Source organism: Ovis aries, chromosome 3 (assembly GCF_016772045.2).
Source record: "Ovis aries strain OAR_USU_Benz2616 breed Rambouillet chromosome 3, ARS-UI_Ramb_v3.0, whole genome shotgun sequence".
Classification (NCBI taxonomy): Eukaryota; Metazoa; Chordata; class Mammalia; order Artiodactyla; family Bovidae; genus Ovis; species Ovis aries.
In genome coordinates, this window is record NC_056056.1 from 219534341 (window position 1) to 219606138 (window position 71798).

The 71798-nt window shown below is 48.2% G+C and overlaps 1 protein-coding gene across 3 annotated transcripts; it reads right to left on the reverse strand.

Annotated features, from left to right (window-relative positions):
• Positions 1–7861: 7861 nt before the first annotated feature.
• On the reverse strand, positions 7862–59869 carry ARFGAP3 (ADP ribosylation factor GTPase activating protein 3). 3 transcript variants are annotated; one of them, XM_004007030.5, is made up of 16 exons: positions 59711–59869; positions 51969–52087; positions 44510–44582; positions 41819–41950; positions 40161–40244; positions 38778–38862; positions 37072–37134; positions 35714–35760; positions 35015–35157; positions 27601–27729; positions 26564–26686; positions 20071–20202; positions 15990–16113; positions 14853–14943; positions 10125–10246; positions 7862–8934 (listed from the first exon to the last, which is right to left on the reverse strand). In XM_004007030.5, the coding sequence occupies exons 1-16, from the start codon at positions 59777–59779 to the stop codon at positions 8917–8919; spliced, it is 1554 nt and encodes a 517-aa protein (XP_004007079.2). In that variant the 5' UTR covers positions 59780–59869; the 3' UTR covers positions 7862–8916. The 3 variants fall into 3 exon arrangements, with proteins under 3 accessions (XP_004007079.2, XP_060270266.1, XP_060270267.1); XM_060414283.1 differs by having other exon boundaries at positions 7862–10246; XM_060414284.1 differs by having other exon boundaries at positions 8917–14943.
• Between the last annotated feature and the right edge of the window lie 11929 nt (positions 59870–71798).

A 71798-nucleotide genomic window follows, 5' to 3' on the forward strand; every position in this document is an offset into this window, starting at 1 on the left:
GGCAGGAGGACTCTTTACCACTGAGCCTATTGGGGAAGCCCTGTTTGGAGGTAGTTTTCCTGATAAATATTTTATCTGATAGAGCTGCTGGGAACCTATGAGTTTCCAATGTTTGGAGGGAGCAGATCAAAAGACAAGATAGATATTTTAATTCTGCTTACAAAAGTATAATTTGCCAAATTATTGTAAGTCACAGTTAGTTTGAGGGGAAGATTTCTTTGTACCTGGAAAACACAGATGTAGACCAGTAGTTTTCCAGGCTAGAAACCATAAAAATTATAACCATGTTTACCAGTTCACTCGGTCTTATGTAACTAATCCTTTTTGTGAACAATTTTATGAAGCCATCAGGTTTCCCAGTAGAATTCTTTAATTTCTCACCCATTTAGCATTATGGCCTGAAAGTCAAAATACTATCCAAAAGTCCTTTCTATAAATCTTTTTGAAGAGGAAGCATTTTCACAAAGGAAGGCCTCAGAATAAAACCATAACTGTCTATGACGACAAAAGATTTAAGAAGGCATATTTAAAACCTGATTATAGGGCTTCCCTAGTGGCTCAGGGGTAAAGAATCTGCCTGCCAATGCAGGAGACATGGGTTCGAATTCCTGACCTAGGAAGAGCCCATACGATGCAGAGCAACTAAGCCCACGTGCCATAGTTATTGAGCCTGGGCTCTAGAGCCCGTGCTCTGCAGCGAGAGAAGCCGCTGCAACGAGAGGACCGCACACCGCGACCAGAGAGGAGCCCCTCGCTGAGCCTAGAGAAAAGGCCTCGCAGCGACGAAGACCCAGCGCGGCCAAAACAATAAACAAGTAAAAAATTAAAAAAAAAAAAACTGATTAAAATGCAATTGACAAAGAAGCTTGGTTACTGCCGTGACATACTATACTTGCAGATAACAACTAGAATTATGACTGATAACGTTTTACCTGGCCATGGCCAATTTTTAGGAATTTGCATAACAGAATTTCTGGAGTAGCTGTATCCATAACATTTACCATACCATATAACCTGAGGAGACAAGGTACTCGTTTGACATTGCTGTGCTGTCTCTCAGCCATGCCCGAGTCTTTGCGACCCCGGGGACTCTAGCCCCCCAGGCTCCTCGCCAGGGCCTCTTCCGACGGATTGAGGTAAAGTAAGGTCCTGTGTGTAAAGTGCTTCACTCCTGGGGCAGAGGTGGGGGAGTGTGCACCCAACACCTGCTCACACGTTCACATCCTTCATTTCACAGGGATTTTCTTGAGTTCTTTCTTTGACAGTTTCTTTCCTTCCCTCCTTCTTCCTGAATGAAACTCACTCACTCAGAGGGTGAGAGCCCCCGAGTTTCTCCTCTCCTGTCCTTGACCTTCTATCTCCTACTTTCCCCCGACTCTTGGCTTTCTGGGAGATTTGATCATCTTTTTCTACCCTTCTCTTGAACTTACTTTTTAGCACTGACTTTACAGGTGCTTGTTTCATTTCACTGCGCTGGGTCTTTGCTGAAGCACTCAGCATCATTTTGCTTGTGGCAGGTGAGCTCCTAGTGGCGCAGGTGGGATCTAGTTCCTTGACCAGGGATCGAACGCAGGTTCCCTGCACGGGGAGTGCGGAATCCTCATCACAGGACCACCAGGGAAGTTCCAAGATGGACTTTAATTTGTACTGTTATTTGCTTCTTATTCTCCGCTGGTTTCCTTTTCTAGAATTCAGCGTTTAACAGGTGCAATATCTTTTTCTCTCTGAAGATTCTAGTCATAGTTAAACATTTTATTTCTAAAAAATCTCCAGCACAATTGCTTCCCTCTTAATTATCCTGTTCATGATTGTGCTCTTGGTGTTCATTTTTCATATGACATGCTTTCCTCGAATGTCTGGTGAGCCTTAGCTGTCCGCTCATATGTAAAAGAGAGGCATGCGTGTGTGCTAAGTCATGTCTGACTGTGCGACCCCACGGACTGTAGCCCGCCAGGCTCCTCTGTCCATGGGATTTCCCAGGCAAGAATACTGGAGTGGGTTGCCATGCCCTCCTCCAGGGAATCTTCCCGACCCAGGGATCAAACATGCGTCTCTTCTGTCTTCTGCATTGGCAGGCAGGCTCTTTACCACTAGCACCACCTGGGAAGCCTGTAATTAAGGTTATGAACCTCAAAGTAGGAAGAGAGATTTTCCTACATTATCCCCACAGGCCCAGTCTATCCTATGAGCCCTTAAGAGCAGAGGACTCTCTTTGACTGGAGGCAGGAGATATGAGGAAGTCAGAGAGTTCCCGGGAACGAGAAGGGTTGGACTCGCTGCAGCTGGAGTCAGCTCTGATGGAGGCACCCTGTGCAACGACCCAAGGCCTTGGGTTGCAAAGAATAGCACCAGCTGACAGTCAGCAAGAAAGCAGGGATTCGGGCCTATAACCAAAAGGAAGCCATTCCACCAACAGCCTGAATGGGCCTGGAAACAGGTTCAGCCCCAGACCCTGCAGAGAGGGAGCGTGCAGCCCTGTCCAGCGGGCCTTAGGCCATCTCCATCCTCCCTCTGCCTTGCGCACGGGACCAGAGCACGCCACTTTGCCATAAGGATGACTCTGAGCTGGAGGCAAATGAGAACCAACAGATGCAGACAGATGCCTTCCCAGAACCTCCTTCATCTGGGTAAAAGCAGAAACGTCTGAAAAGGGAGGGCTGCCAGGAATCCCCTCTCCCGGAGAGAGTTTTATGGCTGAAAAGAAGATGGGAGCTCTCTGGGCCACGATGGAGCTGTACAACTAGCCTTACTTGCTTCATTAGTTTCTCTGTGTATTTACCTTCCCAGTTTGCTACCCTTGAAAGCCTGACTCCCCTTCCTTTTTTTTTTTTTTAATGTTATTTATGATTTTGGCACCCCACTCCAGTACTCTTGCCTGGAAAATCCCATGGACGGAGGAGCCTGGTGGGCTGCAGTCCATGGGGTCGCTGAGGGTCGGACACGACGGAGTGACTTCACTTTGACTTTTCACTTTCATGCATTGGAGAAGGAAATGGCACCCCACTCCAGTGTTCTTGCCTGGAGAATCCCAGGGATGGCGGAGCCTGGTGGGCTGCCGTCTATGGGGTCGCGAGAGTCGGACACGACTGAAGCGACTCAGCAGCAGCAGATCCGACTGCACTGGGTCTTTGCTGCTCTGCATGGGCTTTGGTTGGGTCGAGCGGCAGCTACTCTCAGTTGTGATGCTCGTTCAGGCTTTTCTTCCCGGTGACTTCTCATTTCAGAGCATGGGCATGAAAGGGCACGCAGGCTTCAGGCGCTGTGGCGTGCAGACTCAGGAGTCGTTCCCAGGCTCTAGCACATAAGCTCCATAGTTGCGGCAAACGGGCTTAGTTGCCCCAAGGCATGAGGCATCTTCCACTACCAGGGATCGAACCCGTGTCCCTCGCACTGGTGGGTGGATTTGAAACCGCTGGACCACCAGGGAAGCCCTCCCCTTCCTTTGTCTTGTCACTTCTCTGAGGATTTAGTGTTCTTTTGTTAAGCTGCTATAGAAGCCCTGGTTCTAACCACGCCGGCTCCCACGTGTGTGCGCAAGGTACATGTCAACACTCTTGTGTTTGTCTTTCTCATGTTAACCTGCCTTTAGTCAGTCTAATTTTACAGGGCCCAGGCCAGCGAACCTAGGAGGGTAAAAGGAAAAAGAATTGTTCTTCCCCTACACTGACTACACTGAAGCCAGGTTGGGCTTCTCACGGCCTCCCCTCTGGAGCCTGAGACGAGCGGGACAGAGGCTGGGACGGGGACAGGACAGCCGCAGGGGGCCTGCTGGAGGATGGTTGTACGGGGGCGTGTTGAGAGTACAGGCAGGTGCTTCAGCGAGACCCCTACAGCGAGGCCGCCCCGAACGTGGGGCCCCAGGCTGGCGCCCCTCCGTTTACCTGTGTGAGCTGACACTGCCTGCCTCTGTGTTCTCTCTGTGAAAGCCTTCCTGCAGGGGGCCTCGCCCTGCCTCACCCGAAGGCCCAAGCCCCAGGCCTCTGGTGTGCCGGGGGCCCCACTAGGCATCTCCTGCCCTTCCCACGGTTCCCTTCATCCCCTGTGAGATGATTTGCTCTTTTACTTAAAATTTAAAACAAAAAACAAAAAACAACATTATTTGTCTGCCCTGGATCTTTAGTTGCAGTGTGTGGGATTTAAGTTCCTGGGGCAGGGATTAAAGCCAGGCCTCCTGCACTGGGAGCGCGCAGTCTTAGCCACTGGGCCACCAGGGAAGCCCCCTCCTCTCCCCACTTGCACGACGACGCCGTGAGACTGTCATCGCCCCTCGTAGCCCTGAACTAGCTCTCAACCAACACCCGTGAGGGCTCCTTCCTGGCAGAAGCGACCGCTGGGGAAAGACCCGGAGAGACGAGCCTGGAAGCCCTGGGGCCCGCAAGGGGCTGACGGGGAGGAGACCTGTGGGGTCTGTGGGCCACTCTGCGTCCAGGACTCAGAGGAGCAGAAAGCAGCTGTGGAGGCTGGGGGCTGGGCGGACAGGAACCCCTCTGCGTGTGGTGGCTGCACAGGAGGGATCCCGGGCTGCAGCATCCCCCTGAAACTGGAGACAGCGGGGCCTCAGGGTGGGAGGCCATGTTGGGGGGAACACCCAGGAAGAAGCCTCTGCAGGCCCACAGGCTCTTCGCATGCAGAAGGTGGGGGCCACGGGGTGGCCTGAGTCACTGGGCAGGGGCCTGGCAGGTGCCGCTGTCCCCAAGGCCCCGGTGGTCCTTGGAGGACCAGGAGGGGGTGAGGTGGGGAGGCCAGGGAGGAGGCTGCCTGCATGTGTGGGGTCTTGGGGGGATCTGTTTGAGGGAAAGGGGTCCTGGATATTTCACAGGAACCTCCAGAGCTGGACTCGAATGCCCAGCAGTGATGACCGGGTGCCTGAGCCCCACACACGGCTGCTGTCTCCAGCCAGGGGGACTCTGAAGCCTGGGGACCCCTCCTCCAGCTGCCCCCTCATGCAGAGGGGCTCCTGTCCTCCAAGTCCATGCCTTCCACAGCTCCTTTCTGCTCCTCTGAGTCCTGGACTCAGGGCCCCTTGCAGGCCCTAGCTCTGTCTCTCTTCCAGGCCTTTCCAGGCCACCCGCACCTGCCCGGGGTACAGCTCCTAGGGAGGCCAGCGCCCGCACCCGAGGTGTGTGGTGAGACACGGGCACAGCTCACCAGCAGGTAGGACAATCAGAGGCTGTGAGAGAGGCGCTGGGGGCTCAGGGGTCCAAGGTCAAGTCTGGGGCATGCAGCAGGGTGGGATGGAGTAGGAGGGGGTGACCAGGTGCAGGGAGGGGGCACCAGAGCCTCAGGGTGAAGCTGGGACACTCAGCAGGCAGAAGGGCTCCAGGACCCCACACCTCGGTTCCTGGAGAGGGACCAGGACCTGACGCCCCAGTTCCTGGAGAGGGACCTGCGAAGAGGGACCCTGGTGTCTCCTTCTGTCTGTCCATCCATCTGTCTGTGCCAGGCCCACAGCTGGCGTTCTCGTCACTGCGCTCTTGTTTTCGTGAAACAAAGGACCTGGCAAGCAGATGATAAGAACTACAAATAGAGGAAAACGGGCCTGGGATGGAGGGGACGGGAGAAAGCACAGGTGCCTTTGTAAATGGATCACATGACTCAGTGCAAACAAGGGTGTCTGAGCTGCACCACCAGGAGAGCAGGGCGGTTTTCAGGTCTGGGAGGGAGGTCAGTGACCCTACATCCTGAGCACAGAAGCACCTGTGGGATGACAGGAGAACACACTGAAGCAGGAGCTGGGTGGGGCCTCGGGCAGGACCCTGGGGAAAAGCAAAAGGAGCGCAGGACTGGGGCACAGAAGCACCTGGCGGTGGGCTGCAAGTTCTATTTTTATTTAAAAAAAAACATTTATTTGGCTGCACCCAGTCTTGGCTGTGGCACACAAGATCTTCAGTCTGTGGTGGCACACGGGATCTAGTTCCCCGACCAGGGATCCAACCCGGGTCCCCTGCATTGGGACTGCAGTCTTAGCCATCGGACCACCAGGGAAGTCCCTGCAATTTTTAGAAGGGAGGTCAGGGTCATTGAGAAGGGAAGTGACCTGAGGGGGGTGGGCGGGAGGTGGGAGTGAGGGGCTCCCTGGCCAGCACCCAGGAGGCCCACCCAGGTCAGAGAAGTATCCTGCAGAGTGGAGGTCCAGGCAGAGGCACTGACAGATGGAAGGGGCCAGCAAGGAGACCCCAGGATCCCGAGGTGCTGCCCCAGGATGTCGGGGGAGGGTCATATTTGCACTAGGTATTCAGGCTGAGCATCCAGAGGTGAGAAGGACACAGGCGTCCTAGACCCTCAAACTGCCCGCATGCAAGTTGTGGGGGGCAGGTTTCAGCCCAAGTCCTGGCATCTATCTAAGGCCTTCAGGTCGGCTCTGCTCGGCCCCCAGCATCACCCAGCACCCCCCGCCCCCTAGCCCCGTGGCCTCATTGTCTACATCCATTTACCTATATTCCCAATAGCTCTCGAGGTGATCAAAAAGTACTGCATTTTCAAAGGGAACTTGTTCTGGTAAAACACTCCCCACTTCCCCTCCCCACACTCCTTCCTTTGCTTTCCCAGTTTCACAGAAATACCTGGTCCTCACCGGCTTTGCTCTCAGGAGCGAAAGAAAGCATAATAAACACTTTTTCCAAAGCCCCACTGCTTAACCCTCCAGACCGGTCTTGGCCAGTTTCCTCCAGGTCCCTGGGTCGTCATAGCACCATTTTTTTTTAATCAATAGATCCCACATGTGATTTGTTAGAACAATTATTAACTCACATCTTTACTATTTGAAGCACTCATGCAAACTGATTTCCAAAACAAAACACCAAGTCTCAAGGGTAAGTGGACCAGGAACACAAATTAAAGTCTGTCTCTCGCGCACACACACACAGACGCACACACCCACAGACACACACACATGCTGGGGTGGGGTGGGGTGAGCCCACCAGATGGGGCTCCTCCAGCCTGGCCCTGCAGTCCCAGGCCCTTCCACGTGCAGAGATTCAGTGACAGGGAGAAGCAGGGCCAGAGTCGAGGGAGGCCCTTCTGCTAAGTCTCATTCGCCTCCTCTGTAAAATGGGACCATAACCTGCTTGGAGGGTCTTCTGGAGGTGGTTTGAGCCCTGGCCCTGGCCTGGAGAGGGTTCACCCAGTGTGGGAGCATCTCATGAACTGTTAAGGACTGAACTGTGTCTCCCTAGAGTTTAACACGACTGCATTTGGAGGTGGGGCCTTTAAGGAGGCAATTAAGCTTAAAGGGGCCCAGATCCCATAGAGACAGCAGAGCGGGGGTGGGGGCAGCCGTCTACAAGCCCACCCACGATGCCACCTTGATCCTGCACGTCTTGCTTTCAGGAGCGTGAGAAAGCACACTCTGTTGTTTCAGCCGCCCTGGCTGTGGCACTGGGTTAGGGCGGCGCCTTGGGCTTGAAAGCGCCACTCTGCACACCCTCGCTTTCAACAACGGCTCCTGCCTTGCTCCTGCACTCTGGGCAACACCCCAGTGCAGGGAAGGCACACCTTGGGCCCCAGTCAAGTCAAGAAAGTCAAGGAAGTGAAAGCCGCTCAGTCGTGTCCGACTCTTTGCGACCCCATGGACTGTAGCCCACCAGGCTCCTCTGTCTATGGAAATCTTCAGGCCAGACTACTGGAGTGGGTAGTCATTCCCTTCTCCAGGGGATCTTCCCAACCCAGGGATCGAACCCAGGTCTCCCACATTGCAGGCAGATTCTATACCATCTGAGCCACCAGGGAAGCCCCAGACCCACACAGAAAAACAGATCCATCTGGAATTACATCCTAATCAAATGCACACTAATGCTATACCACGAGCCCTAACTCTAGACTCATCACAAAACTTTCATAAAGAAAAAAGTAGGGAACGCAATCTGCTGCAACTGTTTATTATATTCAGAAGTCTACAAATTTGAGCTTTTAAGAAAAATTCACAAAATACTCAGTTGAAACCACATATCTGGTTCATCAAATTTCGAATATATTTTACTGTGCTGAACAATATATTCTAATGCTGTCTAAAACACAGCCAAATTATTTTTCATTCATTTGTACACATTCTTTCATTTTTTGAAAACCAAGATTAAGATAAAAAATATTAAGAAAACTATCCAATTACAACTACTGTTTCCCCATAAACTGAAATATTTTCTGTGGGTGTATCTTCTCACCTTATTCACTTTTTACTTCTGTACACCATATCGATTTATAAATGCACTTAGGGAGTTCTCATCTTCTATTTCTCATAAATTCAAACAGTGACACCTTGTCAAAAGATTAATTTGCTTGGCAATGCAGAAGCTTGGGCTGTTAAAAGCACTCACTGAAAATTATTTTTTTAATTTATAGATCATATAAAACAAACAATTTCCAAGGGACAGATGTCTTTAGACATTATTTTGAAATTACCTTAAGATGTGGAAGTATTGATGAATTAATCCATCAAATTAGACACCAGCTATTTTTGGTCTTTTATTTTTATTCTTTGTTCCCTTTTCAATGAAGTACGTGTTGTAAGTTTTGTTTCTCCAGGCCCTTCTCATATCAGCTGATTCGGGCAGCCTTTAGCCATGAGTCTCACTGCTCTGAGACACCCTCCCCTCCCCCAGTGAAGAGAGGCCGAGGAGCCCTTGACTCCGGACCTCCGGCTGTTAGAACCAAAGAGTCCAAGGAAATAAAGCAGGGATGTGCATGGATATGCCAGACGGAAGTAACACAAAACTGAAATTACAATGAAGCTTCTACAACATCAAAAATGAGAATTTCTAAAAAGAAATATTAAAGATCAGACATGAATACATATATATACCACGAGAAAAAGTAGCAAAACAATCTGCGCTAAGCCAGCTGGTCTTCACTGCAGCCCGTGATGTGGTCACTGGTTCACGAAAAGAGGAATGTCTCCAGGAAACACCGAAAACATCAGTGTTAAGAACCGTAGCGATCCTGCAGAGAGAACCAACACGGGAGTTCACCAGGGTCAGCATCGGTTCCACTTTCTCAGCATCAGCGAAACAGATGCCTCAGTGACGGCAGCCCGCAGCTGAGGAAGCGGGAACGGAGCCCCTGGGCGGCGGGAGGGGCCGTGAGGGGCGCGGTGAGCCCTCCGGGAGGCAGGTATGACGGGGGACAGAGGAACACACGTGGAGTCCGAACCCCGAAATTCTGGGCCAGCTGAGTGGTCTCACCAGGAGCAGCTTAACCTCTGTGCTTCTGTTTCTCCATCTACAAAATGGGGATGATCACCTACAAAGAGGGAGGTCACCTCTGTGGGAGGACTGACGTGGGCTCGGCTGACCTAAGGGACATGAAAGAGCTCTGGGGAATTCTAAAGAAAGCTTGGGCCGACAACAGCCGCTGGCCCAGGGCGGAGGACGCCTCCACAGCGGGGGTGCCTCCCCAACCTGGAAGACCTCCACTTAGAGGCATCAGAGTTCACGTCTATCAGGTCCTGCCCTCTGTGGCTGCGTTTCCCATTCACAAGCATCCTAAGATAACTTCATGTAAGCAGGAAGGTTCACGGAATAGCCTTCAGATAATCAGAGCCGGCCTTAAAGCGTTATACACAAGTGCGTTCCACCCTCGCCTCACACAATCTAAATACTCAACTTGGGGAATAGTTAAATAAATTACACACATTTTTGCTCAACAGAATGTACTGAAGAGCTTCCAAAGAATTTTGAATTACATGGAAATGCTCATAACAAAACATCAGGAAGAAAAAGAGGATATAAAATCACACATACAATATAATCCTTTAACATTTTTAAACAGGTATGCACAGAAATCTACAATTAGAATAAACCAAAATATTAATGAACGTTTTCCTTGGGAGGTGGGGTTATGGGCCATTTTTAACTTTGTTCTTAATATTTTTGTTTTTTAACATAAGAGAAAAGTAGTAATGATCATGACAATTCCTGTAACAACTCCTCTGGAGTCATAAACTAGAAAATTTAAACAAATATGAAATTATAAGTTCTGGTTTTCATGATGTCCTGGGTTACACTGTAGCAAACACATAAATCGAGAATATAAAATCTAATTCTCTGGCAATTAAAGAGTGGTCCAAATCTCATTTTCAAAACTACAAACCCACCATCAAACTCAGTTACCATCATCCCCATCTCACTGACCTGAATGGAAGTCATGACTCCGTTAGCAAAGACGGAGAGCTTTCCGGCAACTGACCTCACTCCCTGCTTGAACTGGGCCATGTCGGGAGCTGTAGGCAGCACGCTGGTGAGGTTGTAGCTTCCTGCACACAAAGCAGATGCTGGCTTGTCACTCGTCACTCCACCGTAGCAACGGCGCAGCCAGCATCCAGGGACTGGAGAGCTTGGGGGATGCACCCCCCCCTCCAATGCCCATGGGCAGCAGCTGTGGTTAAGGGACAGGACCCGGGGGTGGGTTTCAGTGCCAGCCCCACCATGAACCAGCTGCAAGACCCCACAGTGAGACAGGATGTGGCATTAGGTCTCAGGACCATCGGGGCTCAAATACTGGCACTGAGACTTCCAAGCTGTGTGTCTTTGGAGAGATTGCTTACCCTCTCTGGGCCCCCGTTTCCTCCAGGCAGTTAACACAAGACCTGACAGGTAAGAACTCAGTACATGGCAGATGGGCGGACATCAGTAGGTTTTTCGGGCTCAGCATCAGTTCCCCCTTCTAGTGAAAGCCCTCCTCCCTTCTTTGGGAGGTCTCTCCCCTGATCCCCGCCCCTCCCCCCGAAACCATGTGTGGACACGTGACCCAGACCTGGCCAATCAGAGGGATTCCCATCTACTCAAGGGAGGGGACCGTCTGCTTGCTCTGGGGTTCCTGGTGGGACAGAGAGCTGCTCTGTCTGTGGCCAGGGCTGCACCCCTCCCACCCACCCCTCAAGGAGCAGGAGGAAGCCTGTCTCAGAGCAACAAAAGGAGGCTCACCCGGGGAGGTGGCCAGATGGGCCAGGCTCCTGATGGCCAGCTCCCAGGCAGAGGCTGACCCTCACCTTCACCGAGGCCCGGGTCAGCTGGGTCTCTCTGCTGCCTAGGTTCTGGCTCGCCCCAGCACAGACATGCACATGTGGGGCGTGTCCGAGTCATCAGCCGTCAGGGGTCTCCGAGCCAACAGGTAGGCTTTGGTGGCATGCTCTTGCCACTCACTTGTGATCGGGCGCTGGAGGGGCTCAGAGACTGAGTGACCCCAAACCTGGGGTCCCCCAGGGAGCCAGCCCAGCTGCCCTTGGCGCCACATGAGACCCATCTACACCCACCCGCCCCTTAAGCAGTAGAAGCCAGGTCTCTTGCCAGGAACAAAACGGAAGACACATGTTCACCTTCCAGCACAGGGGCCACTGGGAGAGACCCTGTGTTTCCCACAGCACTGTTCCCACACTGACCACTGGGGTAGGGGCCCAGGGGCAGCCGTCTCCCCCTCTCTGCCTCCAGGTGATTTTTAAAAAGTTGGTGGCCCTTTGCTGATGTCTTCCCATATGGCTCAGCTGGTAAAGAACCTGCCTGCAATGCGGGAGACCTGGGTACAACCCCTGGGTTGGGAAGATCCCCTGGAGAAGGGAAAGGCTAGCCACTCCAGCATTCTGGGCTGGAGAATTCCATGGACTGTATAGTCCGCAGGGTCACAAAGAGCCGGACATGACTGAGCGACTTGCGCTCACTTCACTTGCCGATGACAGGGCGGCAGCCTAGCCCAGGGGCGGGCCTTGGGTTCCGCCCAGCGCGGTAGGGCTGCCAGCCTGTGGGATGAGTCTTAGGAGAAACAAAGAGATCATGCGAGACCTGGAGCGCAAAGGGCCCGAGTCATAGCTGCTCCGTGACACCCAGAGGTCAGCGGAGGTGACCTCGGCACCAGCGCCTCCACTTAGAAGTTTTCAACTCAGCAGCGTTTAAAGGGGAGGGCAAGGCTGAGGTGGGCCGTTTAAGCTGGAACCAGAGCCCCTTGGGTGCACGGACTTCCCTTCGCTCAGGCTGGTGCAACTCCAGTTTGTGCAGCTGAACTGGCCGGTGACCCCACCACACAACTGTGACGTGTGACAAGCAAGTCACCAAGCAAAACCACCTGATGGCTGACTGAGGTCCGTGCTTTGGAGGCTGGCAAACCCCAAGAGGCCAGGTTCCTGGGCTCAGAGAGCGAGAGCCAGGACAGGGGAGGGTGGCTGAGGGGCCTCAAGATCCAGGGAAACAACAAACACGCCGAGGGTCCCCCCGTGACGCCGGGCAAGTGCACACGGAGCCCAGACACAGGCGTCCGCAGTGCTCTGGCAGTCCCACGGGGGCCCTGTTCAGACTCAGATGATCGCAGTCAGTTCTGGAAAGAAACGCCCTAGAGGGCCAAGCTGGGTTTGCAGTTTCTTTTGTTCCAGCGCTGCTCTCACAAAGCTACCTCTGCTCTGTCATCGGTGCACTGAGTGGCGACCTCCGAGGCAGTGCCCGGGGACGGCAGGCCCGGCTGACCCTGCTCTAGAGTGATCGCGGCGGCTGGTTATGTGCGTTCCCCACCCAGCCCCCCCAAGATCCTGGAAGGGACTGGCGCCCCTGAAAACGCCAGGGTTAAGCCATACTCCCAGGAAGTATTTTTGCTTCACCAGGAGGCATTTCCAATCTGAAACTGTCTTCCCCTGAACTCCGAAGAGATTATAAAGGTGACTGTGATCCACCCCGTGTGCCGATACTTCACAGATGGGGAAACAGTCTAATTTAAGGAACACAGAACACGCTCTTCAAACCAGCTTTTGCTCTTTGTTGAAATGCACTCTAAATAAAGGGGTAAATATTTAATGAGAGTTGTTCAATGCACTCCCATTTAGAGCAGTTATTAAAGGCATCTGATGAGAGACGCAGAGAGGAGAGGGGAGTCGTGGTCTGAACCATCTTGGGGGTCTGGAATGGAGAGGGGAGTAGGCCCTTGGCCGTTGGGGAGGGGCTGGGGTCCCTGGGCAGCCTTGCATAACCAGGGCACCCCCATGGTGACTGCGAGTCCTCAGGACGAGAGTTGTCTTGGACCCACAAGGGCCAAGAAAATTAATAGACCTTTGTTCCCTGAAAGGGGACAGGAAGGTAAACATAGGCTGGCCGCAGCCTGCCTTCAACAACTGGAAAAGGCTGCTCATTTGATCTCTGAAGGCTTTTTTTCCTTAACAAACAATGTTTCAGGGTGAGACTTCCAGTAACTCCAATTACAAAAACACATACAGCTGGGGGTGCTTTTCAAACCTGATAGGTTCTCTGGCTGCCCTGCCTCTGTGCCAGGGCGCCCACAAGGAGGCAGGCCTGACCCACAGGCCTGCCGAGCATCCCTCTGCAGGGGGGTGGCAGGTGGGGCGGTCACACAAGGAAGTTGCCCGGAAGAGAGGCTGGGACATGGGAAGTTCACAGATGAGAACACAGCTTCTCCTGCTGGAGGCCAAAGGGCGGTCCTGCTCTGCCTGTCTCCGGGTCGGTGCTTGGGGGGTGGACTTGGGGGACAGCTAGAACCCTCTCTCTCCCCTCTCGCCACAGCACAGCAGCCTGGCAGTGCCCGCTGCACCCTGAGGGCCACGGTGGCTCTTGAGACGCCCCCCTAAACCCCATCACAGAAGGCCTGAGGCACTGGGGTCTCCCCCCTGGCCTTCTCTGCTGAGGCTGTTTTACTCTGGGCTTCTCTGTGGCTGCAGGGCCGCCCGTGTGGGTCCCTCCCTGACCTCTCCCAGCTCCTTCAGGGCTGGAAACGAGGGTGCAGGCAGTGCTGGGCCCCGAAGGCCTCGGAGAGCCCCCTCCCCTGGGCGTTCCTGCTGACGAATGGGCTCCTGAAAGGACCTCAGAGGACCCTGCTCCTGGAAGGTTGGCTGTGACTCAAGAGGGACACTGGCCCTTTCCCTGCCCCGAAGGCCTGACTGAGTGGGACTAGAGCAGGCCTCAGAGTCAGAGGCCCAAGCAGAGGCACGTGGTTCTCAATGTCCGTGTCGGGCCTGTGTGCTGAGGCTCACTACCTGGGGCACCCAGACATCTCCTCATCTGGGTCTGGACTCTCCTCTCCACCTCCCTGGTTCCAAAGCCCCATCTGTCTCCAGGGAAGGCAGAGGCTGGTGGAGTCACCTGTTCCATCTGCCCTGCCTACTCCTGGGGCCTGGGAGGGAACCCTGGGGGCCTGCCATGTCCAGATCCCAGGGGGATCCCACTGAGATCTGTCCCAGTGCCCAGGGGGCACTTGATAGAAAGTGCCCCATTTATGCCCCAGTACATGCTTGTGAGGTGAGTATTACCCACCCACTTTACAGAGGAGGAGACTGAGGCCAAAGGCAACCTGATACTCCAGGATTTACAGTTAGGGAGTGGGTCACGTCACACAAGAGCCCAGGGCTGTCCCCTCCAAGGCTGTAACACCATACAAATTAGATCTCATGTTCACACTATGCTAGGAAACCCACCCATCCCCCCACACCCCCTGCTGCAATGACAACACTTCAGGAAGACAACTTTCTGAAACTGCAGGTAACTTTGGGGAGGTTGCCTGGAACAATAACTTCCGCTCTGCCTGACTTACAGGGGCCACGTGCGTGTGTGTGCTCCGTCCCTCAGTCGCGTCTGACTCCCTGCGACTCCCGCAGCCTGCCAGGCTCCTCTGTCCATGAGATTTCCCGGGCGAGAATACTGGAGTGGATTGGACCCACTCCAGGGGATTTTCCTGACCCAGGGATCGAACCCATGACATCTCTTGCATCTCCTACATCGGCAGGCAGGTTCTCAACTGCGCCCCCTGGGAAGCCCTGGCAGCGTCGAACACCGGCTGCCAACAGTCTTGGAAAGGTGAGAAGTCCTGCGCAGAGAAGACGGAGGGGCGGTGGGGACTAGCCTCGTCGCCCACCCGCCTGCCCGGCCTGTTACCTGCCGTCTGCTTCCTCTGCTCATCGAACAGGTCAGCTGAGCTGATGGAAGAACTTGCCGAAAGCCTCTCCAGCCGAGCCCTGGCTTCGTACTACAGGAGAGCAGCAAGAAAAGGAAAATCAGGCTCCAAAATCATGAGCAATTCTGCAGAAAGGAACACTGAGGAGCTATCACGGCGCTCGGGTTCCGCAGTCACAAGCAGACAGATCAACGCCCAAAGGTCAGTCAGTGGGGGGAGCCCAGAGGGAGGGTGGCAGTGACGGCTCTGTCGCGGTGCTGCCGCCACCCAGCTGCCAGGAAAGGCCGCTCCACGAGCCTCTCTCTCGAAGGCCTTCTGTTATTTGCAAACTGAACTTGAGTGCTGTCCACTTTAAGACAAGGCCGTGTCTAGGGGGTGGAGAACAACCAGGTGGCAGGTCTAAATACTCTCAGAACGCTGGTGGAATTTCTACTGCTACAACATAAACTCAGTACACCTCAGGAAATAATTCTCTGCATTGTGCAAGAAGCCTAGTGATAACCCGCATCGCTAAGAATTTCGCGTAAGCACACAACTACTTCACAAGGAGAAGGGACCTTTCAGGTTCCCCGTTTCCATTTGAGTCTTACTGTTTAGCCAGACTCCACTGAGATAAGCTCATTAACATCTCTGAGAAAAGAGGCAACAATCTCTCTTCTGAAAATAAATATACCTACCTTCAAGAAACAGCTATGTACTTCATTTAGCTATGGTTAAGAAAAGTACTGGAGGTGGGAGGGGGGTTCATGTTTGGGAAAAACAAAAAAAATTTTAAAAAAAGAAAAAAAAAAAAGAAAATTACTAAGGAAATTATAGGTGTATCAAAAATTCCTGAAATTTATTCAAAAGATATTGAATGGATGGCTATTCAAAACACTGGGAAAGGAATAAGAAGAAGATGTAACACAGGCCCTACCTTTCTATCACTCTTCTAGCTGGAGCAGCCAAGTGGGACCACTGGGCAGAAAGACGTGGGCTCGAGTCCTGCCCTGGGGACAGGGGAACTTTGCAGCCTGAGTCCATCTCACTTAGTACTCGGCACCTCCTCCCACTCCTTCCATGTCCCTGGCTTGCTTTCTGCTCTGTGGGGACCACACAGAACCACTCTGGACACTTACATCAGCTTTGGCTTGCCTTCCAAAGTACATATCTGAGGAAATGGCTTTGACGTTGCCAAACTTCTTCTGGGCCTCATCTGTATTTTCAGCTGGCTCATAGTCTGGCTTGCGGCGAGTGGTGGGTCTACAGTTAGAAACAGCCAAGGCAGGAATGACATCAGCAAGGTGGTGGAGCAGGAGTTTTTCACATTATCCCCCAGAGAACACTGGTGTGTGTGTGCGTGTGTGTGTGTGTGTGTGTGATTTGGTTGATTTTTGTTTTTATTTATTTGGCTGCACCAGGTCTTAGCTGCAGCATGCGAGATCTAGTTCCCCAACCAAGATTAAACCCACACCCTCAGCAATGAAAGCGAAGACTCCTAACCACTGGATCACCAGGGAATTCCTGAGAATACCGGTTCTGACAATCACCCACAGATGAGCATGCCTTTGTGGGAGTCCAGGAGTCCAGCAGAGAGGCTCCAACACGCTGTTGGAGCAAAAAGAATCCAAGACTGGCTGCACTGAAGAGGTAAGAGGAAGAGCTTCACTCTGCTCACGCTATTCCTCCTCCCAGGCTGCGCTGCTCGGGGCCAAGCGAGGTCCACTCGGCCTGCCATCTCTCCCAGAGGGAAAGGCATGAGGTGGGTGGCAGGGTGCCTGGTTTCCAAGGATGCCTAGGGCTTCCTCATCCACCCGGAACACTGAGGGGATCTACCTGGCTGAGGCGCTGGGAGGGGCTGCCAGGGCTGAGAACTCATCAAAGGCATGCGGATTCTACTAACCACTTCCTGGGCTCCATGGGCAGCCCTGCTCACAAAGCACTGCGTGCACTTTGCCTGCGGAGCCCTCAGTGGGCCACAGGGCCGCCAGGGCTGACCCATGAACCCTCCCTCCTGCACACGCCCTGGTAAGTGCGAGCCTGTGCAGACAGCCGGTGAGCACGTGCAGAGGGCCAGCCTGACTCTGGGCTGGCAGAAAAGTGCACTGACTTCAGCTTCCCAGGGCACCATCCTAGGGGAAGCAAGCAGGAGGCTCTCATCCCTGTGTGTGGGACGGAGAGAAGACAGGCCATCTTAAGACTTCAACCCCCAAAAGGGGTAAGCAGGGAGGAGAGAGTGCATCCATAGAAAAGGCCTGAGAACACCCTAGCGTCTCCAGCACGGCTGACAATTGATGGCATTTCTCATCGAAAGCTGAGCAGGAAAGACTAGAGGATTCCTCCTTCAAATGCAAAGACAGCAACATGACTCCAAAGTGAAAGTGAAGTCACTCAGTCATGTCCGACTCTTTGTGACCCTGTGGACTGTAACCTACCAGGCTCCTCTGTCCATGGGATTCTCCAGGCAAGAATACTGGAGTGGGTTGCCATTTCCTTCTCCAGGGGATCTTCCCGACCCAGGGATCGAACCCGGGTTTCCCGCATTGGAGTCAGATGCTTTAACCTCTGAGCCACCAGGGAAGCCCGAGGAACATGAAACGTGATACCACAAGAGGAAACAGTAATTTTCTAGTAACTGACCCCATATAACTGCCTGACAAAGAATTCAAAATAATTTCTTTAAGGAAGCTGATCAACCTTCTAGCTTCAAGCACAAGCTGGAATCAAGACTGCTGGAGGGAAAAAATAAAAAACCTCAGATATGCAGATGACACCACCCTTAGGGCAGAAGGTGAAGAGGAACTAAAGAGCCTCTTGACGAAAGTGAAAGAGGAGAGTGAAAAAGCTGGCTTAAACTCAACATTCAAAAAATAAAGGTCATGGCATCCGGTCCCATTACTTCATGGCAAATAGATGGGAAAAAATGGAAACAGTGACAGACTTTATTTTCTTGGGCTATAAAATCACTGCGGATGGTGACTGCAGTCATGAAATTAAAAGACACTTGCTTCTTGGAAGAAAAGCTAAGACCAACCTAGACAGCCTATTAAAAAGCAGAGACCTTACTTTACTAACAAAGGTCCATAGAGTCAAAGGCTATGGTTTTTCCAGCACTCACATGTGGATGTGAGAATTAAAGCCGTGCGCTGAAGAACTGATGCTTTTGAACTGTTGAGTTGGAGTGTCCCTTGGACTGAAAGGAGATGAAACCAGTCAATCCTAAAAGAAATCATCCTTTGAATGTTCACTGGAAGGACTGATGCTGAAGCTGAAGCTCCAATACTTTGGCCACCTGATGCGAAGAACTGACTCATTGGAAAAGACCCTGATGCTAGGAAAGATTGAAGGCAGGAGGAGAAGGGGATGACAGAGGATGAGATGATTGGATGGCATCACCAGCTCAATGGACATGAGTTTGAGTAAGCTCCAGGAGATGGTGATGGACAGGGAGGCCTGACGTGCTGTAGACCCCCGTGGGGTCACAAAGAGTCAGACACAACTGAGTGACTCAGCAACAACTATATATACATCTATATATCTGAATCACTTTGGTGTACACCAGAAACTAACACCACATCATAAATCAACTGTGCTTCCATTAAAGATAAAAGAAGGAAAGAATATCTTGAAACAAATGAAAATGGAAACGCTTACGGCATACAGCAAAAGCAATACTAAGAGGGAAGTTTAATGCCAACAGGGATGTGAAAAGGTGGTCAACATCTCTAATCATCAGGGAAAGGCAAATCAAAACCTCACACCTGTTAGAATGGCCATTGTCAAGAAGATACGAGATAAGCGTTGGTAAAGATTGGAGAACACGGAGACTTGGTACACCGATGGTGGGAAAGGAAATTAGCACAGCCACGTGGAAAACAGCACAGAAGTTCATCAGAAAGTTAAAAACAGAACTGCCATCTGCTCCCGCTTCTGGGTATAAATCTGAAGGAAACAAAGTTGGTAGCGTGAAGAGATCTCTGCAGCCCATGTTCACGGCCAAGGTTTCCACAGCAGTCAAGTTGTGGAAACAATCTTCGTATCTGTCAGTGGGTGAATGGATAGGGAAAATGTGATCCCACATACACAATGGGATAACATTCTGCTATGAAACAGAAGGAAATCCTGCCACTTATGACAATAAGGATGAACCTGGGGGACATCACACGAAGTCAGACAGAGAAAGACAGATACTGCATGTCCTCACTTGTGGGTAGAATCTAAAATTTTTTTTAAAAGGTTGAATTCAAAGAAACAGAAACTAGAACAGTGGTTTCCAAGGAGGTGGGGGAAATGGGTAGATGCCGGTCAGAGGGTACAAACTCTTCATCATTTGTGATAAGAAGAGTAAGTTCTGGGGACCCAACATCCAGCAGAGCGACTAGTTAACAACCTGAAGTGTGCTCAGCACAAAGAACAAAAACAGCCAAAGCAGGTTAAGCTAACTGGAGGTGATGTATTTCTCATTTATCATGTAAGCACATGCCATTTTACTTTTTAAAAAGGCAACAGCAGTAATTCTGTAAAGGGATTTTAGGCCACTTTAAAAAGCCTGTAAATTCTATTTAGAAAAAAAAAAATGAATAAATATCCAAACACACGACATTGGAAGGAATTCTGCTACTTAATATAGGCCTGTAATTTGGCTTCAGTTCCACGGATCAATCAGTAAATACTGAATACGCTGTGACGCACGTAAAGCACTGTTCCACGCTACACAGGATACAAGTGAGCAGGGTGGTGGTATATCCCAGTCACCGAGGACAATTCCAGGTCACACTTACTGTCGCAACGTGCTGGGACTGTCCCCCCACCCTCCCAGCAGTTCCCTGGTTTGGACGACACGTTATTCAGCCCTTATTCACGATCACCAGAAGCTGGAGACAGTTCTTTGACAGGTAAATGGATAAACAGACTCAACGATAAAGAGGGATGAACACAGCAAAACACAAGTCTCAACCGCACTGCTGCTGCTGCTGCTAAGTCGCTTCAGTCGTGTCCGAGCTACGGAACGTTCAAGAAGTCTGTCTAACAAAGCCAGTTACTGCTCGACTCCAGGATACGAGCTTCTGGGAAAGGCAAAGCTGTAAGTTCAGGAGACAGACCAGGATACAAAGAATATTCTTGAAATAGTACAACACATTCATTTACTAGGGTTAGAGAATGTCCCTGGAGACGCGCGTGGAGTCACAGTTTGCAGTCCCACCTCTCTGGGGTCCGTACCTGTCCGTATAGCCTGTGTTTTTCGGAATTGGGTCAGTGTCTTTGATGGTCTCTTTCTTCCAATAGGAATCTGAACTGTCATCCCAGCTAGAGAAAGAACTGCTCCTTAACTCCATGGGCTCGTCAAAGAACCTGTATGGGAGAGAGCAGAAGAGAGGATTTGGAGGACCTTACTGATGTCCGCTCACATCAGGTACATGGGCACTGCACTTCCCCGACCCCCCTGAAGCTGGGGGCGGCCGTGTGCAACAGGATCGGACCCCCTGAAGCTGGGGGCGGCCGTTTGCAACAGGATCGGACACGAGGCGAATCACTCCCAAGGCCTTTCGGGTGCTCAGTCCTCTCTTCCCTCCCGAGTGGAAGGGGTTGTGTTTTCCAGGGGCTGTAGTTTCAGGCAGGTGACACCACCATCCACCTGGACAATCGAGGTGCCACCAGAAGGATAGATAATCTATATCCTTAGCTGCCTTTAGTGAACAAAGAAATAAGCCATCCCTGTGCTAAGCCCTTAAGATCTGGGGGGAGTATTTATCACGGTGGCATAACCTAGCCTATCCCAACAGCACAGGACACCCTTGAGGGTTACCCAGCTATAGGCTGGTCACGAATGACGCTTCAGGAGGGCTTCCCTGATGGTTCAGGCGGTAAAGAATCTGCCTGCAATGCAGGAGACCCAGGTTCAATCCCCGGTGGAGAAGATCCCCTGGAGAAGGAAACAGTGACCCACTCCAGTATTCTTGCCTGGAAAACCCCATGGAAAGAGGAGCCTGGCGGGCTATAGCCCATGGGGTTGCAAAGAGTTGGACATGACTCAGCAACTAAACCGCCATCAATGCTTCAGGACCTGGAGAACTGACACCATTCTAGGAGCCCCTTGTTGGTAACCCTGCCATGTTAGCCCTGGATAAGACAGCACCCCTAACAGAAACCACCAGTTAGTGTAAGTGATGCTAACTGGCCTCATTGTGGAGCCAGGTGCAGAGCTATAACTGTTGATCACTGGACCATCCCACAGATGCTCTTTCAGACTGGAGCCAGAAGTGGACTTGGTAAGCATCTCAGGGGGGACGCTGGCCTGCTGGGTCAGTTTACACTTTCGTTAGCTGACCATCATTGGGCAAGGAGTGGCTCAGAGAGCAAAACTCAACGGCAGATTCAGGTCCTATGTCGGGGGAGAAAGACCTGTGACGGGGAGCAGCAGGCTTTGCCTGGGACAGGACAGAAATAGACTGGTGAGGTGAGTGTGCCAGAGATGTACTCAGAAGTGACTGGGCCATCTCCGAATTCGTGACAGCTTAGGATGGAAAAAAAACCCAGCCGGACCCGCACTCCTCTTAAAGGTGGTTCCAGGAGTTCAGAAGCGAGACTCAGATTCTAATGCTTAGGTCTCAGGAAAGGAAGGAGGATGGAGGAGGATGCAGAGACTTTAGAGATGTTGCCAAGATGTTTCCGGAGAGTAAGAACAGAAGCACGCAGGAGACAGGTGAGGGCCAAACTCCGAGGGCGTAAGGAGTCATCCAGAGATGAGCTAAGATGGGGGAGGGGTAGCGGTGGAATAAAATGGAATGGACTCTTTTTTCCTTGCAGGAAACAAACAAGCAAACAAACAACAACAACAAAAGGAGGGTGGGTAAATCTGCTGTTTGAAGCAGATGGTATGGCCTTATATGAGTGATTGAAAAAAAGCAGAATTTCCAAACGTGGTTTCCGCGTTCTCTGGCAAGGAGGTCATTACCAACAAATCTTGTTACACCAGGCTTCTCCCTCCAGGAAGGAAAACCTGCCGTGTTCAAAGCGTATCTGGATTTCAGCTAGAAGCGGAGCAGGCTCTGCTCAGAGGAACAGGAACAACCAACCCCTCCTCACCTGGAAAAGTGAAATCACTCAGTCGTGTCTGACTCTTTGTGACCCCCTGGACTGTAGCCTACCAGGCTCCTCCCTCCATGGCATTCTCCAGGCAAGAGTACTGGAGTGGGTTGCCATTTCCTTCTCCAGGGGATCTTCCCGACCCAGGGATCGAACCCGAGCCTCCCACATTCCAGGCAGACGCTTTAACCTCTGGGCCACCAGGGAAGCCCTCCAAACGTTCGAGGACATATTTGTGAGGGTCCCAGTGAAAGAATAAAGACTGATCCAATCAGGAATTTAAAACTACTTAATAAGCATCTTTAGGGACGGTGGCTCAGAGGGTAAAGCATCTGCCTGCAATGCCGGAGACCTGGGTTCGATCCCTGGGTGGGGAAGATCCCCTGGAGAAGGAGATGGCAACCCACTCCAGTATTCTCCACCCCATGGATGGAGAAGCTTGGTAGGCTATAGTCCATGGGGTTGCAAAGAGTAGAACATAACTGAGCAACTTCACTTTCAATAAGCATCTACGAGGGGCCAGGCTCTGGCTGAGGGAGGAGACACGCTCAGCCCCCACCCGGATGGGACTGGCCGATCTGGGCTCAGAAACCTGATCTGAGCTCAGAAACCCGATCTGAGCTCAGAAACCCAGGGAGACAAAGTGGATGCCCAAGGCAGTGTTTCTTGGGGAACGGCCCTCGGACTGAAGGGCGAGGAATGCCGAGGGGCTGCATGGTCCCCCAGAGGCTCTGGGCTTGGGGTTGGGGGTGAGGACTGAATGGCGGTGGGTAGAACTTCCAGGCCCTTCACAAGTCTTAGGTACTGGGACTCAGGGTTGGTGTCACTCTAAGGAAATATTCTTCAACCATGTAAGCCCAAGTGCTTATCCTGGAATATACGGGCATCAGACTTTTTTTTTTTTTTAATGGCTGGATAATACAAGAATCAGAAGGAGAGAGAAAGCCATTCTGCTAGCTCCCTGCTGATCAGCCACTAGGCCACATTCTACTGTGTTCTCCAAGCTAGGGAGGGGATGGGGGTCGGGGGGGGGGGGGGGGCTCTTCCCACGGTTCACCAGTGAGGCTGCCTGAGCTCCGACCCAGTGCAGTGAGGGAAGCAGGGAGCAACTTGCTGGGGGAGGACGGGGTGGCAGAACCCACTGATGGCTGTGAAGCATCTGCCCTTCCTCAGAAACACAAGTACCCCCGGATCCCCAAGGCCTTAGTGACTTTTTTTTGGCCACATGACTTACGGGATCTCAGTTCCCGGGCCAAGGACTGAACTCAGGGTCATGGCAGTGAAAGTGCTGAGTCCCAACCACTGGATTGTCAGGGAATTACTTCTATTGAATTTTTTTAATGTTTTGACTTCTAGATCCCAATTCTTAATGCTTTTCACTTATGTTTTCTCCCTCTCACTCTGGTTTCACTCAATCTGAAAACATTCCTTACGTAGGATTGCCCGGGGCACTAGCGGTAAAGAACCTGCCGATGCAGGAGACATTGGTTGTATCCTTACTCAATTTAGGATTTACAGCTGTAGACAGCTGCCTCTTCCACTGAAGGCCACGCTGGCTTTGTAAGGCTGAACAAATTGTTCTAGTTTCATTATTTTGTACTCAGTATATAATTACATTGTTTATATCCTGGAAATAATGGAACTAAAAAAAAAAAAAAGCCCAAAGACACGGCTGGTCTCATTTTTAATAGAAACAGCACTCTTTCATAATTCAATAGTATTCAAGTTCAAATGGGCTAATGAATAATTTGGAAGCAGTGAGAGCTCCTCATGGAAACGCCCACTTTCCCAGAGGCCATGTTTACCCGACTTCATCTGCCAAAGTAAGGATTGTTCTACCCACAGTGATCACGACCAAGGAGGACCAGCATTGACGTTCCCATCAGACAAGCTGCAGGTAAAGACAAACAGCACGCCGAGGTCTCTGGCGGGAATCCAGCCAGTGTGGTCAATATAAAAACACCATCTGCTCCCCGGTTCCAAACCATAAATAATTGTTCCGTAGAAACGGAGGCCTTTCGGGCTGACTCTTAGGACTAAGCTTTCGCAGAGAGAGGCCGACGGGATTCCTGAAGCTCCTGGCGGACGGAGCCCCCCAGGAAGGAGCTGGGCAGTGGCCTGGGGTGGGCGAAGCTCCCCAACAGCTTCCCGGGGCACATCCTCAGTCGCAGCCGCCTCTCCTTCCAACTCCGCACCACTGGTGGAGCTGGAAACCCTATGCTCTCTGCAGGAGCTGTAATGAGCAGTGAAAGAATCAAACAGGCTTTTGTGGAGAAGCCAGGTGGGTGAGTGTAGACCCTGCACTACAAGGAGTTTCCCCGACACAGATGTACTCTCTCATCTAAAGTGACCTGACACGTAGGCCGCCTTCAAATCAAGCTAGAGGTTTAATTCTATCTTGTAGAAAATGTATTTAAGTATTTTAAAAGGCATGATTTGGGGGGCTTCCCTGGCGGTCCAGTGGCTAAGACGCCACACTCCCAATGCAGGGGGCCTGGGTTCGATCCCTGCTCTGGGAACTAGATCCTGCATGCCATACCTATTAATAAAAGATCCTGCAGGCTGCAACTAAGACCTGGCACTGCCAAATTAATTAATTAATTATTTTAAAAAGGCATGATTTGGGAGTTACCGCCAACTAACCTGAAATACAGGTTGCTCACGGGAAAAGTGAAAGTGAAAGTCACTCAGTCGTGTCCGACTCTTTGTGACCCCACAGACTATGCAGTCCATGGAACTCTCTAGGCCAGGATGCTGGAGTGGGTAGCCTTTCCCTTCTCCAGGGGATCTTCTCAACCCAGGGATCGAACCCAGGTCTCCCACACTGCAGGCAGATTCTTTACCAGCTGAGCCACAAGGGAAGCCCAAGAATATTGGAGTGGGTAGCCTATCCCTTTTCCAGCTGGTCTTCCAGACCCAGGAATTGAACCGGGGTCTCCTGCACTGCAGGCGGTTCTTTACCAACTGAACTATCAGGGAAGCCTGAGAGTCAAACATAAAACCACCCTGTCTCTGAGAGCACTGACGGGGAACACCTCTAAACTACTTTTTTTCTGGTAAAAATCTGGACTTGAAGCAATTTGCAGTGATGCTAGGTGAATGATTTAAAGACAGTTCTCAGTATTACAAGTCCTTACCTGTGAACTTTGATAGGAAAATACAGAATTTCAGAATTAGAGCCTAATTAGTTAACATACATTTCTATCTGTTACGCATATGGAACTCCTTCTGGTGGTGGTGGTTTACTCACTAAGTCATGTCCAACTCTTGTGACCCCATGGACTGTAGCCCGACAGTCTCCTTTGTCCATGGGGTTCTCCAAGCAAGAATACTGGAGTGGGTTGCCACTTCCTTCTCCAGGGGATCTTCCGGACCCAGGAATTGAGCCCAGGTCTCCTGCATTGCAGACAGATGCTTTACCGATTGAGCTCTATGAAGGAAGCCCCTGTGTAATTGCCAGTCGACAGTGATGCCCTCTGAGATGTGAGTGAGGGTGCCTCCTCTAAGGACTGCCCACACTGATGGGCACACGGTCGACCTTCCCAAACTCCACACCTGAAGGCGGCCCTCCACACGGTTAACTTAAGTATACAACAATAGTAATTAAGCATTCAGACTGAGTCACGTGACTTTTGAACTGAGTTTCTATATAAAAACAACAGCTAAACATGACATAAATAATAGTTAGGCCACAATGCCCCACGTGCATTCATTCATTAAACCCTCACGCTGCCCTGAGAGGCTGACACTGCTGGTGTCCCGACCTTACAGGTACGAGGCGGCAGCACAGGGAGGTTGGACAGGGCAGCCAAGATCACACGGTCATTAAGCGGCAGGGCCAGGACGTAAGTCCAGGCCGCCCGGCATCCCAGCCGGTGCCCACTTCCTGACATGCCAGGTTTACTTGGTGGCTGCTCAGCAGGCCTCCCCCTCCCCGGTGCTGATCAGGTTCTTGGAAGAACCGCACAGAGTGAGCCAATTCAAGTTAAACTTGTTCTCCGTCTCTGCGGATGGCTTGAACCTGAACCACGACCTCTCCACGGTCGGCTTCACACTGGAGTTGGGTAACCTGTCCTTGTTGGAGGGTGAGGGCTTGAAGGATGGGGCCTAGGCTTTATCCCAGGAACCCCTCAGATGGCAACAGTGCTTTTCATTCATACATAAACACACACAAATAGCATTCATTTAAAATTTTATATCCTGCCAATGGGCGACTCCAGAAGCCGGTGGTATGAAAACAAAAGAATCTGCTAAAGGCGCAGCTGGGAAATATTCCAACTGTTGGAATAAGACTAAACGACAACAGATATCTTTGGGGTTTTCCGTATTTTGTGTATTTCTCCAATTTCACATTTTAGATAAATACAACTTTCCCACCTCTGATTTTAATTCCTGGCTGCTGATTTTATTTTCAAACATTTCAATATTAGCAAATATCATCCACTAAAGAAGGGGACCCCAATTTTTTCCCAAAGGACATCCTTGATTCCAGCCGAAGCTTTTAAAAACAATGAAGTAAACTTATTTGTATTTGTTCCTAATGTAAAAAAAAAAACAAACCAGAAACTCGTAAGTCTGTATCGAGCTTTTCAAAACAATACTTTCAGGATGATTTTTAACAGGTTACCTGGAGCTGGATGTAAAGTATGAGTCATCACTGTCATCACCATACTTTTTTCTCGGTTTTGCTGTGATTGGCGTTTCCTGTTCAATGGTCTGCATGTCTGAAGTCACTGAATGTGAAATACCACTTGAGAAAATAGAGAATAAGATGGAAAAAGAATAATATTAGTTCATGAAGATACGTGTGTTCACCAAAGAATGCCTTTAATTTATACTCTCAACAAAAATGTACTTTATTTGGGGGGTTACAAACATGAACAATAGAAAAATACTTTTGTGGTGCAAGCAATAGAAAATACCAGACCTTAGTGGGGACTGTAACTAATTATAGAAAATACAGTCACATATGAAAGTTATGTTTATGGCATCCATTTAATGACAATCAGACCTATTTCATTTTATCTAATAATCAAATTTGGAATTTTCTGCACTGTAGTAAACACGGTTGTCTCTTGGTATCTGAGAGGGACTGGTTCCATTACCCCAGCCAACAAAAACAATCCTCAGGGACACATAATTTTTCAAGGCAGAGGTCCCATGTGTCCTCCTTTGCTTGGCAAACTAAGGAAGCTATCCTTCTCTACTTTACCCCCCCAAAAATCCTTACTATTCCTTCGTATTTTAAATCATTTCTAGTTACTAATAACACCAAATTCAAAGTAAGTGCTACATCTGTTGTCTAGTTGCTAAGTCGTGTCTCTTTGCTGATCCCATGGAAATGCTATATAAATAATTGTAAATACAACGTAAAAACGATGTAAATTGTTGTCCTTAAGTATGGTGTGCACAGAAAAAATTTGTTTTGCTTCCTGGAACTTTCTGGAATTCTCCCTATCCTGATATATTCAAATCCCAGATTGGTTGAGTCTGCAAAGGCAGAACCCCTAGATAGAGAGTGCTGAGGGCTGACTGTATTAGAGCACAGCAAATGAAGGAAGTGAACAAGGAGAAGACATTTCTGAAGTGGAAATTAACAAGGAGAGTCCACGTGTGATCAGCAAACTAGCTTAAATTAGGAAATCCAAGAAAGCAGAGTCTTACCTTCTGCTATTTCCGAATCCCATGCCAAGTCTCTCTGATTCTGCCTTTTTCTTGCCACTCATATTCATCTTTTCATCTTTCTTCATCTGAATTTCAAGATCTTTATAGGCTAATCGTAGTGATGACACACTGCCAGAAAAACCGAATGCTCCTTAACTTAGCGCTGATTCTGTGCTCTTCAGTTAAAACACTGAGAACGCTAAACATGTCACACGCTTTTAGCTTGCTGCGGCTTTCCATGATTCATGATTATAAAGGCAAGCTGGTGTTTTTTGGGAAAAGATCTCTTTTGAGTAGATGCTCAAGAAAAGGTGCATGCTGCTACTGCTGCTGCTAAGTCACTTCAGTCGTGTCTGACTCTGTGCAACCCCATGGACAGCAGCCTACCAGGCTCCTCTGTCCCTGGGATTCTCTAGGCAAGAATACTAGAGTGGGTTGCCACTTCCTTTTCCAATGCATGCAGGCATGCTAAGTCGCTTCAGTCATGTCTGACTCTGTGTAACCCCATGTACAGCAGCCCACCAGGCTCCTCTGTCCACGTGATTCTTTAGGCAAGAATACTGGAGTGGGTTGCCATTGCCTTCTCCAAGCTGCATGAGTTTACAGCTAATTTATGGTTGCTGCTGAATCTAATTACTGTTCTAGCTTTACATTACTTACCGTATCATAATATGTCACAACATAATATATACTTAAATTACTTCTATAAAGGAGAGTAAAATGCAGATTTTTTTTTTCTTTTTCCACTATATGTCCCTGGTGGCTCAGAGGTTAAAGTGTCTGCCTGCAATGCAGGAGACGTGGGTTCGATTCCTGGTTCGGGAAGATCCCCTGGAGAAGGAAATGGTAACCCACTCCAGTATTCTTGCTGGGAGAACCCCATGGACAGAGGAGCCTGGTGGGCTACAGTCCATAGGGTCGCAAAGAGTCCGACACGACTGAGCGACTTCACTTTCACTTTCACTTTATACGTCCATATTATGTAACAAAAGTATGAGATTAGTCTCACTGGTTTGTTCTGGTTTAAGATTATATATATATGTGTGTGTGTGTGTTGTGTTGGGCTTAGTCGCTCAGTCAAGTCCGACTCTTTCTGAGTCCATGAACTGTAGCCCATCAGACTCCTCTGTCCATGGGATTCTCCAGGCAAGAATACTGGAGTGGGTTGCTATGCCCTCCTCCAGGGGATCTTCCCAACCCAGGGATCAAACCCAGGTCTCCAGCATTGCAGGCAGATTCTTTACCGTCTAAACCACTAGGGAAGCTCAAGAATACTGGAGTGGGTAGCCCATCTGTTCTCCAGGGGATCTTTCCGACCCAGGGATCAAACCCGAGTCTCCCAAATTGCAGGCAGATTCTCTACTAGCTGAGCTACCAGAGAAGTCCAAATATATAGGGAATGACTCCAATATTCTTGCCTCGAGAATTCCATGGACAGAGGAGCCTGGCGGTCTACAGTCCATGCGGTCACAAAGAGTTGGACACGACTGAGTGACTAACACTTTCACTTTTCATATATATATAAATATATTTGACTTAACAGATACATTAAGAAGGGATTACTGCATTGCAAAAGGATTCTTCAGTTTATGAGAAAATTTCCCCTAGGGTTTCTCTCTTTTTAAAAAATATTTATTTGGCTGCAGTGGGTCTTAGCTGTGGCACACAGGCTCTCCAACTGTGGCATGTGGGATCTAGTTCCCTGACCAGGGATCGAACCGAGGCTACCTAGCATTAAGAACATGGAGTCTCAGCCACTGCACCATTAAGGAAGTTCCCCATAAGGTCCCTTTACGGAACCAGGCTCTGAGAGAATTCACAATGGAGCTGCCATTCCTCAGCCAACAGTTTCCTCTGCACCACCAGTCAGATGCTCATCACCTATCTACAAATACTTGCGACAAATAAAGCACCCAGTGCGGGGGAGGGAGGGGAGATGAATGGAACACTGTCCCTTACTCTTAGGCTTCCAAAAATGCTACAGATACTTAATTTTTTACGAAGAAAACCAGGCCTATATTCACAAGAGTATATTATCATATTAGTAAATAGCAACAAAATTTCAGGGACTGGAAAAATGATATACCTACATTATCAAGATTTCTAAGATACCGTCCATTTCAGAAAATTTTATAAAATGTCACAAATTCCTCATGAGAAAGGTACTATACAAACTCCCTAATAATATAAATACACTTCTCTGTAGTGAAAGGAAGTGATAACAGAATTTCTTACTGGGAGAAAATGATCTTGCTTTTGCTGTTTCCCTTCTTAATGAGTCAAGCAGGATTTCTGTTTCTTGTTGTTGCTTATATATATGCTTCTCCCACTAGACATTTCTTTACAGCAAGAACATTGCTTTGTATACCTGGAGTTTATCACACCCTGGCATTAAAGAAATGGATGCCTTCATTCTTTTTATATTTAATTTGGCGGTGCCAGGTCTTAGTAGCGGCACACAGGTCTTCAGTTGCGACACGTGGATTCTTAGTGCAGCATGTGAGATCTAGTTCTCTGACCAGGGGTCGAACTCAGGCCCCTTTTTCATTGGCAACTTGGAGTCTTAACTACTGGACCACCAGGGAAGTCCCTCTATTTCGTTTTAAAGTGGCCATTTGCTTTCTTTACTGTTATTCCTTCAGATCAGGTAATGGTAATACGTCTACTGTTCCCACCCCACCCCCACCCCCCCACCAAACTGTACTTGAAGGAGGAAAATAAGCAATCTTCTTTCAAGTATAATTTTGGGGAGAAAACAGTAGATCTGTTTAAAATCACAAAAAGCTATAACTGTGGTAACAGAGTCTTCTGGAGATGAATGGATTGGGATGAAGAATTTCAGGAGAGTACGAGATGGGGAAGCTTTCCCTTTTGGGGGACCTGCCGGGGAGCTGGTGCTGTCGCTCGTTAAAAGCGTGCACTTTACCGTGCAGGCTCTGGAAGCACTAACACAACAAGAAGCTGGCACTCCGCGCGTCTCAGACCTACAGGAGCCTTTCCAGGACCGGCAGGGAGGAGGGCCGGCCACGACCTCAGGACTCAGGGAGAGCCCAGGAGCAGCTCCTGGCTCCTCTTACTCTCCTACTGGCTGTGCGCACAGACCTCTCTGAGGACGAAATGCCCGGTAAGGATGCGGCTGCTGCACCGGTAGTTTAGTTCACACTCAGAACAGACAGGAATCGGCACTGCTCCTGACAGCTGACTGAACTAACTTTATGTACGGCCATTTTAAGAAATGAAGCTGCAGAAGACTAGAATGAAGCGTGGGCACTCTTGGGGGCTCCCCGGTGGTTCCGGGGCCGGGACTGTGCCCTCCTAATGCAGGGGACCTGGGCCCGCTCTCTGGTTGAGGAACTAAGATCCCACGTGCCACAGCTGAGACCCAGTGCAGACAAACAAATACGTTGTTGTTTAGCCGCTAAGTCGTGTCCAACTGCTTTGTGACCCCATGGACTGTAGCCCACCAGGCTCCTCTGTCCATGGGATTCTCCAGGCAAAATACTGGAGTGGGTTGCCGTTTCCTTCTCCGGGGGATCTTTCAGACCCAGGGATCGAACCTGCATCTCCTGCATTGCAGGCAGATTCTTTACCTCTGAGCCACCAGGGAAGCCCCAGATAAATAAGTAAATATTAAAAAGTAAATAAATAAACAAAGCCTGGGTACTTTCTCACAGCTGGCACAGCTGTGATGCATCTGAGCAGTACTGGTTTGGTGAAACTGAGCTGTGATGCGTCTGAGCAGCAGGGTGGTGGTCAGGGCCTGGAGTGCAGCTCTTCTGAACAAAGGGATTCGCTGGGTTCCCGAGTCCAGTTCATAAACACCCCACAATCTGCATGTTTGCATTCAGCTGTATCGAGCAGTCCTGATTAAGGCTGGTGCTGTCTCTAATATCAACGCACTAGTTTCTGTTCCCCTGACCTGCAGGGAAGGGATTGCTGCTTTCTGATTCCCCGTCTCCTGTTCTGATCAGGCGAGGATTTTACTGGTTCTCTGGGAAAACCTCATGCACGAGTGATCTGCACGGAGTCCACTCCTAAACACACTCAAATTGAACCTTCCCCCTTTCTCAGTGTCAAGAAAGCTAGCTAAGTCAGAGACATCAAAGTGAAGTCTGTGAGAGCTTACAGTGAGTCTTATACAGAGCATCTCAAATCACTCAGTATGCCAGCGAATTTGGAAAACTCAGCAGTGGCCACAGGACTGGAAAAGGTCTGTTTTCATTCCAATCCAAAAGAAAGGCAATGCCAAAGAATGCTCAAACTACCGCACAGTTGCACTCATCTCACACGCTAGCGAAGTAATGCTCAAAATTCTCCAAGCCAGGCTTCAGCAGTACGTGAACTGAGAACTTCCAGATGTTTAAGCTGGATTTAGAAAAGGCAGAGGAACCAGAGATCAAATTGCTAACATCCATTGGATCATAGAAAAAGCAAGAGAATTCCAGAAAAACATCTACTTCTGCTTCATTGACTATGCTAAAGCTTTTGGCTGTGTGGATCACAACCGTCGTGTCCGACTCTTTGCAACCCCATGGACTGTAGCCCGTGAGTCTCCTCTGACCATGGAATTTTCCAGACAAGAATACTGAGTGAGTTGCCATTTCCTCCTCCAGGGGATCTTTCTGACCCAGGGATCAAACCCGAGTTTCCTGTGCCTCCTACTGTGGCAGGCAGGTTCTTTACCTCTGAGCCACCTTTGTGTGCTGTGAGCTTAGTCGCTCCGACGTGTCCGACTCTTTGTGACCCCGTGGACTGTAGCCCGCTAGGGGGATTCTCCAGGCAAGAATGGGTTGTCATGCCCTTCTCCAGCGGATCTTCCCAACCCAGAGACTGAACCCAGGTCTCACGCATTGCAGGCGGACTCCTTACCATCTGAGCCACCAGGGAAGCCCCTGACATCGCAAATATTTAACCTAAATAACAGTTTAGTGCTGCCCCCTAGGTGCTGTGAGTTAAATGATAATGAGGAGTAACCATCCATTTCAGATGCTCCAGGCTTATCATAGGAAGCCCACTGAGCAAACTGTGAGCGTGAATAGCAAGAAACTACCCTGACTGAAATGGCAATCCACTCCAGTATTCTTGCCTGGAGAATCCCATGGACAAAGAAGTCTAGTAGGTTACAGTCCACGGGGTCGCAAAGAGTCGGACCCGACTGAGCGACTTCACCTTCACCTTCACACTGACTGAGCACCTATTACGCGCCAGGCACTGTCTGATGCACTCTAATGAGCATAAACTAAATGAATCCCCTAACAATCTTGTAAAGTAAGTACCAGTGTTTTCTTCATTATACAGCCTGTAGTAATGAAGCCACGCTAAAAGAGATAGGGGCTTCCCTGGTGGCTCAGATCGTAACGAATCTGCCTGCAATGCGGGAGACCCAGGCTCAATCCCTGGGTCGGGAAGATTCCCTGGAGGAGGGCATGGCAACCCACTCCAGTGTTCTTGCCTGGAGAGTCCCCACGGACAGAGGAACCCACCTTGTGGGCTAAAGACTCAGACACGACCGAGTGACTAACACACACACACAAGAGATACACGTGACAAGAGAAAACACCATATCAATAAAACACACACGTGCACAAAACAGGAATCCAAGATGCCTGCCATCTCTTCTCTCCTTATGGCCCTGGACCCTTATGCCCAGTCACCAGTCCTTTCCAGACAGCCGCGTGTCCCTTCTGTTTTCAACACAATGACATCCTCTCAAGAACCTTAAGGAGCTACTTAAAACAAATCTCTGGTCTGGCCTCCTGGCTTCCAGTTCTCCCCCCATTCTTTCTGCCTTGGATATCACAACCAAACACACTTTCCAAAACCCACCCCTGCTTCAGGGCACTCTCCTCAGATGAGATGCAAAACCGCCAGCTGGTCTGACTTCAGGGTGACCCACGGCATCACTCCCAGGTCTCCAGTCCAGGCAGGACCCCGGAGCCACTGCCTGGATTCCCTCTTCCTCATCCTCCTAGGCTCTTCCTTTCTCCCTCTCTCTGCCATCGCCCTCAAGTCTGACTCTGAGACCTCTTCAAGATTCAGGCTTAGTACCTCCGGAGATACCACCATACCCAAAACCTTCCATCGTACAATTAGAATTTAGTCTCCAGGTCCAATGGGGCTTCACATTATAAACACCATTTTCATTACTGAGATAAAATTCACATATTATAAAATTCACCTTTTTAAAATGCACAATTCAGTTTAACATATTCACAAGGCTGTCACCATCACCTCTAATTCCAGAACATTTTCATCACCTCAGAAGAAATCCCACCCACCCACAGTCCACCCTTCTCTCCCCTCTGCCCTTGGCCCTGGAAACCACCAGTCCGCTTCTGTCTCTTGATCTGCCTGATTTGGACAGTCCACATCTAAGCAATCATAAAATATGTGGTCTTTTGTGGCCAGTGTCTTTCTCAGCACAAATTTTTCAAGATTTGTGCATGCTACACCATGTATCAGTACCTTATCCCTTTTCAGGGCTAAGTAATATTCTGCTGTGTGGACACACACATTTGGTCCATCTGTTCACTAGTTCGTGGAGATCTAGGTTGTTTCTACTTTTCAGCTATAGGGATTAATACTGCTATGAACATGTGTACAAATTTTTGTGTGACTTTGTGGGCATATACATTACTTTCTCTGAGAATATACTGTGGAGTGGGACTGCTGGGTCATATGGTAACTTTGCCACCAGCAAAGCATGAGGGCTCCAGTTTCTTAATTCTCACCAACACTTGTTTGCCGTCTTCTTGATCACAGCTCCCTGAGAGTGAGGAGGTGTCTCCCTGTGGCTTTGACTTGCATTTCCCTAACAACGCTGAGCATCTTTCCTGTGGCAGTACCTCCTGACACATCTCTGTCTTTCCCTTCTTGTTGACCCCACCCAAATCCTGTCCACACAATTTCAACTGGAAACGGTGGCTGCCCTCCATAAATACTGTCTCTCTCCTTCTCATCTACACGTCCATGTGGTATTAACTCTCATAAAACCAAATTTTGCATTTCCCTCCTCACACACAAATGTAAAAATAAATGGCATTTATTGGAAATTTATGGAACTTATTGGAATTTATGGAATTTATTGGAAATTTATGGAAAGAAAATCTCAGAGCCATTTAGTTAATAGCTTTGCATGTTACATGCATGCCAAGTCGCCTCAGTCCTGTCTGACTCTTTGCGACTCCATGGACTGTGGCCCGCCAGGCTCCTCTGTCCATGGGATTCTCCAGGCAAGAATACTGGAGTGGGTTGCCATGCCCTCCTCCAGGGGATCTTCCCGACCCAGGGATCGAATCCTGGTCTCTTGCGTCTCCTGCATTGGCAGGTGGGTTCTTTACCCCTAGTGCCACCTTGGGAAGCCCAGTTAATAACTGTAGTCACTAGAATCGTATTATGATTTGACCATACTTACATGGATTCTTCCTTAGGTGCTGCCCGGGACAGAAGGTCTTCCTGTGCATTCATTTTATCGACGGCTTGGGCTTGCTTTTCAATTTCATTAAAACATGTATTTGATAGTTTCTGGGCTCCCAAACTTCCTTTTTTGGCCCCAAGCTGGAGGATACAGTAGAAGATTACGTTTTACCCAAACTATTTGAAAACATTTGCAATGACAGCTGACAGTTATTGAGGGTTATTACTTAGTCCTCACGCCTCTGTGAGGCCGGCACGGTCATCATCTCCAGGTGACGGAGGAGGACCTGAGCTCTTGTTAGGAAAGAGACTTGACCAAGATCACACAGCTGGCAAGTGACGAGGTCAGGATTCAGACCTCAGCCCTGCGTCCAGGGCGGGGGCTCTGAATGGAACCTCAGAAGCTGAACGTCCAGCTGCTGACAACCCTCCCAGCCTCGCTGCGTGACAGAGATCCCAGGGAGCCTCGGCTGATTTGTTTTCAGAGCTGTATCGCCGACAGAGAAATGTGAAACACTGCAGAAAACAGTCACCGCGTATAACATCACTCCATTGAACAAAACGAACTTTTTATCAGAGCCACATTTATCAGACTGTGGCTCAAAAACAATAGAAATAAAAATGTCAAAGGTGGCTTCCTCAAGCCCATAAGCCCTTTTAGAGCTAAATCAGCAGACAGTTTACACATAATACTTACACCTCTTTTAGCTTGATTTGGTTTCTTTTTTATGATAGAAGAAACCTCTGTCAAAAGACAAAAAGCAGAAAGTCAGACCACTGGATATACATAATTTTCCTATTTTTAGTGTGTTTAAAAAAAAATTCTAAGATACTGCATTTTATTATTTAAGAGACTATAACATTTTCCACATTAGTTTGTCATCCAGAGACTCAAGTACCTCAGTGTATTTCAGATGAACAGAGATTCATCAAAATAGAGTTCTCAGTATTTTCAGATTGCATCCAAACTCAGAAAGTATATATATTTTTTGATGGGGGGGGACACCGTATTGCAGAGAAATAAACAGCCTGAGCTTGCCTCATTCACCACTTTCTTCAGGAGCATTTTGTATATTAGAACAGACTCTCCTAGTAATCTCTGCTCTTCAAACACTTTCAAAATTGTTTTAAAATATACAGTTAGCCAGGCATTATGTATACAACTAAAGCAGCTAGGGAAGTGCTTTTCCACCCTGATTTATGTACAGATTTTATCATGCTAACCAATCAGAAATAGAAAACATTCTATTATTTTGGTAGCATTGCTTACTAAATTGCACAAAAATATATGACGCTTTTAGATAAAGTTTCTTAAAAATTGTTTTCTGGGTAAATTTTAATCATAGATTACATACTCTGTTTTTAGAATTATGTGTAAGAGACCCAGTAAGAAAAAAATCTTATTTTTTTTTTTCTTACAAAGATGAGAATGTGACTTAACAGGAAAAGATAGCATAAACCCACAAAGATTAAAATTTTTCAGTCCTTAATGGGAGAATAACATCATTACATCTGGGGGTATTAAAAAAGACATTCACGGAAATCCTCCTTTTCTTCACTTTCTTTTAGATACGCACTGGAGTAGTCTTATAACCTGCTTCCAGCTTTCCACACGCCTATTACTGCATGAGGGAAATACCTGGAACATTTCTAATAGTTTGGTTATTTTTCACCAAAGCTGTTGCTTTCCAATTAATGCAGTGTGATATGCACTAATTTCAGATTACATCTCCCTGATGATGAAAAATTAGAGATTAAGTTCACCTACAATAAAATCAGAAGGAAGAAAATGCTAAGAGTTCTTGAGTGACTAGGAATGACATGGCTGTTCTGCCCTCTGCCTATGCTGGGACATAAACCAGCAAATCAGAAAGCATCAAGAGCAACCTTCACCAGGTACAGAGGCTAATGCGTTTCACAGTCACCAAGCTGGCCGAAACAGAACAGCATTTTTTGTTTAAATAAATCTCATTACATTGTAAGTTCTAGGCAGAATGTATAGGATTTATTTTTTTCTTAATTAACCTCTAAATCAGACTACAGGGTAACATATACCTCCTACAGCAGCCTTTGTTGGTACATTAAGACCTTCCACACTTGGTCCTTGCTCTGGTATCCCTGAAAGTTAAAAATATTGATATCAGTGCAGAAAACAGATTCATCAAATGTGCTTTTGAATATTTACACATCCAACTTGTTCAGTACTACAAATCTTATCCAGGTAGATCAATGACTGTCTTTTCTTTTTAGCTCCACATTTTATCACTTTAAGAATTTTAATTTAAAAGTCCATTAAAATAGAAGTGTATTTTGTGTCCAGTTGCTTTGTTAGTGGTCTCCCTCATCGTTATAATCTGGAATCCTACTTTATGGTCTGGTGTTTTAAAGTAAACTGTTCTGAGATACCTAGTACATATGTGCACTATACCCCAACAGATGTCAACATTTTTGGCAAGTCTAATGTGAATCACATCAGTGATAGAAAACCTAAATATTCAGTTGCCAAGAAATCTGCTGAGTTTTCTAGCTGATCTAAAAAACTGATCCTGGTTAGGAATTCCATTAAGGCTTCTCAGGACCATCACCTGATCTTGAGGTTGCTGACTCTGCAGTCCTTCCTGTTACACTAAGTTCCTTCAAGCAGTTCCAGGCTTGACTCTCACAGGCCAGCATGACTGAGGGGCCCACCCGCCAGCAGTTCACTGATTAGGTGAAAAATGATACCTTGTTGTTGTTAATTTACACTGATTTTCTGGCTAACAAAAAATGCTCAATTTTAAAACAGAAGATGTCGGTGTTTTCATCCACGGGTGGTTTTTTTAAACCTAAGCAAGTGATGTAACTAGATTTACAATAAATATATCCTAAAATAAAATCACCAAATGTGAATTATTAGACATCAACTATTGCCAGAACGTGTACACGTGCTCAGTTGCGTCAGTCATGCCCAGCTCTTTGCGACTCCATAGACTAGTCCACCAGGCTCCTCTGTCCACCGGATTCTCCAGTCAAGAATACTGAAATGGGCTGCCATCTTCTCCTCCGGGATCTTCTTGATCCTGGGATCGAACCCACGTCTCCCACGTCTCCTGCACTGCAGGTGGATTCTTTACTGCTGAGCCACCGGGGAAGCCCATAGTTTTCTAAACTGGAATCTTGTTTCTTGATTATAAGATAGCTCAGTTAGTAAAGAATCTGCCTGCAATGCAGGAGACTCCAGTTCGATTCCTGGGTTGGGAAGATCCGCTGGAGAAGGGTTAGGCTACCCACTCCAGCATTCTTGGGCTTCCCTTGTGGCTCAGCTGGTAAAGAATCTGCCTGCAATGTAGGAGACCTGGGTTCGATCCCTGGGTTGGGAAGATCCCCTGGAGAAGGGAATGGCTACCCACTCCAGTACTCTGGTCTGCAGGATTCCATGGACTGTACAGTCCATGGGGTTGTAAAGAGTGGGACATGACTGAGCGACTTTCACTTTCACTTTTCTGATTATAAAAGTTACTTTTCTGATTATAAAAGTAACATTTACTCATGATAAAAGTTCAGTCACTTCAAAATTGTATCAAGCTGAAAGTTAAAACCCTCAGCAATTTCATTTTCCAGTGTTAACTGCATGTGTGATTTGGCTACTTTTCACAAAAGTGAGGTCATACATACTGCATGTTCAGTAATCCTCTCTCCCCGTTTTATAATGGACCATGGGCATCTTTCCTGGTAGATGCAGGGGCCTCATTTTCTAGGAGTTCCTCGAGTCTCAGTCTTACCTTCACTGCTCGCTGGAGGTGTGTCCACGTTCCTCGGAGTTAAAGAAGGTTCTGGCTGTGCTGATGCCCAGCCTGTGGTGCTCACCTGAAGCCAGGGGAGAAAAGTCGTTACCAGCAAAGCAAGGAAAGTCATAAAAAACAAACTTCAAAAAAAGTGAGTCACTAAGTCCGGTCCACATGCCAGGGGAGTGGGTTAAGCCCCACGTCCTGAACGGTGGAAAGTATACGCATGATTTGGAATTTTCTGTAAGGAAGAAGACTGTCCCTTCCCACCATTCCTTTACGCAATCATCCATTTACATCAGTAACGGACTCACGGATATTGGCCAATTCTTTGTGTTACAGCCCAGTACTATCATTATTTCTTTTGTTGTTCAAACGGATCCGGCTCTGACCACCTTCAGCCATGTCCTTGTCCAATCCCCCGCCCTGGCCTCCTAGCACTCCCTTACTTCCAGCACCTCTGGGTACCTCTAGTTGCCCGTGCAAGTCCAATCCTAGGATCAGCTGCCTCTCCAAAGGTAGCCCTGGTTCCTTTTATTGGAGAACAGCATTTAGAAATGAGGGTGTGGGTGCTGGGTGTGCCTGTCGCCCTGGGGCGTCTCTGTCTCTAGGCCTCATAGTGGACAGAGCTAGGTGATATACCGTGTGTGTACACCAACCCACACATACACACAGACCTACAGTTAGTTCTCCATCACATGTTCATTCTTGCAATAGCCTTGAGAGATGTTCTATGTACACAGCTAACAGGGGCAATGAGATTCAAATCCCTTTTCAAATCTGGGTTTAAACAAATGTCTTCATTCTTTCTTTCAGTTACACTGTGCAGCTTGTGGGATCTTAGTTCCTTGACCAGGGATCAAACTTGCACTGCCCCCATGGGAAGCGCAGAGTTACAACCACTGGACAGCCAGGGAAGTTCTTCAAACTGTCTTTGTTCTTTGTCAATTGCAAAGCTCTGAAATGCACTGGGCAGGCCCCTGGTAAGACTTCTGCCTCCCAGGAAGCTGGGTACAGGGCATGGGACTGAATTCTAGACGGCAGGATGTGAGCAGAAGCAATGCTGCCTCTAGACTGTAAAAGGCCGGGGCACTGCTTCCCTGGATGTGGACGTCTGTCCTCCTCCCACTGGCCAGGAAAGGTCATGAACTGGAGCGGCCACTCTGGACCCTGAGATGGGAGCAACACCGGGCTGAGATGAGCAGCCCTGGATGACCCTGAACTACTGCTGGGAAATTTATTTCTCCCGTAAGTGACTGTCTCAGGGCTGTTGGTTACAGCAGCTTAGACTCTGTCCTAACTGAAACACTTGAAATACATGCCCTTTAAAATTCATGTCAGAGGAGCACACTTTAAAACTATGCAAAGCATAACACATACCTCAGGAGAAGCATGAGAGGCAAAAAAATCTTCCTCCTTCGGTGGCGGGGACGAAGGAGGGACCACACAGCTATCAAGCCAGAGCTGGAACAGAAAACACGCACTGCTCAGCACTTCACCTGTTTCCGAGGGTTTATTTAATACAGTTCCCTCCCTTTCCAGAGGCCTGTCGCTAAAGATCCGTGCTTTCCACTATTATAAAGTCAGGGTTCCCGAGCACATTTTAGCAACACACTGATCTAGTAACTTGTGCTGCCAAGCCCTGTGGAAGACAAAAGGCAGCTCCCCGAGCCACTTCTGAAAGAGGAAGACCAAGGACTTCACGTCCACATGCACGTTCCATGCTTTGTGGATTCCACGTTTGTGAATTCGCCTACTCTGCAACTAACTTGTGACCCTAGATCTGCTGCCCTGCCTGAACACGTGCAGAAATGCAGAGAACGTGTCGTCCATGGTGCGATGTTTCAGCTCCTGTTGCAAGCACGGGTGCTTTTTACGGTCTGTTGACAGACATGTTTTTGTGCTTTGTATTAGCGTATGTCATTTATGACGGCCCCGATCTCAGTGCTAAGTGCCACCTCGTGTAACTAAGCACAGAGACGCAGTTAGATGAGCTTCACTCAACTCAAGCCACAGTGCCCTTGGCCACAGGCTCAGAGTCAATGTGTCAACAATATCCACTGAAGAAGGTATCTTCACTTTTTAAGAAATTTTTTGTTTTTTAATGTGGACCATTTTTAAAGTATTTAATCTGATACAATATTGCTTCTGTTTCATGTTTTGGTCAAGGCATGTGGGATCTTAACTCCCCAACCAGGGATTGAACCCACGCCCTCTCCTGCAGTGGAAGGTGAAGTCTCAACTAATGGAAGTGAAGTGGAAGTCGCTCAGTCGTATCCAACTCTTTGCGAGCCCATGGCCTATACAGTCCATGGAATTCTCCAGGCCAGAATACTGGAGGGGGTGGCCTTTCCCTTCCCTAGAGGATCTTCCCAATCCAGGGATCCGAACCCAGGTCTCCGCATGGTGGGCAGATTCTTTACCAGCTGAGCCACAAGGGAAGCCTGACAAGGTGGTAATAATTAAGAATGACGCCCACGTTTCTGACTTAGGCAACCTGGCAGATGATGGTGATGCCAATTATTAGAGCTAGGAAATACTGGAAAGGGGGCACGATGGGAGGGAAGATAAGAACATATGTATTTAGTCACAATATAAAAATGTTAGGTCACATGATACAGCTAGCTCTTTTTTATAAATATCTGTTATATCTTGAACATTTAATTCTTATAACGTTAAAAAACTTTCAGCTTTTCACTTTATGGATTATTTTCTTCCTAAGTCTATTGGCACATTTTTATTATTAGAAACAGATATAAAGAACAATGGAAAGCCAGGGAATTCCCTGAAAGAGGTGTCTTTAAACAAAGAGCATGTAAAACGAGGTCAGTGTTGATCAGCTGACATATAAAAGTAACGCTGCAGGGCTGTTGAGTGTTCACGGCAACGTTTTAGAGCAGGACGGTGAATGATGACAACCCGCTCCATGCTGTCTCCTTGTAAGAGAATCTGGCCAGGAAGTTTTACGGTTTGGGATATAAAGGACTTTTTCTGCTGAAACGAACGTTCGAAGGATGGAGCCCCGCCCCCGTGCTTACGTCAGTGCCGTGCTTCCGGGTGGCCTGGGAGGCCAGCCCCTTGATCCTCTCCCTGTAGAGCTGGGCGGCACGGCTGTTGTACTTGGCGTTGGTGTCATTGGTGTCACACCCGTGCTGATGGAAAAAGGAAGACTGCGGAGGAAAGGACTCGGGTTAACGGCAGGGCTGCGCTAAATCCAGCAGGGTGACCAAAACCATTTACTGCACGCTATGAAGGGCCTTTTTGAAAATACTAGTGAAAACCAAAATAATTTAAACTGTGAAAGAGTTTTATAACATTTTTCCTTGTAGAAGGAGTAATACCTTCCACAGACGTAACATTAATATTCTGGTAAAAGCAACACGAGACGTGCCTCGCAGAATGAAATAACTGGGCCCTCGATGCTGCACTCGGGCACCTGCATCGCTCTGAACTTAATCTGAGCGCACACTTTCAACTCAGGACTGCGTCTAACTTGTGCGATCGACCTTTAGCGTAGAGTCCTACTAAATTGGAACTTTCTTTTCTTTTCTTTGCATCTATATGAGATGATTTATTTGAGTTTAGGCTCTGCTTTGTGGCTTGCAGGGCCTCAGTTCCCGAACCATGGACCGAACCTGGGCCATAGCAGGAAGCACTCGGAATGCTAACCACAGGGGCTGCCTAAGTGGGAATGTCTGATAAACCAGTTAAGTAAGAGCCAAGCTAACCCTCTCCTTGCTGAGCACTATTTCCTCATCAGTGGAGACCACAGCACAGACAAGGTGCTGAAGCAGGTACTTAGACAGTTAGAGCACTCTGCTTGCAGCACCTCTGAAGCATCTCTGTACAGACATGAATTACAGCATGCACAGCTTAATTAAAGCAGGTGTTTTAAAAGCCTGTGTGAGTGATCCTTTTGTGACTTCAACGGGACAAATAACGGCACTGGGCGCCCACAGGTACCAGGTCCTGTCTAAGGTCTTGGTGGATACCATCACATCAAACGCTCATGGGCACACTCTCAGAAACATGCTGTTTACAGATGAGCCAGAAGCAGAGAGGTCCAACAAGCTGCCCAGCGTCACACAGGCTAGCAAGGCGCAGAGCTGGCATTCAAACCCAAGCTTCTGCTGGAGCTTAGCGACCACCGACTGACCTGCCCCCTCCACTCCCCCACGTCAGCTGGCTGAGACAGGAAACTGCTCTCTGGAGCTGGGCGGTGACCCTACAACCTTACGAAGGTTTGGAAACAGGACAGAGACTATCGAACCAACAGTATTAACGTGAAGAACAAGTTTGTAGACATCATGAACATGGGCATGGTTTTCTAATCACATGCTTGAAATACTGAAGGCTTACATTCTCAACAGGGGAATGTTGCTTGGAAAGTGAAAAAAAAAAGACTTAGTTATTACCATATTTTGTAGCCTTCCAAAGATCACCCCTACCTGTCAAAATCATAGTCCTTGGTATTTAATTTCTCTCACTAGGGAAAACTAAATCCAATTTAAATTTAAAACAAGCTAACTGATGAATTTAAATCTCATTTTTCTGCTTAGGGAACAGTAATGAAGAAAAAGGCTGAGACACTGATCCAAAGGAAACCGGTATTTTGAAAATTATTCTTTTAGATTGACTATTTTAATTTTGAATATTTAATTGAAGCTCGATATAAATTGTACTTGAAATGGACACCAATTTGATTTCTAATACTTTGAGTATTTATTTTTATTTATTTACTTGGCTACACCAGGTCTTAGTTGCCGCACATGGGAACTTCACTGGGGCATGTGGGATCTAGTTCCCAGACCCGTGATCAAACCTGGGACCCCAGTGTTAGGAGCAAGGAGTCTTAGCTGCTGGACCACCAGGGAAGTCCCTTTCTAAAAAAAAAATGCATATACATTTATTTTTATTCACTGACTTTTAGTACTTTGAACATTTAATGGTATGTCTCAAGGAATTCTACTTACTCAACCTATATCATTTTGGCATACTGCTATAAACATATAACGGTATTTTATATAAAGGGAGATTTTGCTGGCTAGATTTGTAAAGCTGCCAGTTTAGAAATCAGATATATTGAATTTCAAAATGAAATTTAAAATGGTTGAGGATCCTTAGCTAGGTTTGTAAATGGGGTTAAGGAAATTTGCTCTTTTATTATAAGTTAATCGAACACATCAAAAGCTACTTTTACAGAGAAATTACTAAGTTTATAAATTGACACATGATATTTACATACTATATTTGAAGATTTGGAAAATGGCTTTTTTAATTTGTAGATTTAATAAATAAAATTGAGATAAAAGAACCTCAAAGCATTCCACCCAAGTACAAAAGACACCCGCAGATATTAAAAAACTGTATTATCACAAAGAAGCCTTCCAGTTCCTCTGCATCATCACTCCTGTTTCCTTTTTCTTCCAAGCACTGCCACCTGTTGCCTTCTTGGTTATTTACTTCTTTGCTTACTCTCTGTCTCTGCCGGTAAGGGAGGCGTCTCAGTCATCTGCCCATCACTGTATTCTAGCCCAGGGCTTCTTGTTTATCAGGCTTCTAATAGATCTCTGGATAAACAAGCCATCTGGGTCACCCAGCTCATAAGCCCACCACGTCTTCCCACCGTCCAGCAGTGCCTCCTGCACTCTTACATGCAAACGCTGAACTTCTTTACGAGTGCAACACATGTGTACAAGAAGAAAACGAGAAACCTAAGGTGAACTTACTGCATTCGCATTTCCTCCAACTTGCATGCATCGCAATTGAAACCAAGACCAGTTAGAATCCAACTCTGTAGATCTAAATGGAAAAAAGTATTTTGAAATGTTAATACTGTTCGTCCCCAGAATCAGGCCACTCGACTCTTGAGAATAAGATTTCCTCAACCTGCAGGATCCTGAAGAAGTCTAAGTTTCCGTTAACAGTGACACATGCTTCTGGGATGCTGGAGCTCCAGGGAATGACAGTCGGTACAAGCTGCTCCTGGACCCTCTCACCCTTCCTAGAAGCCAAGGCTCTGAAAAGCGATGTACCGTTTGGAGTTTTTCCAGGTCAGCTATTGATTTGTCCAGTTTGACCCTTAACAGCAGCCTGGAGAATGCTCACAGTCTTATCAAGTAGAAGGGACCCACTCAACATCACCACCATCAGGGAGGGGAGAAAACCCAGGATTTAATGTTGCTGAAGTGAAAACTGTGTGCTTCCTATCGCCACGGTGCCTTGTACCCGACTTGTTTATAATCTAAGAGCAAGGCAAAAGCAGTAACTATAGTCCCTAACTATAAAAATTTACCAAGCGATCTCTGTAGACAATATTAGAAATCTTTCCATTGAATCCATAGACAAAACAAGGCTGTTTAGAGCATAAACATAGAGCAAAAAACAAGGCTGTCCCTACATTCAACACTAGCTTTTCCCACACTAACTGGTAAGGAACGTGGGCATTTTGAAATGGGTATAGGTTGAACCTCCATCCTTTACTAATGGGCAAGGTAGAAAGAAAAGAAGCTCCATATTCATCAAAAAAATATCCTCTTATGTTGCCTTTCCTGTTTCTCTTATTTCTCTGCCTATTGGTATTGTTTAACTTTTGTAAATATTAGGACATTATTTTGAGGCCAATAGCTACCTTAAGATTAATACTAATACATATTATTAAATATACATAGGACAAACTGACTTCATGGTAATATATGAAAAGTAAAAAATTAAACCCTACTTTATAAGAAACAGATTTCTTATGAAAGACAAAAAAAAAATCTTTCTTTGGAATCTGAATACCAAGCAAGGTGATTAAATTATGTATATTGTTCTGAAATTCTTTCTCTGAAAGACCTTGCTTAGTCATCACATTTTCATGAATTCCCCCAGGCTAAGTTAGGTGCCATCCCCACCTCTTGGGACACAAGGTGGCAGTCAACAGCACAATCTCTGGAGGGAGCTTCAAAGTGCAAATCTCTACTCTGTAACTACGAGCTGCATGGCCTTGGGGAAATCACTTAACCTCTCTGCATCTTACTTTCCTCATCTGTAAAGTAGGGATAATTATAGTAGTATCTATTTCACTCTTATAGAAATGAGCTAATATTGGAAAGGTGCTGGCTCACAATCAATACCATATGGCTAAAATTCTCATCGCCACCATCATTATAGTCACAGCATCACTGTCACCACCATCATCATCATCACCATCACCACCAGCATCACCAGCACCACCATCACCACCAGCATCACCACCAGCACCACCATCACCACCATCACAACCAGCACCATCACCAGCACCATCACCACCAGCACCATCACCACCACCACCACCATCACCAGCAGCACCATCACCACCATCACCACCATCACCACTAGCACCACCATCATCATTACCACCAGCACCACCACCACCACCATCACCATCACCACCACCATCACCACCACCACCATCACCACCATCATCACCACCATCACCATCACCACCAGCACCATCACCATCACCACCAGCACCATCACCAGCACCACCATCATCACCACCAGCACCACCATCACCATTACCACCACCATCACCACCATCATCACAACCACCATCACCAGCATCACCAGCATCACCAGTACCACCATCACCACCATCACCACTAGCACCACCAGCACCATCACCACCAGCACCACCAGCACCACCATCACCATCACTACCACCACCAGCACCAGCACCACCACCATCACCATCACCACCATCACCAGCACCACCATCATCACCACCAGCACCACCATCACCATTACCACCACCATCACCACCACCACCATCACCATCACCAGCATCACCACCATCACCACTAGCACCACCAGCACCACCATCACCATCACTACCACCATCACAACCAGCACCATCACCACCACCACCACCACCAGCACCATCACCACCACCATCACCATCACCACCAGCACCACTAGCACCACCATCATCATTACCACCAGCACCACCACCACCACCATCACCATCACTACCACCATCACCACCACCACCACCATCACCACCATCACCACCATCACCATCACCACCATCACCATCACCACCACCAGCACCATCACCAGCACCACCAGCACCACTAGCACCATCACCACCAGTACCACCATCACCACCAGCACCACCATCATCACCACCAGCACCACCAGCACCATTACCACCACCATCACCACCATCATCACAACCACCATCACCATCACCACCATCACCACCACCACCATCACCACCACCATCACCGCCATCACCACCATCACCATTACCACCACCATCACCACCACCATCACCATCACCAGCATCACCAGTACCACCATCACCACTAGCACCACCATCATCACCACCACCAGCACCACCAGCACCATCACCACCATCACCAGCACCACCAGCACCATCACCAGCACCACCATCACCACCAGCATCACTGTGGTGACTCTGTCGCACTGTTACAAGCAGCAAGCTCCAGGGGACAGGAACACCCCATATTTTTCTCTCAACTCCTAGCACAGGCACATACTAGGTACCTTGCTTTAAATATTTTTAAAAGTCCTAAAATTGAGGCTATAAGTATTCAGATTTGCTAACCTACCTCACAACTTTTAATCATAAACTATCTTAAAAAAAAACACCAAGTATTTCTTTTTTTTATACAAAAGTATTTGTATTTTATTTATCTATTTTTGGCCACACCTCATAGCATGTAGGATCTTAGTTCCTCGACCAGGAATCAAACCTGCACCCCTTGCACTCGAAACTCGGAGTTTTAACCACTGAACCACCAGGGAAGTCCCCAAGCCAAATATTTCTATATCTATATTTCTTAGAAATAAAAGGAAGAACTGATTGTGTTTAAACTGACCTGACAGAGATTTTCTCTGCCAACACTGGAATTTCAAAATAAAACGTTGATGGTACTGGACTCTGAATATAGTCAACCTTAAGAGGCCATTCGAACTGCTTGTCAGTTCCCGTTCCTATAGGAGGAGGTGACTCCCTGTAGGTTGTATCTCACCTTTAATTTAGATTAAGAGAAGTGGAAAAGGCAAGGGCCTATGACAGTGCTAATAAAAAGGAAAGCAAGGAAAGCAAGAGAAGTTGGAGAATTAGTGTCACTTTAACAAAACAGCTTCTGTTAACAAATTAGGTCAATGGAAAAACAGGTTTCCCACAACTTCTGTAATCCTTATATGTCAACACATAACTGCCTTAAAAACTGCATGAATTAGCTTCACTGATGGCTGCTGTAACCAGTATTTTTTTTGTGTAAGTAGAGCATTTAAATGGATTTCAGAAACTTATGAAATCAGAACGAATCTCACAAGTAAACATGACAAAGTTATCATGTAATCAAAAATTGTAAGTGGAGTAAATTACACCATAACTAGTAATCTAGACTCTCACAGACAAGCCCAGCAACAGCTTTCAGGCAGCCATTTGTTTATAACTGGCTTGATGGGCTAATTCAAGGTCACAGGAGATGTTGCATTTCTAAGCTAACATAAAAAGGTTCTCCTCTTTCGTCCACTAAGCTGGCACCCAGATAATTCAGATCTGATCACTGTCAACAAGCTGGCGGCTTGCCACGTGCCAGGATCCATGCGAGTTCATTCGCTCACTCCTGCCAAAGCCCTAGGAAGAGTATAAGCTTTCTCGTCTCCACTTTCAAGGGAAGAAGACGGAGACACAGAGAGGTAAGGAGCACACCCGGAGCTAGTAAGGGATGGCAGCAGGATTCAGACCCTCAGCAGCGAAGCTCCTGTGTCCTCACTCTCGGGGCCCACCCAGCACTGCCTCGTGAACCTCGGGGCACCCACTGTGCCCAGGCCCACGTCAGTCTTCCCCTCCCAAGTGCACCCCTCCTGGGCCTCAGGAGTAAAACGTTTCAGCTCCCAGCCTGGCAGTCAATCAAGACCCTGCCAAGGTCACAGAGACCTTCCCCTCTGAATCTAACGTCTCCTCTTCCTATGCATTAAAAAATAGCTACCAGACATTTCACTTTTTTCCGTCTCTACACCTTTTCTTTTGCTTATTTATTTGGCTGCTACGGGTCTTAGTTGCAGTGGCGCCGGTGGTGATTTAGTCGCTAACTCACGTCCGACTCTTGTGACCCCATGAACTGCAGCTGGTCAGGCTCTCCTGTCCATGGGACTTCCCAGGCAAGAATACCGCGGTGGGTTGCCATTTCCCTTCTCCAGAGGGTCTTCCTGGCCCTGGGATCGAGCCCATGTCTCCTGCATTGCAGGCCGATTCTTTACCACCGAGCCACCGGGGAAGCCTCTTAGCTGCGACCTGCAGGATCCAGTTCCCCGACCGGGGGTTGAACCTGGGCCCCCTGCACTCGGAGCACAGAGTCTTAGCCGCTGGACCACCAGAGAATTCCCTCTGGACTTTTTCTCACTGTCCGAGTGCTGCCCTCCTTGTCTCTCCGTTATCAAAGTCGCACCAGGCCTTTGAAGTTCGCTGCAACTGCTACCTTCTGTTTCAACTTTGCCTAATTTTCCAAGCAGGAGACGCTGTTTCTATCAGTGCTCTGTATAGACCACCTTACTATTTATGTCGTATTTGTAGCCCCAGCCCAACTATGGTGACGTGAGGCTGAGACCCCCTGCACCTCCATGGCTTGTGAAACACTTAATGGTGAACTAGAGAAGAAACACAGCCAGAGAGGAGCTCGGGGAGGCTCGGTGTCCCAGGCCCTGGGGGCAGAGCTCTGGGCCTGGGGTGGGGGGTGGGGAGGGGGCGGGGCCACACCAGGTCCATGCTGCCGGCGGCCCCCAGCGCAGTCGGCCATTTCCGCAGATGCCTAACCTCCCTTTCCCTTTTTGCTTGGCAAAAGCCAGAGTTCATGATTTTTTCCTTTGCAAACTTATTGACTTGAAATTCTACTTTAAAAAAACCCAAAACATAGCTCTTATTAAATAAACATTCCACCCACACCAAACTGTTAATATGTTCATGCCCAGGAAATGAGACTTTGTGTGTGTGTGTGCGCGCGCATGTGATGTGTGGCCGGTTCGCAGCGGGAGAGAAGAAAGAGGGAAGGGAGTTCTAGAGGGAGGACTTTCACTTCCTTCTCTAGGACTATTTGGATTATTTTTTCCCAATGAACTAATGTTTGTAATTTTTTTTTAAAAAATCAACGAAAAATGTTTAAAGAGCAGCCCTCCACCTCTGAAAAAAAAATCCTTAAATACCCTTATCATCCTTGACTTTCTCCTGCCCAAATCCTCGACTGCTGCCCTCAGTCATACGTACAGAGACTTTTTTTCCCTTAATGGCTGTTTTTGAATCGTGTACAAGCATCGTGATTCACCCGGTTATATTTATCTAACTTTCCAAGGGTGGTGATTAAACCAGCAACAGCCCAAAGAGACCCTGCTGTCCAGTCTCGTCAGGCTCTCAGTCAGCCCTTCCCTCAGCTGGGGACACGTCAGAAAGCCACCTCGTTTCCTGGGATGGTTTAAACTGGCAGTGCGCTGTGTGGTGGGGAAAAGGGAGGGCCGGCTCTGGTGGGTGGGGCCGAGCAGAGAGGAGGAGAGCCACTGGCACACAGAGTCTGGGCATCTGGAGCTCTGGGCAGAGTGGGTCACCATGTGTTACCTGGTGACAATCGACCTGGGGGGGAAAAGTACATGCAGATACACTTGCCGTGGCAACCACACCCCTCCACATTTGAAAAAGATACGAGGACCGGAGAGTGTGTTAAAAAATATCCTGTGTCTAAGGAACAAGAAAGTATAAGAAGAACACACAAGAGAATTCCCTTCCCTAAATCATTGCCTATGGAGTTAAAACAGCTATAATATTGAACGCATTCTGCTCCCATGGACGGAGGAGCCTGGTAGGTTACAGTCCATGGGGTCTCGAAGAGGCGGACACGACTGAGCGACTTCGCTTTCACTTTTCACTCTCATGCATTGGAGAAGGCAATGGCAACCCACTCCAGTGTTCTCGTCTGGAGAATCCCAGGGACAGAGGAGCCTGGTGGGCTGCTGTCTATGGGGTCACACAGGGTCGGACACGACTGAAGCGATTTAGCAGCAGCAGCAGCAGCTCTTATAAACTGATTTCTGAGAAAAAGAATTCATGAGAGCATATAAAGAAAGCTTTTTAGGTTAATATAGTAAAAAATTATAATATTAATAGGTTAGTCTACGGGAACAAATACTCTTTGTGGTAATCATGTTGTAGGATCAATGTAGTCCTTAAGTCCTAACAGGCAGGGCAACAGGTGAACTGACTAGGGGAGGCCAGCCACGGGGAGATCTGAGCCCCAGGGGTGCCCTGCAGAGGCAAGGCCTACTTGAGTGCACGTCCTGTTTGGCTTGCAAGCCCAGAGCCTGCCTGGGGATCCTTATCTCAATGTATTTAACTTCACACAAGGGCACATCCAGCTTCCCACTGGAATGCGGGGTACCTTTAGTACCCACAAAGGCCCCACAGAGGGTCAGAGTAGAGGCAGGTAATCCCTAGAGGAGCCCAGACAACACATATGTGCAGGTTAAGAAAAAAGGCTTCACACTGCACACATCTTTCATACAACAATCATTCCCTCCAGCTCTATTAATGTCCTTGGGAGCCTGAGCTGTTGGATTATGCTAGAGGCGAAACCCAGCTCCGAGGGTCCCCCTGACTTAACTATAGCTGAAGGAGTGATGGACAGACAGAACCCCCTGTCACCCAGGAGGGGTCAGAGCAAGACTCCCATGTGCTGCTAATCATCAGAAGGTAAAAAAGGAAAAGGGGGCGACAGAGGTTGAGACGGTTGGATGGCATCACCGACTCGATGGAGATGAGCTTGAGCAAACTCCAGGAGATGGTGAAGGACAGGGAGGCCTGGTGTGCCGCAGTCCGTGGGGTCGCAGAATCAGACACAACTGAGCGACTGAACACAACAACAAAGGAAAAGGACCCTAGACCCTGGGACCCTGCCTCAGACCCTAGATTCCGACTGTGTCTTCAACACCACTGCCTCGGCTCTTGGGCCGGGCTCTACAGAACAGCAGCTGAATAGAAAATTACTCATTTTCCCAGTTTACTCAGTTACCGGTAGACTTAAATCTCCATGACTCGACCTACCTCTCTTGTTACTTGACGGCAAAGCAAATGTAAAGGAAAAGGGGAGAGAGACCCATGGGACATTGTACTCATCCCTGCCCCCAGGAGAGAGGCCCGCTTACCGAATGAAACTCAGGTGGACGCCCAGGGACCGGTGGCCCCCTGAGCAGTCGATGCACAGGAATACCCCGTAGGTGATGCTGGCCCAGCTGGGGTTCTTGGCACCACAGTCAAAACACACCTGAAAGAAAAGTTCAAAACTCAGTCACCAATTGATTCTTGTTGGCCAGATCAGCCATCCTATAGGACAATAACAGGATTTGGCTTGAAAACTGCTTAAGCCTCACAATTTAAACTGATTATTAGAGGGAATTCCTTGGTGGTACAGTGATAAGGACTCAACGCTTTCACTGCTGGGCCCTGGGTTCAAGCCATGTTCAGGGAACTAAGACCCCATAAGTGGTGCGATACAGCCAAAAATAAATTAATAAACAAACTGGCTACTAGAAAAAAAATCTCACCTCGATTTTTTTTTAAAGGCTCAAATTTCTACTTCATTTATGATGATATTATTATACTACACATATTATATAAATAGAAATATTAATACAATGCATTAATTACATAATAAATTACATGTTACTGTATATCTATTATAACACGTCCCTGGTGGCTCAGTGGTAAAGCATCCACCGGTAGTGCAGGAGACGCGGGAGACACGAATTCCACCTCTGGGTCGGGAAGATCCCCTGGAGGAGGAAATGGCAATTCCGGTATTTCTTGCTGGGAAAATCCCATGGACAGAGGAGCCTGGTGGACTATGGTCCATTGGGTCACAAAGAGTTGAAGAACACATACAGGTTATTATAACACTCAGCGGTATGTGTAGTGAACTCAGGTGTGTTTATCATCTCCAATACGACGCATGCATGAAGCGTCAACAGGGCTCCTCCCCCGTCACGTGAACAAACACTAGACACGAATATCCTGCTGGAAACGCCCAGCGCCTTACAGTCTCCTGGGCAGCGGCTCTCCACTAGATGGCAGATGTTCACGCATGTTTCTTTCCTCCTAAACCAGAGGAGGCGGAGAGCATGGTAGCCAGACTCCAGGATGCCCCTGGGATCCTGCGCTCCTGGTCCTAAGTGAAGCAAAGTCGCTCAGTTGTATCCGACTCTTTGCGACCCTATGGACTGTAGCCCACAAGCCTCCTCCATCCATGGAATTTTCTCGGCAAGAGTACTGGAGTGGGTTGCCATTTCCTTCTCCAGGGTGGGGTTTCTCTTGTGGCTCAGCTGGTAAAGAATCCATTTGCCATGTGGGAGACCTGGGTTTGATCCCTGAGTTGGGAAGATCCCCTGGAGAGGGGAAAGGCTACCCACTCCAGTGTTCTGGATTAGAGAATTCCATGGACCATGGAATATATAGTCCATGGGATCGCAAAGAGTTAGTCCGACACAACTGAGCGACTTTCACTTCACTTCACTTCTCCAGATCTTTCCGACCCAGGGATCGAACCCAGGTCTCTCGCATTGCGGGCAGATGCTTTACCGTGCAGGCAGATGCTTTACCGTCTCGGAGAAGGCAATGGCACCCCACTCCAGCACTCTTGCCTGGAAAATCCCATGGACGGAGGAGCCTGGTAGGCTGCAGTCCATGGGGTTGCTAGGAGTCAGACACGACTGAGCAACTTCACTTTCACTTTCACTTTCATGCATTGGAGAAGGAAATGGCAACCCACTCCAGTTCTTGCCTGGTGGGCTGCCGTCTATGGGGTCGCACAGAGTCGGACACAACTGAAGCGACTTAGCAGCAGCAGCAGCAGCTTTACCATCTGAGCCACCAGGGAATCCCAAATCCTGGTCCTAAACCCTCATGTAATCTCCAGCCTCACTCTGCCCAGGAGACTTGTGTGACCAATGATACGGCAGACGTGCTGGTGCGTCATTTCCGGGTTCGGTCCTAAAACGCCCTGCGGCTTCCTTTCTCTCTCCGGCTCCCTCTCCCCTGAATCCCTGGCTCTGGGGGACAGCAGCTGCCATGTCCGGAGGTCACTGGGCAGCCTAGTGGAGAGACCCACGTGGGGAGGAACCGAGGCCTTCAGTCCGACAGCCAGTGGGAAGCGGAGGCCGGCTGACCGCCGCGTGGGTGAGCTTGGAGTAGAAGCCCCAGCCTTCAGTGGCTGCAGCCTCATGAGAGGCCCTGAACCTCCAGCCTCAACGATGACGCAAGTCGCCAATCTTCATCTGATAACAGGAGCACAGACACCGTGCTTGTCATGGAAATTAGTACTACTGATTAATTAGAGTCGGAACAACAGGACTGTTAAGAATTCCACTAATAATAGAATTGTTTTCCAGGAAAAAAAAAAAAGAAACCCGTATTTTCGCCAGCTGAGCCCCCTCTCCCCGAAGATTCCTGGCCTTCAAAAGCTGTGTGAGACGAGCTGTGTTTGTTGTTTTAAGATGCTGAGTTCTGCAGAGGATACTGATATGGAGAGATATCGCTGCGTGGAACGCTGTGTCCTTCACGACCTCTGCCCCCTCCACTCTCTGCAGACCACTTTTATAACAGACACACAGCTCCCGCCCACGGAGCATGCCCCCTCCTGCACAGAGGGTGCCTGGCACTCCTACGGGGTCCTGGGGACCCCTCCTCCCTCATCAGCACAGAGCCCAGACGTGGTGAGAGCTCAATCAATGTTTTCTGTGTAGTTTTTTTATCTCCCACAGAGCCTGAAAAATAGTGACGTACTCACACTTAGCATTCAGTAAATATATTAATCAAATGAACAGTTTGTAAAAAATAGCACCAGCTCAAAAATTATCGCCAGCCCCCTCAACACTGACTGGAGTCAAACATTCTTCATCTAATAATGAGACATAAAAGTATTCTAAAATACACAGTGCTTGTCATGGAATTAATATTTGTAATGAATTAAAACCAGAACAACAGAATAGTAAAAAGTTCCAAGAATAGGTTTTTTTTTAAAGATCCCAAATTTCAGATATGCTTTTCAGGCAGAGCCCCCTCTCTGAAGGTTGTTCCAACTTTAACCATGAAGAGAGATCTCGCTTCTGGCCTCTTGAGGGCAATACAAGCGTGAAAACACACGTGGATTTTCCAAAGCCCTTCACGGTGACAGGTTCACATGAAGCCTATGGGAATAGTGGCAGAGGGGTGACAGCTGACATGAGAGACACCGGTCATTCACTTCGGTGTTTGTTGATTACCTGCTGTATACCAGATGCCGTGGCAGAGCCTGAAGTATTAAGAAATGGATGGTGGCACTGATTCCACAAACACTTGCTGAGTCCCAACAGGCCACCAATGTAGGAGAAAGGCATGCATGTTAAGCCACTTCAGTCATGTCCAACTGTTTGCGATCCCATGGACTGGAGCCCGCCAGGCTCTTCTGTCCATGGAGATTCTCCAGGCAGGAATACTAGAGTGGGTTGCCAGGCCCTCCTCCAGGGGATCTTCCCGACCCAGGGATCAAACTCAAGTCTCTTGTGTCTCCAGCATTGGCAGGTGGATTCCTTACCACTAGGACCACCCGGGACATGAAAATGAATACACCCCGGGGTACCAGCCATTAGAGTAAGGAATCCCTTCTAGTGGGCTGCCACATAGTGGGACTGACTCTGCCAAAGGTGCCATCCCCCTGCAAGAGGCCACTGTACTTCCTCATTCACTCAGCCAACAGCTGCCACTATCGGGAAGCCCCTGGCACACACGGAGTGACATGCAAAGGTGGCCTGTGGAGCTCACAGCAGTCTAGGAGTCCTAGCAGGAAAGACAACACTAGTTATAATGCTGAACCTCAGAAAGCAAGGATAGGATGCAAAGTTTTCTAGACAGGGTACAAGTGGCATTTGGGACATCAAGGATAGTCTAAAAGGGTAGTAGGTGGCAAAGGCCTGTGCAGGAAAATGGCCCTGTGCAGGGAGATGCAGAGGCTGGGAGCACACAGCCCAGAGCAGGCAAGTCCGAGAATCACTCCCGAGGTGGCTGCAAGGCCGGCTGTGAAAAGACAGCATCAGGGTTTTTAACAAGCGGCGTCAGCATCTTCCTGAGCTACCAACTAAGAATGTAGCTCCATGAGGGCTGGGGCCTTACTTGCTTGATCTGAGCTCTGAGCGTTGAGCCTGATACAAAGCATGGACTAAATGCAAACACAGGTGGTTGAAGAGCTCCTGAGCCAAGACCGTGACCTGTGGAGGCTAAGGTCAGAGGGCAGCTAGAAATCCCAGCCTGGCTCTCACAAGTGCTGCCTTGGTTCTCCTGCTGGAACAGGGACTCCACTGTGCTTTGATATGCAGCCGTAAACCACAATGCCAAAGAATCAACCCTTTTCAATTGTGGTCTTGGAGAAAACTCTTGAGAGTCCTTTGGACAGCAAGGAGATCAGACCGGTCAGTCCTAAAGGAAATCAACCCTGAATATTCATTGGAAAGACTCGATGCTAAAGCTGAAGCTCCAATACTTTGGCCACCTGATGCAAAGAGCCAACTCATTGGAAAAGACCCTGATTCTGGGAAAGATTGAAGGCAGGAGAAGGGGACGACGATGAGACAGTTGAATGGCACTACTGACTCAGTGGACATGAATTTGAGCAAACTCTGGGAGATGGTGGAGGACAGGGAAGCCTGGCATGCTGCAATCCATGGGTCACAAAGAGTTGGACACGACTTAGCAACTGAACAATAATGACAAACCAAAGTGGAGATATGGTTTTCTAAGCAAAATATCAGCTCTTATGGTAATAAAAATAATTTTACACTAGCAGTTTGTTTTGTCTTGCGTGAAAATAATAATTACTATAGAAATCACAGCTAATATGTTCCATGCCAGGCATTGTTGCTGGTCAACAGAATCTTTCTAACCATATAAGAAGGCAATTTTCTTATCCCCATCAGGGCCAGCTTCTAGGTGTGTGTGTGGTCCATGCATTCACTCACACGGGGCCCTCATGGCACACAGAAGGGCCCATGAGTGGTTAGTGCCCTGCTGTGCCATCTTGAAATTCTTAATACTTTTCCAACAAGAGCCCTCAGTGTTCACTTTGCATGTTTCAAGTTACCGGCAAAGATTATAAAGCCACTCTTCATCCCCATGTTAGAGAAAACTAAGGAAGTACGAAGTGAAGGGTCATAGCTAGGAAGTAGTATCAGAGGGATGAGAGCCCAGACAGGCCGTCTGCCCTCGAGCACACTCTTCATCCCTTCATTGCGCTGCCTCTCTCCAGACCAGGCAGCCCTTGAGCTGTCCTCTAGACACAGGACCACTAGCTCCAAAAAGGCAGCAACCTGTCCCCTTCCCACCGGCGCATCCTCAGTGCTTTGCAGTGCCCGGCACACTGCAGGTGCTTAACTGGTATTTGTTGAATGAATAACTCAGACAATCAATGTAACATCAAGGAACAGCTGAGATGGGAAGGATTTCACAAACTAGAAAACTGACCCTTTGAGGTAAACCTTTGATCCAGAGTAAATATTCCCCATACACAGAGAGGGAGCAGTTGGATGCCGCATTCTAAAAATAAACCAGTGTTTTTAAGCACCTTTCCTGTGTCATGTGTCTTAGAGCTCTTTTTAACCTTCTCGTTTTAAAAATGCTGATTAATCCTTCCACATCATTATAACTAGTTTTCATCTTGGCTTAGGTAAAGGTTTATTGTGCGTGTGTGCATGCTAAGTCGCTCCAGTTGTGCTCAACTCTGTGCAACCTGATGGACTGTAGCCCGCCCGGCTCCTCTGTCCATGGGCTTCTCCAGGCAAGAACACTGGAGTGGGTTGCCATGCCCTCCTCCAGGGGATCTTCCCGACCCAGGGATGGAAACTGCATCTTTTATGTCTCCTGCCTTGGCAGGCAGTTCTTTACCACTAGTGCCACCTGGGAAGCCCAGTGGTTTATTCTTTTGCGACCCCATGGTCTATACAGTCCATGGATTCTCCAGGCCAGAACGCTGGAGGGGGGAGCCTTTCCCTTCTCCAGGGGATCTTCCCAACCCAGGGATTGAACCCAGGTCTCCCGCATAGCAGGCGCATTCTTTACCAGCTGAGCCACAAGGGAAGCCCAATGGTTTATTACTAACAGTGTACCACACCGTGGAACACTACCACAAACTACTTTTGCTCAATGCTTTTATTAGCCCTACTACAGAATATACACTTTTTTTTACAGGTGTGTTGTTCATAATTAAAATAATAATAACAAAAATAGCTGATATGTATCGATGGCCAGTATATCCAGGTACTACTCTAAGTGTTTTTCTTGGATTTTCTCATTTAATCCTCACAATAACTCTCTAAATTAGACTCGGCTCATGCCCCATTTTCAGATGAGGGAAAAAAGGCACAAAGTGGTCAAGTAAGCTGCCCAAAGTGACAGGAAGTCACAGGGTCTGGACAACAATTTATAGGCAAGCCCACACATGTCCTTCAAAAGCACTCTTGGTATAAAAACACTGACTTCTTATTTAAAAGGGGCACCTTCCTGTTGATGAGTTCAGTCAATGAGAACATATGTTGTGTTTCTGAGATAAAGCAGACAGAAATACATGGTTTCTACTCTGCTAACTCTAGACCCTTATCTTGTCTAGTTTACAGCAACCACTCTTGATAAACAGATTCACGGAAATTTGAAAATCAAGAAAACAGCAAAGAAATCAGCACTGGAGAATTCCCAGAACCTTTCTCCTCTGGTCTTTCTTACATTCGTCAGATATCACCTCCAATAAATGGCTTCCTTTCGTATTTCTCTTAGGCTATAAAAATACTGGCTCCCCTCCACCTGGACTGAAAGACATCTACATGTTGTAAAACTCTGGGACTTTCTGTGCCATCCTGTCGAGGCTCATGACCATGCTGGTTAATAGCTGTTCACTTTGGAGGTGGCAGTGGGGGCCAGGCAGAACAGTCACGGAGAAGAGGGGAGAGTCCATGCTGACACGACCGGCCTTTGCACTAGCCAGGTTCCACGCCAACCTGTGATCCTCACCGTGGGTATCACTTAGCCTGATGCGTCATCCCAGTCGCAAAAAGTGCTGTAGCCAGTCGCAAAAAGTGCTAAGAGTCATAGGGGTGGGAAACAGCCCATGAGATGAAGAAAAAAAAGGAAAACTCTAATCTCCAAAGGGGACCCAAAGGGAAGGAAGGGAAAGAGTCTCTGCGGGGCTTTCTTAGCAAGAGAGCTCCAAGTCACTTAGCAGCAACTACTTAGCAGCTTCATGAGACACGGAGATTGAGGCTCCCACCAAAGGACACAGGGCACCAACCAGCCTCCAGCTGGCGCCTCTGGGGAGACTCAGAGGTGAGCTCGAAGGTGGGGAGGGGGCATGTTCAGCTTGCCCAGTGCTACCAGCTGGAGTTTCTGACCCAGTGCATACTTCCTGGCTGGGTCGCAGGTGCCCTGCGGGGTCCGCCCCCAATCGCGGGAGCCCCATGTACGCCCCCCTCCCCTCCATTCCTCTCTCAGGTCGCCCCTAGTTCTCTCAGGAACACAAGCGTCCACTCTGCTGCCCCCTCAAAGCCCCCTCTGCCTCCCCGTAAGCTCCCAGGCCCCGTACGCCCCTGGGACCCCCAGATGCTCCCGCCTCCCGCCCCCAGGACTTCCCAGGTGTCCACCCAGCCTTGGACATTGGCGTGCGCCCCCTCCCCCGCCCCTCCCTTGCTGAAGCGGGGAGGGCAGCGCACCGACCGGACCCAGGCCAGGCCCAGCCTTTGCGGCCGCACAGTGCGACGTGTCACACAGGCCGGGCCGGCTCCTCCTCCCAGCGGCCGCGGCCACTGGCGCCGTAGGGGCCGTCCCCGGGATCCCGCAGGGATGCCAGGCGAGCCTGAACACTCCTGGCGGCCGTTACCTTGTTGGTGGGCACCGAGCGGAGGCGCTTGAAGATGGTCAGGATGTCTTGCTTGCTGGGGTCCCCCATGATCACCCAAGAACCGGGGCGCAGCTGGCCCCGCCAACCGGGAAGGGCAGAGCTGCAGCGGTTGCAGCCTCCCGGGGGTAGACGCCGATCGAGGGGCGGGGCTGTCGGGGAAGATCAGACCCCCGCCTCTCGACGGCCCCGCCCTGGCCCCGCCCACCGCCGCAGCGCACGCGCTCCTCGCGTTGCTCGCTCAAATCCCGCCCCAGCGCGGCATGCGCATGCGTAGGGAAGCTCGCGCGCCTCCAGGCGCTTACCTGGGTTTTGCTCTGGGCGTTGCTTGTCGCCGGCGGACCTTGGTCAGGTTTATGCGCGCGCTCACGGCTGGCCGAGGCACCACCGCCTCGGATGACGCAGTCCTTCCTCGGCCACAGTCGGGCGGCAGAACCTGCCACTCCAAGTGGCAAAGGAGAAAACTTGCAGGGCGAGGGCCTCTCTTCCGTTTCTCATTGCCCGAGGGCAGGATTTTCTCTAGTCGCCTTTTAATATATTTATTTTGCCCCAGGCTAAAGCTGAGGCCTGGGTGGGAAGCGTCCTGTGGCGAAACTGACTGGTTTTCTTAAAGTATCAGTACCAGTTTCGCCACAGGACTCTTCCCACCCAGTCCTCAGCTTTATCTTGGGACAAAATAAATAAATATATTAAAAGGCGACTAGAGAAAATCCTGCCCTCGGGCATCGGGAAATGGAAGGGAGGCCCTCGCCCTGCAGTTTTCTCCTTTGCCACTTGCCTCCAGTACTGTTGCAGGATGGCGGACCCCTTCCAGGGCCCGAAACTGGGCTCTTGTCTAACACTCGAAAATGAATTGTCCAAGGAGAGATTTTATTGGGAAAGGGCACTCCGGTGGAGAGCAGTAGGGTAAAGGAACCCAGGAGAACTGCTCTGCCGTGTGGCTCGCAGTCTCGTGTTTTATAGTGATGGGATTAGTTTCTGGGTGGTCTCTGGCCAATGACTCTTAATTCAGAGTCTTTCCCGGTGGTGCATGCATCGCTCAGCCAAGATGGATGCTAGCGAGAGGGATTCTGGGATGTGGACGGACTCGCGGTGTCTTCTTTAGACCTTTCCGGAACTCTTCTGGTTCAGTTCAGTTCAGTTCAGTTGCTCAGTCGTGTCCGACTCTTTGCAACCCCATGAATCGCAGCACGCCAGGCCTCCCTGTCCATCACCAACTCCCGGAGTTCACTCACACTCATGTTCCCTGGTGGCTCAGAGGTTAAAGCGTCTGCCTGTTCGATCCCTGAGTTGGGAAGATACCCTGGAGAAGGAAATGGCAACCCACTCCAGTATTCTTGCCTGGAGAATCCCATGGACGGAGGAGTCTAGTGAGCTACATACAGTCCGTGGGGTCACAAAGACTTGGACGCGACTTCACTTTCCTTTCTTTCACAACCATCGAGTCTGTGATGCCATCCAGCCATCTCATCTTCTATCATCCCCTTCTCCTCCTGCCCCCAATCCCTCCCAGCATCAGAGTCTTTTCCAATGAGTCAACTCTTCGCATGAGGTGGCCAAAGTACTGGAGTTTCAGCCTTAGCATCATTCCTTCCAAAGAAATCCCAGGGCTGATCTCCTTCAGAATGAACTGGTTGGATCTCCTTGCAGTCCAAGGGACTCTCAAGAGTCTTCTCCAACACCACAGTTCAAAAGCATCAATTCTTCGGTGCTCAGCCTTCTTCACAGTCCAACTCTCACATCCATACATGACCACTGGAAAACCATAGCCTTGACTAGATGGAACTTAGTCGGCAAAGTAATGTCTCTGCTTTTGAATATGCTATCTAGGTTGGGCTTCCTTGGTGGCTCAGTGGGTAAAGCTTCTGCCTACAATGCAGGAGACCTGGGTTTGATCCCTGGGTCGGGAAGATCCCCTGGAGAAGGAAATGGCAAGCCATTCCAGTACTCTTGCCTGAAAAAATCTCATGGACTGAGAAGCCTGGTAGGCTACAGTCAATGGTGTTGCAAAGAGTCGGACATGACGGAGCGACTTTCCCCTGCATCTAGGTTGGTCATAACTTTTCTTCCAAGGAGTAAGCGTCTCTTAATTTCATGGCTGCAATCACCATCTGCTGTGATTTTGGAGCCCCAAAAAATAAAGTCTGACACTGTTTCCACTGTTTCCCCATCTATTTCCCGTGAAGTGATGGGACGGGATGCCATGATCTTCATTTTCTGAATGTTGAGCTTTAAGCCAACTTTTTCACTCTCCTCTTTCCCTTTCATCAAGAGGCTTTTTAGTTCCTCTTCACTTTCTGCCATAAGGGTGGTGTCATCTGCATATCTGAGGTTATTGATATTTCTCCCTGCAATCTTGATTCCAGCTTGTGTTTCTTCCAGTCCAGCGTTTCTCATGATGTACTCTGCATAGAAGTTAAATAAGCAGGGTGACAATAGACAGCCTTGATGGACTCCGTTTCCTATTTGAAACCAGTTTGTTGTTCCGTGTCCAGTTCTAACTGTTGCTTCCTGACCTGCGTACAGATTTCTCAAGAGGCAGGTTAGGTGGTCTGGTATTCCCATCTCTTTCAGAATTTTCCACAGTTTATTGTGATCCACACAGTCAAAGGCTTTGGCATAGTCAATAAAGCAGAAATAGATGTTTTTCTGGAACTCTCTTGCTTTTTCCATGATCCACAGGATGTTGGCAATTTGATCTCTGGTTCCTCTGCCTTTTCTAAAACCAGCTTGAACATCAGGGAGTTCATGGTTCACGTATTGCTGAAGCCTGGCTTGAAGAATTTTGAGCATTACTTTACTAGCATGTGAGATGAGTGCAATTGTGCGGTAGTTTGAGCATTCTTTGGCATTGCCTTTCTTTGGAATTGGAATGAAAACTGACCTTTTCCAGTCCTGTGGCCACTGCTGAGTTTTCCAAATTTGCTGGCATATTGAGTGCAGCACTTTCACAGCATCATCTTTCAGGATTTGAAACAACTCAACTGGAATTCCATCACCTCCACTAGCTTTGTCCTTAGTGATGCTTTCTAAGGCCCACTTGACTTCACATTCCAAGATGTCTGGCTCTAGATGAGTGATCACATCATCATGATTATCTGGGTCGTGAAGATCTTTTTTGTACAGTTCTTCTGTGTATTCTTGCCACCTCTTCTTAATATCTTCTGCTTCTGTTAGATCCATACCATTTCTGTCCTTTCCATATTCCTTATCAGGATCTCTTGTCATAAAAAAAACTCATGCAAATGGTTACTATGGTGCTTGGCTAGGGTGGGAGGTTTCAATCAGTGTGCTTCCCCTAACAACTCCCACCTTTCCGCAAGAGTAATATTGCCTGGAAAATCCCATGGACAGAGGAGCCTGGTAGGCTACAGTCCATGGGGTCGCAAAGAGTCGGACACGACTGAGCGACTTCATTTTGGGTATATCAATTATTGTTCAGTTGCTAAGTAGTGTCGGACTCTTTGCAACCCCGTGGACTGCAGCATGGCCAGGCTTCCCTGTCCTTCACGCTTTCCTGGAATTTGCTCAGACTCATGTCCACTGAGTTGGTGATGCCATCCAACCATCTCATCCTCTGCTGCCCCCTTCTCCTCCTGCCTTCAATCTTTTCCAGCATCAGGATCTTTTCTAATGAGTCAGCTGTTCTAATCAGGTGGCCAAAGTACTGGAGCTTCAGTCCTTCCAATGAATTTTCAGGGTTGATTTCCTTTAGGATTGACTGGTTTGATCTCCTTGCTGTCTAAGGGACTCTCAAGAGTCTTCTTCAACACCACAGTTCGAAAGCATCAATTCTTCAGCGTTCAGCCTTATTTATGGTCCAACTTTCACACCCATACGTGGCTATTGGAAAAACAGTAGCTTTGACTATATAGACCTTTGTTGGGAAAGTAATGTCTCTGCTTTTAAATACACTGTCTATGTTTGTCATAGCTTTTCTTCCAAGGAGCAAGCATCTTTTAATTTCATGGCTACAGACACCATCCTCAGTGATTTTGGAGCCCAAGAAAATAGCCTGTCACTGTTTCCATTTTTCCCAATCTATTTCCCATGAAGTGATGGGACCAGATGCCATGATCTTAGTTTTCTGAATGTTGAGTTTTAAGCCAACTTTTTCACTCTCCTCTTTCAGTTTCTTCAAGGGGCTCTTTTGTTCTTCTTCACTTTCTGCCATAAGGGTGGTGTCATCTGCATATCTGAGGTTATTCATATTTCTCCTGGCAATCTTGATTCCAGTTTGTGCTTTATCCAGCCTGGCATTTCACATAACGTACTCTGTATGTATAGTCATGTATGGATGTGAGAGTTGGAATGTAAAGAAAGCTGAGTGCCAAAGAATTGATGCTTTTGAACTGTGGTGTTGGAGAAGACTTTTGAGAGTCCCTTGGACTGCAAGGAGATCAAACTAGTCCTTCTTAAAGGAAATCAATCCTGAGTATTCATTGGAAGGACTGATGCTGAAGCTGAAACTCCAATACTTTGGCCACCTGATGTGAAGAGCTGACTCATTGTAAAAGACCCTAATGCTGGGAAAGATTGAAGGCAGGAGGAGAAGGGGAGGACAGAGGATGAGATGGTGGGATGGCATCACCAACTCGATGGACATGAGTTTGAGCAAGCTCCAGGAGTTGGTGATGGACAGGGAAGCCTGGTGTGCTGTAGTACATGGTGTCGCAAAGAGTTGGACACGACTGAGTGACTGAACTGAACTCTGCATATAAGATGAATAAGCAGAGTGACAATATCCAGCCTTGCTGTACTCCCTTCCTGATTTTGAACCAGTTCATTATTCCGTGTCAGGGTAAATCAGTGAGAGATAACAATTCAGAGGCAATTCAGAGGCTCTTCCCTACCCTTTGGCTGACATTACTACCTGGAGGGTTTAAACGCTTGTAGAAGGCCACCTCTTTGGCTTAGTGGGTTGGAGCCACTAGGTAAGTGTCGCTCGCGGGTCAGAACAAGGATAACAGGTTTTGGAGTCCAGGCCCAATTCAGCCAGCTCCCTCCCAGCTTTGCGATCTTGGTTAGATCACTTCTCTGAAGCTGGGCTGCTTCTACCATGGGGTGAGGGCTGGGGAATCAGTGCTGGGCAGTGCAGGAAAGCACCTTCCCAGTGAACCCAGGTAAAGGCTTGGGCAGTTGTCTTTCTGCTTTTGAGGTGCCGTGAGGTGTGTTCTCTCAGCCGGTCTGGTTAGATACCCTCAGGGAAGTTGGAAGCTTGCAGGGCTGAAAGTATTCCAAGGAAGGGAAATATATCACCTTCCAGAACAGTAAGTTACTTTTGCAGTAAGTTTCAGCTCTGACTGAAAGTTCTTCCTTGTATTGAATCAAAATATTATTTCCCTGGTGGCTCAGTGGTAAAGAATCTGCCTGTCAATGCAGGAGACAAGTTTGATCCTGGGTCGGGAAGATCTCCTGGAGGAGAAAATGGCAACCCACTCCAGGATTCTTACCTGGAGAATCCCATGGACCGAGGAACCTGGTGGGCTACAGTCTATGGGGTCACAAAGGGTCAGACACAACTTAATGATTAAACAACAACATTGCTATAGTCCCTGTACTTTGTGTCTTAGGTGCTGGTTTGACCCGACACAGAATACCATTTCTGATGAGAATAACTTCTTATCAAGTTATGTATCAGATTCAGGGTATTGTCTACTCTGAGAAGAAAAAAATGTACAATGAAATATAGACAGTATCTACACTAACTGAGGCATAGAAGGACTAAAGGAAAAAAAAATACCATCAGTGTTTTTTTTCTCACCTGTTTAACTGTTCTTCATAGAACTTATTACACCTAATGCCATAATGTCATACTCCTCCCAACTGAATATAAGTTTTTGAGATCAGATGTAGTGTGTCTATCTTTCTATCCCCAGCACCTAAAACAAAGCCTGACACATAGAATATATTCAGTAAGGATGGGTGGAAAAGGCTTAGAATGTAGAAAGCTGAGAAGAATGTGATTCAGCATAATAATAAGAAATGGCTGGATAACGTTTAAAATTATAACTTGAGCCCATCAGAGAGCTGGGGTTGCAAAGCAACCAAGTAAACAGAATTCCAAAGAGAGACGCACCTCCCCAAGACAGGTGGAACACAAAACTCTGTCACCTTTGGCGAAGAACAGGGGAAAGAGGTGGCTGGCATATAAGCGGGCAAAAGGAAATCAGTTAAAATTTTAATGAATTCTTTGAGGCCAAGCGTGGACTAGCATGTCAGTTTAGAATAGCTGCTGCTGCTGCTGCTAAGTCGCTTCAGTCATGTCCAACTCTGTGCGACCCCATAGACGGCAGCCCACCAGGCTCCCCCATCCCTGGGATTCTCCAGGCAAGAACACTGGAGTGGGGTGCCATTTCCTTCTCCAATGCATGAAAGTGAAAAGTGAAAGTGAAGTCTCTCAGTCGTGTCTGACTCTTTGCGACCCCATGGACTGCAGTCTACCAGGCTCTTCTGTCCATGGGATTTTCCAGGCAAGAGTACTGGAGTGGGCTTGCCATTGCCTTCTCCTTAGAATAGCTAGGGGCCTCAGAAACAAAGAGAGCTTACTGTCTTCATCCACAAGGTCTTTTCTATAAAACCTCCATCAGAAGTCTTTCTTCACAAGAAAGATGGAGACAAGAGAGACGGAAAAAAACCCCTTGTTGGGCAAGCATCCAACTCTCGGTGCATGGATGTAGGAGCCCACCCACTTCCTTCTCTCCTAGAAAGCAAAAGCATCAAATTCAGTTTCCCTTGGGCTATAGGCAAAGAGCCATGGCTGCCAGGGGTAGAAGCCAAATTCAGTAATCCCAGATCCTGAAGCGGATAGGAAGTCCTCCTGCTCTCAAAGGAGTCTAGGCAGAAATTCATTGCTTCAGATCTGAGAAAAATAGAAGGGCCCAGGCAATAGACAGGCCCACATTGCCTTCTAGGTACTGTCCTTGCTCTCTGCCTCTTATGAAGAGAGCCTGGTTTGCCATGGTATACTAGATGTTCACATCTGGTTCACTCACAGGTAACTGCAGCCATGAAATTAAAAGACGCTTACTCCTTGGAAGAAAAGTTATGACCAACCTAAACAACATATTGAAAAGCGGAGACATTACTTTGCCAACAAAGGTCCGTCTAGTCAAGGCTATGGTTTTCCAGTGGTCATGTATGGATGTGAGAGTTGGACTGTGAAGAAAGCTGAGCACCGAAGAATTGATGCTTTTGAACTGTGGTGTTGGAGAAGACTCTTGAGAGTCCCTTGGACTGCAAGGAGATCCAACCAGTCCATTCTGAAGGAGATCAGCCCTGGGATTTCTTTGGAGGGAATGATGCTGAAGCTGAAACTCCAGTACTTTGGCCACCACATGAGAAGAGTTAACTCATTGGAAAAGACTCTGATGCTGGGAGGGATTGGGGGCAGGAGGAGAAGGGGACGACAGAGGATGAGATGGCTGGATGGCATCACTGACTTGATGGATGTGAGTCTGAGTGAACTCTGGGAGTTGGTGATGGACAAGGAGGCCTGGCGTGCTGTGACTTATGGGGTCGCAAAGATTTGGACATGACTGAGCGACTGAACTGAACTGAATATAACAGCCACGTTACCTGTAGCCAGGTAACATCTTACAGAAAAACCCCAATGATCTTTTTGGCCAGGGGCTTTCCAGGTGGTGTAGTTGGTAAAGAATCTGCCTGCTCAGTGCAGGAGACACAAGAGATACAGGTTTGATCCCTGGGTGAGGAAGATCCTCTGGAGAAGGGCATGGCTATGCACTCTATTGTTCTTGCCTGGAGAATCCCATGGACAGAGGAGACTGGAGGGCTGCAGTCCACGGGCTCACAAAGAGCTGGGCATGGCTGAATGACTTACACTTCAGCTTCATCTTCCCAAGTGGCGCAGTTGGTAAAGAATCTGCCTGCTCAATGCAGGAGACACAAAAGATGCGGGTTCAGTCCCTGGGGTTGCAGAGTCAGGCATGAATGAGTGTGCATGCGTGCTTTTTGGCCAACCCAATATTTAGTTTATTCAGTTGAACAGGACCTTGCTGAAAGCCCAGTGCCACTCTAGGAAAAACTAGACAAGCTTAGACAGTCATAGGATGGATCACAAAGTGAGAATAAGCATAGGCCTTATCATTGCCCCAGTGGACTCTAGTTTGTGCTGAGAACAAATTGCTGACTTACAAAGGCACAACATAAGAGCTGTGAGTGGTGTCTGTTCAGTGCCTTACTGAGGACGGTAGCCCAGGAGACGACCTCTCACATTGCCTTGAGGTACTGTTTCAAAGAGGTAAGGGAGGAGCCTGGATATATATGATTTTTTTTTTCCCCAGAAAAAGTGGTCATTGAACATCCAAAGATCATTGCAAATCACAAATAACAGACATCTCAAATTAATGATTTTAGCACTTTTCTTTTTATGGGAAGACACAAGAATCTGCAGTCTCTGGAATCTTTCCCTAGTTGGGTATCTTAACTATCTAGGGGCCAGTATCCAAAGCAAATGCTTTCTGCTTGTCTCCATTCTGAATTCCCCCCAGTGCACTGTCAGTGGGTGACTGCAGTGGGTACTGGCTTGAACCTTGTAGAACTGGAATGGCAGGCAGTGTACTTTTTCTTTACAAAGCGAACACTAACTCTTAGACATGCCATTTCTGTACAAGTCAGATACTTTTGAAAATGACTTCATGGAATCATGAGCAGCCTTTTCTGATTTCCACCAACCTCTATATGCTCAGGTCTAGTCTGCTTGCCTGCCAGGGCAAACTGACACTGGATTGTGGTGAAGGAAAGCACAGCCTTTATTGCAGGCACCAAGCAAGGAGAATGGACAGCTCATGCTCAAAGACCTAGACTCTTCAATGGCTTTCAGGGAATGATTTGTTTTTAAATTAATAAACTCATTTATTTTTAATTGGGGGGTCATTGCTTTACAATATTGTGTTAGTTTCTGCCATACATCGACATGAATCAGTCATAGGTATACAAATGTTTCCCTCCCTCTTGAACCTCCTTCCCACCTACCACCCCATCCCACCCGCCGCCCCATCCCACCCCTCTAGGTTGTCACAGAGCACTGGGTTTAGCTCCCTGTGTCATAGAGCAACAAGGGAATAGGTTTTAAAGATAACATTCAGGTGAGGGTTTCAGCTCATGGGCTTCCTTCTGATTGGTTGGTGGTAAGTTAACAGGGTGAGGTTTCAGGAACCTTCTCCCTCCAACCAGTCTGGGGTCAGCATGTCATCAACATCCTCCAGCTGGGGTGGGGAGAGGGGCGGGGTCTTAGTTTCTGCAGAACAACTCAAAGCTATGCGTCAGATTGTTATGATAGTTGTTGTGAGGAGGAACTAGTCTCTGCTTTATTGACGGGTTAGTTTTTTGACTGTTTCTCTTGTGTTTCTGCATTCCCTCTTCTCCTAAATGAGCAGATGCTTGAGTCTGGTCTTTGGAACTCAGGGACGGAGGGGCTTTTGTACCCAGGAGGACCCTGTAGGGTCCTTCTCGATTTCACACTTTTGGAAATTCACGGAAGTGTCCTTTTGGGGTTTTTTTGGCCACACTGCACAGCTTACAGGATCTTAGCTCCCACACCAGGGATGGAACCTGTGCTCTCTTCAGTAGAAGCACAGAGTCCTATCAAATAGATTGCCAGGGGATTCCCCTTGATTGATTTTTTTTTAAAATAGAAATTTAAGCTGATGCCATTACCTCCTTTAATGGGTTAGACGATTTGAAATCCTCAGTCAGTTCAGTCACTCAGTCGTGTCTGACTCTTTGTGACCCCCATGGACTGTAGCACGCCAGGCTTCCCTGTCAATCACCAACTCCTGAAGCTTACTCAAACTCATGTCCATTGAGTCAGTGATACCATCCAACCATCTCATCCTCTGCCCTCCCCTTTTCCTCCTGCCTTCAGTCTTTCCCAGCATCAGGGTCTTTTCCAATGAGTCAGTTCTTCACATCAGATGGCCAAAGTATTGGAGTTTCAGCTTCAACATCAGTCCTTCCAATGAATATTCAGGACTGATTTCCTTTAGGATGGACTGGTTGGATCTCTTTGCTATCCAAGGGACTCTCAAAAGTCTTCTCCAACACCACAGTTTAAAAGCATCAGTTCTTCAGTGCTCAGCTCTCTTTATAGTCCAACTCTCACATCCATACATGACCACTGGAAAAACCATGGCTTTGACTAGATGGACCTTTGTTGGCAAAGTAATGTCTCTGCTTTTGAATATGCTGTCTAGGTTGGTCATAACTTTCCTTCCAAGGAGTAAGCGTCTTTTAATTTCTGGCTGCAATCACCATCTGCATTGATTTTGGAACCCAAGAAAATAAAGTCTGCTACTGTTTCCATTGCTTCTCCATCTATTTGCCATGAAGTGATGGAACCGGATGCCATGATCTTAGTTTTCTGAGTGTTGAGTTTTAAGCCATCTTTTTCACTTTCCTCTTTCACTTTCATTAAGAGGCTCTTCAGTTCCTCTTCACTTTCTGCCATAAGGGTTGGTGTCATCTGCACATCTGAGATGTGCTTAATTCAGCCCAGCATTTCGCATGATGTATTCTGCATATAAGTTAAATAAGCATGGTGACAATATACAGCCTCATTACTATAATATTTATAACATTACAATATTATAAAAATAATTGAAAAGTGAAATGAAAATTTATGTTAACACAAAAACCTATACTTGCAAACCTATACATGAACATTTATAACACATTTATTTGTAATCATCAGAGACTAGAGAAATAGCCAAATATCCTTCAGTTGGACTGACAAACCATGGTACATTCTTCACTCAATGGAAGCTACTCACAGTAAGTAGAAATAAAGTATTGATCCATGTAACTATGTAGATGGATTTCAGATGAATTATGTGAAATGAAAGATAAGACAATCTCAAAAGGCTATATGTTGTATGATTCTATTCATATGAGATTCTGGAAAAGTAAAAACTATGTAAATAAAACATCAGTGGTTTCCAGGGGTTGGAAATAGAAGGAGGGGTTGATTACAGTGGAGCGGGGAGAAATCTGAGGGGTGAGGGGACAGTTCTACATCTTGATGGGTGATGGTTACATGACTAGATGAATTTGTCAAAGTATACACTAAACAGGGTGCATTTTACTGTGTGTAAATTATACTTTAAAAAAAGGGGGAAAAAAAGGGAAAGAAGTGCTCAGCGATATGGGACTTATAACACATGAAATACAGAAGGGTGAGAGCCGAAAAATTGAGGCTTTTGAACTGTGGTGCTGAGAGAAGACTCTTGAGAGTCTTTTGGACTTCCGGGAGCTCAAACCAGTCAATCATAAATCCTAAAGGAAGTCAACCCTGAATACTCATTGGCAGGACTGATGCTGAAGCTGAAACTCCAATACTTTGGCCACCTGAAGTGAATAGCTGATTCATTGGAAAATATCCTGATGCTGGGAAAGACTGAAGGCAGGAGAGGGGATGACAGAGGACGAGATGGCTGGATGGCACCACTGACTCGACGGTCATGAGTTTGAGAAAGCTCCGGGAGATGGTGAAGGACAGAGAAACCTGGCATGCTGCAGTCCACGGGGTCACCGAGAGTCAGACACGACTGAGCGACTGAAGGACAACACAGAACTCTCACGCAGCCATGAAGCACGCTTGTGTTAGTCGCTCAGTCCTGTCTGACTCTGTGACCCACGGACCATAGCCCACCAGGCTGCTCTGTCCATGGGATTCTCCAGGCAAGAATACTGGAGAGGGTTGCCACTTCCTCCTCCAGGGGATCTTCCCGACCCAGGGACTGAACCCACGTCTCCTGGGTCTCCTGCATTGCAAGTGGATTCTTCACCTGCTGAGCCACTGGGAAGATCCCAAAACAAGCTTTTAGTGGAAGTATATTTAGGGACATGAGGAAAGTTCATGATCAAATATTGAAAGATTGAAGCAGGGTACCAAACCACATTTAGAGTATGACCCCAATTCTGTAAAGCACACACACACATTAAGGGTAAGGACAACGAAACAGGTGCATGTGTGCACGTACAGAAAAAAGCCCAGAAAAAATGCACCAGAACATCAGCAGTATTACCTCTGCATGTTAGGAATTGAATG

Bases quoted from the DNA above. Each gene is read 5' to 3' on its own strand.
- ARFGAP3 (XM_060414283.1), bottom strand. From the start codon at position 59,779: ATGGGGGACCCCAGCAAGCAAGACATCCTGACCATCTTCAAGCGCCTC. The intron at 35,158-35,713 runs GTAAGTATTATG...TGTATCCTCCAG, and splicing joins CAAATCAAGCTAAAAGAGGT to CTTGGGGCCAAAAAAGGAAG. The intron at 27,730-35,014 runs GTAAGTATGGTC...TTTTTCTGGCAG, and splicing joins GCACCTAAGGAAGAATCCAT to TGTGTCATCACTACGATTAG.